The sequence below is a fragment of the Lactuca sativa genome, chromosome 4 (assembly GCF_002870075.4).
Source record: "Lactuca sativa cultivar Salinas chromosome 4, Lsat_Salinas_v11, whole genome shotgun sequence".
NCBI classification, from domain to species: Eukaryota; Viridiplantae; Streptophyta; class Magnoliopsida; order Asterales; family Asteraceae; genus Lactuca; species Lactuca sativa.
Genome location: NC_056626.2, coordinates 73,038,623 through 73,099,650, shown reverse-complemented (window position 1 = coordinate 73,099,650; position 61,028 = coordinate 73,038,623). Strand labels below are relative to the sequence as shown.

The following is a 61,028-nucleotide window of genomic DNA, read 5'->3' as shown; positions in this document are numbered from 1 at the left end:
TAATTAATCTCTTTTAGTCACAAACTTAATTCTTATTAATTCTTGACTAATATTAATTAAACAATATGATTTCTCCTTTAATATATTATTCCCATAATATATTAATAAATCATATTTAATCCTTTCTCTCCATAATTCATCCTATCAAGTTGCTTTGGTGAAGGCAACCCAAAAGGACCATGCACCATCGAGTCAAGTACATACCAAAATAGTTATGGACTTAGACACTAATCCAACAGTCTCCCACTTGGATAAGTCTAATAACTATTCTGCGTATGACTTCAGATCCTGATCTGCAATCGTAGCTTTCCAAAGCCGCTGTCAACTCTGATCCTATCAGATACGCGTGTTCTTTAGATAAGGGACCATATATTCCTCCATTCTAGATATCGTATGAGACATGATTTCTAATCATTCTCTCTGTACTATTTATCAACTTCCGATTTATGACGACTGACTAATTGAACAAATCAAATTAGCCCTAGCCCGGCCGAGCATTTACGTTTGTCATCACTAAATCATCGAGGGGCCCAAAGATATCGCTTTTATCCTACTTTGGATAAAAGGAACGGATAAACTTTGATTCAATGCTCGCTTGCACTTACTCACCGAATCACACACAACAATATGTTTTATGACACCAAGTTACTGGTGCGTTTACATATTATCAATGTGCAACCAATTTGCAAGATACAACTCACACATCTCGGTTTCAAGAATATAAGATGTTATCGTCTCACCAATCACTCGTGATATAATTCATGGAGTGATCTAAGTGAGCGTGGGTTTAATCCAATGCTCAAATCACATTCATAAGCACTCATGAACGTTGCAGCAAACATTTGCTTATGTCTAATACTCTTTAGACAATCCACACACCAATTCACGATAGTCTTTATTCATACCTACTTCCAACATATGAACGACTGTGGCCCGTTCGAATAATTTGACTGTTCTAAACCAATTAAATTATTCAGGAAGTCAAAACATGCAAAGTGAAACACAAGAATAATACTAATCCCATATGGCCTCAAACCTTTGAGCATAAATAAAACTCCTTTTATTTATCACCATATCGATTACTCATTATTTGTTGTTTCGGGTAATCAACTTCTTACTTGAATTATTACACTTGTCCCATGCTCTTATCATGCACACAATGTTTACCTATGGTTCTTACTTTGTGAAATAGATCAAATGAACACATTTCCAATCATACTCATTTCACAACTCCAAATCCTTTTTCATAAGTGAAAGAATATCAAATTCTTACCACTTATAGAATATGCTAGATTCTAACATTTTATGCAATGATGCTTTCGTAATATCACTGCACCAAAGTCACAATGACTATTGCCAATGAAATTACAAAGTCCTTTATCGGAGATTGTTACAAGACAATTCCATAGATGTGATGTCTCTCACTCAAAGTACATTCCTTTGAACATCATTTTGCATAACAGTTTCTAATCTAGACATAGATTTTCAATATCCAACTCCCAATATGGAAACGTTTCCATATTTTCCATATGACAACTCATTCTTAATAGAATCTTATCTATTCATAATAATGTCGATATGGTCCATCCAATACTATACTTCCAACTACTCACAATCGACCAATCCTCGGCGAACTTTGGATTGTCCTTTGATAGTTGTTTAATTATCTTAGTCAAAACCGATTCTTGTCCCTTTTCCCTCTAAATGCGCTAGACATTTAGAAATTTTTAGAATGGTCAAATATTATAGCATTTGCAATCGATCCTAAATCCGAAGCGTATGGGACACGATGCATAATGTCTTACATAAAGATTTGATACTTTATCAATCTTCTGTCATAATATTTTATGTGCTACATTCTCAAAATTCGAACTATGAAGAGGAATGTCGTAATCATAATCGAAATTCGAGAACACACTATTGATCCTTGACTAAATTTATTAACATTCCACAACCTAAGCCTTTAGATTTGAAATGAAGCATAATATTCTCTCCCTTAATTATAGCAAAACAACTATTCAACCTTTACAACTTTGCAAAGTATGACTCTTGTTTTTCTATAATTAATATTGCTAACTTGAAATACTTTCCATAATAATCATACAATCATAACATTTGTGCTCCCACTATCATGATTATTATAAGACATAACACTTATGCTCCCACTAGCTTTGACATGTATTCAGAAACAGCTTAACTTTCAGAAAAACAATACCTATTGAATTTCTTAAGTTCATGTTTCTAATACCTGATGCTTTGATAATCTTTTATCAAGGCTTCTTAAACTTACCTTTTCCATAGATAGCTCATATGTGTATCTAAATAATACAAACTAATTGCCAAATCTTACAATTCGAATCATGGAAAGGGATACTGTAACCATAATCGAATTTGAGAATACAATTTTTCACAATCACTATCTTTTAAAAATCTTTCTTAGTGAAAGCATTTCCTCACAGTCATTTTCATGAAGGAGGGAATCTTATGACACTTAGATTATAATGGTGTATGTGTTCCTATCCATGTGAATTTGTCAAAACCAAAGTTCACGACAAATTCAAACTCATATGGACCGAACTTTCTTAATCTTGATTTCTTGCCTTATGGTAGCATAGCTGCCCACCATGTCTTCCAAGTAGTTAAGCAGCTCACCTTTTCTTATCAATGTACTTTTCATTGATCAAGGCCCTTGCCTTTTATGCATTCAAATGAGAACTCATACATGCATAATTAACTCAATTGGAACGGCACAAAAACAATATAGTGTCAACATGATAGGTTGTAAACCTCAACTCGTGTGCTAGTGATGATCAATAAGGTCTATTTTTGATTTGTTCTTGAAACCTTTCAAGACCATTAAGACTCCCACTGACTCCTTGACATATAAGATTCTCTTGTCAATAAACATTTCTTGACAAACAAATATTCAAGAGTTAGTGTAGTTTTTATCAAAAACACTTCATAAATTGGTCCTAGTTGGTCTTTGTCTTATCCAAGACATCACAACTTACCAATTTCAAATGTGCAAGAATAAGAAAACCTTTTTCCAAATTCTACATTTGATGAATGTTATAAACCTTCTTAAGACTTGTCACTCAATATCACAATCTTAACTCTAAGACTTGTTTTTGGAACGAAGTATGATTGACTTCTTGATTTAACCATTTCTTCAATTCTTGATTCCTCTTCTTATACATACAATTGCACTAAGACTCACTTAGAGGATCAATTGAGATATGGTTCTTAATCATTAAGACCTATCATAAAGCATAAAAGGTACTCTCCCTTCTTCTTAGAATGGAGAAACCTTTATCTTTCTGCCTACTTGATTCTTCTTATTCGTTCTGCTATTGGTTTAAACTTTTTCAATCAATTCAGAATTACACTTAATCTTATAAGTATAATCATATTTACTAAACCTTTAGTAAATCATGACGAATGTCTTTGTTACTCTTGTGGTGGACTTGATCAACACACAACTTTGTGTACTCGATCTCTCAGTCCTTCACTTGACACTTTGTCAATGAATTAGTCTAATTTCCAAATATGAAATTTCTCATTCTTCGTGCAAGCAAGTTGCATGATTCCAATTTTCTGTCCAATTGAAACTTGGGCGATGAGAAACTCTCCCTATTTGGTAAATTCTCGACATTTCCACAAATAATATAACTAAGAATCAAATCCATTATTGCTAATAATAGAAACATTCAAACATCAATTTTTCATATACGCCATTGCAAGGATAAATAAATAATATAAAAATCAAAAATTTATTTTATTGCGGAAAAATTTGTCCTTACAATGCAATTCATTGAAAAACTATGCTAATACATCTTTCATAGCAATCTAATTATAACTCTAAGTAGCAGTTCGAGAATCTAATCTTCAAGTAATGTGATCGAAATCCATTTCTTCACGGTTAGATTCTGCTCACTTCTTCCCTTAAGCTTGCTCTCTTTTCTTCGATCCTACAAAACATCAATTGTAATCTTATCACATTATGTATTAAGAATCTAGAATAGGAGCTTAAAAGAGTTAGTCAATGGATTTTACCTAAAGCAGAGCCATACGTTTTGACTCTCCCATCTCTTAGATCTCTTAGGTAAATAGGGCAGCTTCGTCTCCAATGCCCCTTCTCTTGGCAATAAAAGCAAATCGACTCTTTTGGAACAACACATGGAACTACTTCAGATATTGCCTTTCTCTTATGATCAAAATTCTCGATCATAGCATGTTTTTCGTTGCCATTGCCTATATCCATAGAGGTCTTGAAGGCAGATTCACCAATCAACTTTGCTTTTCTATTGCGCCAAACCATTGCTGATTCAGCAGCAATAAGCATATAGGTGAGATCTATAAGGGTCACGTCGCAGTTCATCATATAGTACTCTCTTACGAACTCACTATATGAGTTAGGAAGTGACTGAAGAACCCAATCAACAACCATCTCCTCACAGACAACGGATCCCAACATTCTTAACCTATCAATGTGTGACTTCATCCCTAGGACGTGTGCACACACCGACTTTCCTTCTTTATGTTTACTTGCCAAAAGGGCTTGAGTGAGGTTGAACTTTTCAAGCCTTCGAACTTGTGGGTTAGGGAGAATAATTGGAGGAGGTGGAGGAAGTGAAACATGATTTCTTGTTCCTCGATCGAATCGTGGAATATCATCTTCATGTGGAAAGCTTGTTCCACGGGATTTGGGAAGACCATAGTTGTCATACTTTGATATCTACAAAACGGGAGAAAACAAATTCAAGTTAGTTGATTGATTGAGTCCTTAGTAAATCACCCAAATGAGATACTAAGGCTAGGACCCAACACAATACGCTACAACCTAGAAAAGGGATACCGTAATCTAGTTGCAGAATATTTGAAGGTAAGTGAATGACGATTCCCTAATATCCACCATGAAAACAAAAAAGAAATTTAAGTTTTAAATCTATGAAAACTCCTAGATCCTTTGAGATTCATTGAACATTTCAATGACATGTTTAAATCTCGATATGCCCCTCTTGTTTGTGACTGGGATGCCGAGGATCACTGTAACACCCGAAATCAGAAAGGTCAAGAAAGGAAAGGAAAAACCCTAAGTTGAAGAGGGTTGACTCGTCGAGTCCAGGGAGGAACTCGGCGAGTCGGAGCGGGATCCGGGTGGAAAGCAAGTGACCAACTCGGCGAGTCGGCAAGTGGACTCGGCGAGTCAGGTCTGGGTTTGGAAACCCTAATTTCGGGACTTGGTACCCTATTTAAGCATCTTATTCTCTTTCCTAGGGCTCAGTTGCGGCCCTATAGTCCAGAACCAGAAACCCTAAGCCTCCATTGTTGCTCATTCAAGCTTTCTTGCCATTTTGGGTGATTTGAAGGAAGAAGGAAGAAGGCACACATTGGGGATTCAAGAATTGGCAGTAGATCCAGAGTTTGTGAGGTCTTCCAGAGCATTTGAAGGTAATGAGTCGTGACCTTCCCTCTTTTGCATATAGACCAACCTTTATCATGGGATTGGGGGCTTTTAGGACAAGTTCAGGAACCATTTCAAGTTAGAAGCCCAGATCTAAAGTTGCTACTTCAGATCTATGTGTATCTTGGCCTAGAGAATTATAAAGCATCAATCTATGGGTTGATTGTTGAGCCCCTTTGTCTCAAACTCTAGTTTATAGTGTTTTGAGCCTAGATCTCGTTAGCTACACGGAAAGTTTGCCACTTTACGTGAGGAATAGGCTTTAGAAGAGTGGATCTACAGTTTGGAGTCCATGCATGACTCAAAAGTCCTCTGCATGTATGGAGATCTGAATAGACTCGGCGAGTCCTTCGAATGGACTCGGTGAGTAGCTTGAAGATGAGGAGGAACTCGACGAGTGGGATAAACAGCTCGTCGAGTCGGATGAAGTTAAGCATGAACTCGGTGAGTTGGAAGAACAACTCGACAAGTTGGTTGAAGATTGTCGTGGACTCGGTGAGTCTATTACTGGACTCGGTGAGTCAGGTCGCGAAACCCCAAACCCTTCGAGTTGAGACTCGAATCAGTGAGTCAGGTGGTGACTCAGCGAGTTGGTCAGGACAGGACTTGGAACTAGTTGGACTCGGCGAGTCATAGACTGACTCGGCGAGTCGAGTCGCAAATAGAAAGACCCTGGGCATATGAACTCGGCGAGTCATTAGGAGGACTCGACGAGTAGGGTTGACCTGGAAGGTTGACTTTGACCAGGATTTTGACCTTGACCAGAGTTGACCTAGTTGACCTTTGGAGGTCAGTTGGACTAAGTGTTATATGGATATTGACAGCTCGGAGAGCTAGAGGAACAGCGGTTCAGGAGATTGTCGAGTAGCAGCCAGAGGTTTATCAGCAGAGCTCAACAGTTTAGGTGAGTTTCCTTCCAGTAGAAACGGGTCTAAGGCCACAATGTCGGCCCGTTTAGCTAGTAGTAGTTTCCAGATTTGATCCGATGCAGTAGTTAGCATGTTTGATGCCTTCGTGGCTCAGATAGGATTTATGTGTTATGTGAGCCGGGCTACGGCCCGATGTAGTATATGTGTGTTCATGCTAGTGGATATGTTCATGATATGTTCAGTCAGCTTCGGACTTCGGTCCGATGTAGGGGACAAGGTCCCAGTCAGCTTCGGACTTCGGTCCGATGTAGGGGACAAGGTCCTAGTCAGCTTCGGACTTCGGTCTGATGTAGGGGACAAGGTCCCAGTCAGCTTCGGACTTCGGTCCAATGTAGGGGGCAAGGCCCCAGTTAGCCCGGACTTCGGTCTGATGCAATGGGCAAGGCCCAGTATGTGCTTTATATGTTATTGTGTGGTATGTGGTAGATTGGGGGAGCTCACTAAGCTTCGTGCTTACGGTTTTCAGTTTTGGTTTCAGGTACTCGGTTTTCAAAAGAGGAGCTCGGGAAGATTGGAGTGCACACACCATAGTCAGTTAGCCTGGGAACGTTTGACTCTGATAATGATGTTATGTTTTGATTTAATACTCGAGAAATTATGTTATGACTTATGATGCGGTTTTTATAAATATGATTTTAGTAATGTTTTAAAAGAAATTTTTAGTCATGAATTTTGGGTCGTTACAATCACAAAGCAGGTGTGAATAACCATGCAAATCTACATGGTGCCCTCACATGTTATAGTCACCTATTCGATGTGCCGGTAAACCACACACGCTCCACCGAACTATGACAAACATTGAGTCACCCTTTTCTACCTTTGCTTAGAACCATTTAGTGTGCCGGTAAACCACACACGCTCCACTAACGTCTTCGCAAGGGCACAAAGTGTAATTTCATGGAATTGCATCAATTCACTTTTGCCTAAGTAACTAAGATTGGGAATTTGTAAAACATTTAGTTACTTTTGTACTTCATTATACTTATAATGGAAGGTTTTGTCCTATTCTACCCGTTCGGCTAACGACCCTCCACTAGTCAAGAGTGCGGTGGGTAAGAGTGGATACCCATTCAATCGCCATTTTATAGGCAATTTCTTAAACACCCCTTATAGACCAGCTTCGTGAATGAGGCCTACTAACGGTAAGACTGACTTTTACTCATACATATATATAATGTTAGACTTTTAATGTTATATATAATATAGGGTGTATTTTACACTTTTAAAATACTAAGAGGTCAAATTTAACAATTATACTTTTAATTCAATTAAATTGTAAACCTAAACTTTTATGGATTTATTAAACCTCTTTTAATTATACACCTTAATTAATTAATAAAACCATAAGGGTGTGATTTGAACTTTTCAAAACAATACTAGGGTTTTAGAATTAAACATTCCTAAATTAAACCTTTAATCAACTTTTAAATTCCAAAACTTGAGGGCAAGTTTTGAAACATTTCAAAACATTTAGGTTTAGAATTTAAATATACATCAAAATTAAACTTTTAATCAAAATTTAAATTCCAAAACTTGAGGGCAAGTTTTGAAACCTTTTCAAAACATTAGGGTTTCAACTATTTAAATTTCAAAACTAAACTTTTGAGTTCAAATTTAAACTATAAAACCTAAAGGGGAAAAATTGAAACTTTTCATAACACAAGGATCAAATAACAAATAATATAAATTAAACAATTAATTTTGTCATTATCTATATTTGACCTAATTTCAATTTCTTGCAAAATAAGTTACCCAATTAATACAAATAATCAACTTTAATCATATAAGGAAGTTATTATCTAATCAATTGGTAATTACCTTTTGTTTAATCAAGGATATACTCAAAAATATGAATAAAATCGTATTTTAATGATCTAAAACAGATAAGGCAAGTATCCATGAGAAAAACTACAAGAAATCCCGAAATCCCGTCTTTCCGACGCTCGAACTCGCCGAGTACCCATATGGACTCGCCGAGTAGGGGCCTACTCGCCGAGTCCACAATGGGACTCGCCGAGTCCATCAGGCAGGCTCACAAAAAACGAATTTTTCAAGCATGAACATATCAACAAGGCATCAATACAAAGCATTAGTTTTAGAGTTAGAAACAAGAGTAGCATTGTTTGAAACAAAAATATCAGACTTTGAAACAATCTTATTATCAAACACAATCTCTTCAGCAGCTTGCTTGCAATGACTTAATGGTTGATCTACATAAGAAGTGGAAACATTAGTACTCGCAACCTGAGGATCACATCCCGACACAAATACAACAGGTTTGCCATATTTGAGATGTGTCTCTCTGTCCATTTTTTCTTTTGTCAAAGGGTTATACTGATAGGTGTGATTAAAAGGAGGAAGCACTTTATCATACCGTAAACTCTTTGACTGATTATTTTTAAATCTCAAACTATTTTCCATCATTGATGCAACTACTTCACTCGACGCATTAAATTTTCTAAAATTATAATCTGCATTTTCAAATTTGTTTTTCAATGTGTCAAGCTTGGCAGTCACAGAAGCAAGTTGTCTCTTAATATAGTCATAACATTCACATTTATTGCTATATTCTTCTTGAAGTTTTCGAAAATCCTTGATTTTGGCTTCTAGTTGTGCTTTTATTGGTTTCTGTTCTTTCCTAATAGTGTACCTCTCATATTTTAGGTCATCGACTTCCCTTTTTAGCAAATCATTATGTTCACGAAGAAACTTAATCGTAGTTTCACAAGTTGGAGTACATGAAACTTCATTGACCGGGGCACTTAAAGAACTCATTGTTTACCAAAAATGCCCTGTGACCAAAAAAACCTCAAAAGTCAACCTTAAAAGTCAAATTTAAAAAATCAAACTTAAAAGTCAAACCGAAAAGCTAAATTTGAAAAATAGAAGGTTTAAACGAGAAAGTCAAAGTTTAAAGTCAAATGTCAAACTTGGAAGTCAAAGTCAAAATTTAAGCAAAAAGTCAAAAATTAAAAACTAAAATTTTTTGGACTGAAAAAGTAATTTAAAAATAACGGAATTTGATTTTGGGGTTAAAAGTGACAATATTGCGAAACTTGGATCGACATTGAGAAGCCTTTTGAATTAAATTGCGAAGGAAAGGAACGTGATGCAAGCCGGTTCAATTGGTAAGACGCCTTTTTGAGTTTGGAGGAAACCCGGGTTCGATCCCCGACACCCCCAAAATCGCTTCTTCATTTTTATTAGATGCGCATGTGACACTGATGCTGCCGAGCCTAACCCACCAAGTCGTACACGTCCGAGTCGTACACCTTCAACCTGCCGTACACCTTCAACTGGTGCAAAGAAAAAAACGACGTTTTTCACACTTTTTGCTCCAAAACTCGTTTTTATGAAAAACGCGAAGAACAAACCCCCCTTATTTTGCCAAGATCTATCCAAAAATGCAGAAATCCTTCAAAAATAGGATCAAATAAGCTCCAGATCTAACAAAATTAATTGATACAATCCAAGCTCTGATACCACTTGTAAGTCCCCAATCTGGTTGTGTATCAATCAGATCCGTTTGATGGTGGGGAATCCCAATCAAACGGATGATGCCGGATCAAAATAGAAGAGAAGAAGAAGAAGAAGAATAACTTGAATCTATGATGTATTCAAAGATATATGAGTGATGCTCCATACACATTAGATTCTCTCACACACACTATTCTTCTCTCTAGTTTCTCTCTCTACAATATGTTCTCCTTCTCTAGCCATACACTCCTCACATGCACTCCTCTATTTATAGCACTCCCAACAGTATACGAGTGTACAGCCGCACACGCGTGTACGGCCGTACACAACCACACAACAAGCTACAAACACTATTACACTATAGAAAAATACAGTTTTCTAAAAAAACAAAGTATAAACCATAATTTTAGGCCCAATACTTAGCCACTGATTTTACAAGGTAGCAAACTTATAAATACATGAAAGTTCAAATCCAAATATGAAAACAATAAAACTGACGGGGGTATTATTGTCAATTAATTCCATAACCACTATCAAACGTGTCAGTAATGATCATTCTCTCTCATTTTCCAATACATCTACTTCCGTCGATCACTTTTCTCTACCATTTCGTCACTAAAATCCTTGGAAAACCCTAACAAATTGTTCGCATTCCATGGTTCCTTACATATTTGAATATGAAATACTTTAGATCATCACAAATGTTTGTGCAAACATGTTTCCGACAACAAATCCATCGTCAAAAAGTAAATATTCACATACCAAATGATTTTTTTGAGCTTAAAACAAAGGGTATTTAGAATTTCTTCATCTATTTTAGAAAACGAACTACTTGTTGAACGTTTTGAGTTCGATAATACTCGATTTTCATGATTATCGAGGTTTTTTTTTTTTTCATTTAGGAGTATTTTTTTTACTTGTTTTTATTCTTAATCTCCATTGTAACTGTATTTGTAAGTATCTACTAACTGTGAAACTATTATACGTTACTTATACTTGTGGAAAAGAGTAAAATGTTTAAAAAAAACATATTCTAGAAAAGAATAATAAACAAAAAAAGGCGAGACTTTAAATAAAGATGTTTTATACTTCATTCATTTAATAATTAACTAGACGAATTCTCGCGTGTTGCGCGGCGAAGATTAAAAATATATTTTTAAAATATTGAAAAATATATGTTTACAATGGTTATGTTATTGACATTAACTTTGAGATAATATTTTTACACTAATTTATATATATATATATATATATATATATATATATATATATATATATATATATATAATCTCAATTATTTTGAACAGTAATATTCATTGACATCAACCCACATTCCTCATTAATATAATTAAATATAATTATCTATTTAATATTATTTTTAACAATTATTATTATCGATTAATTATATTTTTACTTATGTGATCATTTTCTAATTTCAATAATGAGGTTCATTTAAAATACAATTTATTTATAACTAAATGTAATTTATAATTTGATGTTATTATCATTTAAAATTGCCATTCATTAATTTTAAACCAATTATTATTAATAATAAGTTAAAGAAGACTTTTAAGAAACACTTAATATTATTATTAAAATGTGAAACATACACTAAATAATAAAATGATACGATAGACAATTTGCATTTCAAAAGAGACTTGCATGGATAATATTACATATCCATGTAATTTGATTTTATTATTTACAAATATTGCTTATTAATTTTAAAACCACTTGTTATTATTAATAAGTGAAAGAAACTTTTAAAAAGAACTTATTATTATAATTAAAATGTTAAACATATACTAAAATATAAAGTGATAAGATAGATAATTTGCATTTAAAAAAATGCTTACATGGATAATATGGATAATATGACATATCCTTGATTTTTAATTAATTATTGTTTTAAAGCAACATGAATATACAAACATATATACAATACTTAATTAAATATTATATATATCACCTCCCATAACATATGATCGATAACATGAATCTAATCTAATTTACATTAAAATTTCAACCACAACATACAATGATATTCTTAAAAGAATACTTAAATCAAGAAATACAAAAAAGAGTTAGCATATAACAAACTTACAAATTAAAAACTTCAATATAATAACATAGCTCGAAAAATTGTTCAAAGCCCTCAAACCAAGACAAAAAACTTTAAACATGTTTTCTTTATGAATTTTGTATGTGATTTGTATTTGTGTGTCTACTAAAAAATATTGACATTTTTATAGTAGAGTATCCATTAAATTTTTATTAAATAGTTTATATAAGTTATAAAACCTTTGAATTTTTAATCATTATTAAGACACTTTTGAGTGATATTCATTAAAATAAGAGGTTTCAAATGCATGAGGTGTTTGCAAAATTTTATGGGGGTTTCAAATGCATGAGGTTTAAGGAAAAATGCTAGCTTTATAAGTATTTAATAATTAATATGATTCATCTATTTATGATAAAAACAATAATAAGTAGATGAGAAATTATTCTATTTAACAAAACACTGCTTTAAACATATGTGATTGTCTCATTGTATTATAATCATACATTTTATAATACAATGTTTTAAATAATGTATTTTTAACATATGCTATAATTATAAATGTTTTAGTCATATATGATTAGAATCATATTTGATTACTAACACAAGTTATTAATCATAAAATTGTATAGTTACTTATGTTTTAATCACATCTTTTGTACATCAAACACAGATGACTAGACACATAAACAACCCACACTTTGCTTTAATCTCATGTGATTACAATCTATTATATACATAAAGAGATTTAATCATGTATGATTAGCATCTGTTATTTTCTAATTTTATATGGTTCTTTATCATGATTTTGTTCAATCATATGTGAGTTTATATATATATATATATATATATATATATATATATATATATATATATATATATATATATATATATAGAGAGAGAGAGAGAGAGAGAGAGAGAGATCTCAGCCAATCCTAAACCAAAAGCATAAAATGCAAAGGAAGAAGAAGCAATACCAACAAAAATGACAAAAGCAACAACAAAAGGGTCCTTGAAAAGGATATACTTCAACCATATATGATCAACATTTGTTATGAACATTGTATGATTATTTATTATAATAACATAACATTGTTTTAGTCATCAACAAGAGAAATGTTTCTATTTAACAAAATATTATTCTAAACATATGTGATTGTCATCTGTTATAAACTCAAAATATTTTAATCATACATTTTATAGTACAGTGTTTAATATGTGATTGTCGTGGGTTATAATCATAAATGTTTTAGTCGTTTATTAGAATCATATATTATTAGTAACACAGCTTATTAACCATAAAATTGTCTTCGTAGTTACTAATGTTTTAATCACATCTTTATACATCAAACACATCTGATTAGACACATAAACAACCCACACCTCTTTAATCATATATGGTTATCATATGTTATATATCCAAAAAGATTTAATTAAGTGTGATTAACATCTTTTATGAATATTGTATGGTTATTTATCATGACTTTGTTTAATCATATGTGAGTCAAATTTATGAAAATAAACTTATAAATATCATGGTGTAATCTATATTAGTTAGAAAACAAAACAAAAATATTTGATATATTTGTAGGTGTTTTGGATACATGTAAGTTGGAAATGAATTATTATTTAAGAAAAAAAAGTTATGTTATTTTTATAGAAAAAAGGGACATGCTAAGATAAGATAACGAAGTTTAGATTTCTATTAGAATTTCTAGAAATCTTATAAAATATTAGGCTTGATAATGTTAATAAGATTATCTTAATTATATATTTTGTTTTGTTTTTTTTAATGATTAACCATATATCATTTATGTACAAATTAAGTTTAGTGTTTGTGTAAAACATTTAATGCCAAATTCATCAACACCAACTAATGAAAGACAAAATTATATAAAAAGAAATTAAATATCTTTTTATATTTCCTCTTAAATTGTCTGATGGTTTATTAAATCTCACGACTGAAATTGCTAATAACTTTTACGAACATAGTCCTTATGGTTTTGAAAACTTATATGATTGGTCCCTGAACCATATGAAACAACTTGTTTGCCCTTTTATTTTTTTGACATCTTTTTTATTTAACTTTAGTTTTAAAAATATAAAGAAAATAAATCTCTCTCTCTGTGTATGGGGGGGGGGAAGGTTTCACTTGAAAAAAAAAATCACAATACAAAACAAGCACATTATTAGAGCACAAAATTTAGTTGATTTACCTTTTTCTATATTTGACACAAAATCTAGGGATTTCTCTCACTAGTATTTAACTCAACACTAGTATCTACTGAACTATACTCGATTTCAAGATCAATAAGAACCATTTATAATTTGCTCACAAATATTGAACCTATTTCACCCAATTGTCCATTCTTCTTGTATGAAATTAGTTGGTGATTGTCCATTCTTCCTGTATAAATTAGTTGGTGAGTGTAGATTTGGTTAGAACTGGCAATCGGGTTCATGGGTCACGGGTTGGCGGGTCAAAAAATATAAACTCGACCAAACCCATATAATATATGGGTTGGCGGGTTGGCAGGTCGTGGGTTAGTGGGTTGGAAACTTCAACCCAACCCAACCCATATAACCCGTTTAAGTATATGGGTCCGCTGGTTCAAAGGTTAGTGGGTCGAACCCAACCCGCATAACCAGTTTAATACTAGAGAGGACAAGAGCGACTAGCGAGAGCGAATCAATTTGTGTTTTTCCCGTTCTTCGTTGTTCTCTTTTTCCATTCTTCCTCTTCGTTCATGACTTACTCCTTGACTCGTGAGTCGTGAGTATGTATGTTGTATGTGTTTTCTTTTTTTGATAAGGGCACTGATTATATGATAATACGAAATACGAATAATGAGTGAAGGAAGGAAATTTCACTAATATTTAATATTTAAAAAATATTTTTTTTAAATGTAAGTAATATATATACGGGTTGGCGGGTTGACCCGCAAACCAAAATATGTAACCCAACCCAACCCATGAAATAAGCAGGTTAGCGGGTTGGCAGGTTAACGGGTTGGCGGGTCAAAAATCTCAACCCAAACCCGCCTATTTTCAGGTTGGGTCAGTATCGGGTTACGAGTTGGGTCGAGAGTTGCCACCCCTAGATTCGGTTGCATCTCTCATGGACACGATTTATGTGCCATTTTAAAACACAATTTCCAGTGTACACCAACAACCACAACCTTGTTTTGTATTCATGACTTTCTATCACCTTCCAGAACTAGAATAAATGAAAAGGAGAAATTTGGAATAAGAAATCAACTTTGGAAGTCTTAGAACTAATACAAATATAGATTGTCGGATCGAAGAGGTGGACAATCCAATGAGGTTTCACTTGAAAAAAAAATCACAATACAAAACAAGCACATTATTGGAGCACAAAATTTAGTTGATTTACCTTCTTTTATATTTGACACAAAATCTAGGGATTTCTCTCACTAGTATTTAACTCAACACTAGTATCTACTGAACTATACTCGATTTCAAGATCAATCAGAACCATTTATAATTTGCTCACAAATATTGAACCTATTTCACCCAATTGTCCATTCTTCTTGTATGAAATTAGTTGGTGATTGTCCATTCTTCCTGTATAAATTAGTTGGTGAGTGTAGATTTGGTTAGACCTGGCAATCGGGTTGGGTTCGGGTTCATGGGTCACGGGTTGGCGGGTCAAAAAATATAAACTCGACCCAACCCATATAATATATGGGTTGGCGGGTTGGCAGGTCATGGGTTAGTGGGTTGGAAACTTCAACCCAACCCAACCCATATAACCCGTTTAAGTATATGGGTCCGCTGGTTCAAAGGTTAGTGGGTCGAACCCAACCCGCATAACCAGTTTAATACTAGAGAGGACAAGAGCGACTAGCGAGAGCGAATCAATTTGTGTTTTTCCCGTTCTTCGTTATTCTCTTTTTCCATTCTTCCTCTTCGTTCATGACTTACTCCTTGACTCGTGAGTCGTGAGTATGTATGTTGTATGTGTTTTCTTTTTTTGATAAGGGCACTGATTATATGATAATACGAAATACGAATAATGAGTGAAGGAAGGAAATTTCACTAATATTTAATATTTAAAAAATATTTTTTTTAAATGTAAGTAATATATATACGGGTTGGCGGGTTGACCCGCAAACCAAAATATGTAACCCAACCCAACCCATGAAATAAGCAGGTTAGCGGGTTGGCAGGTTAACGGGTTGGTGGGTCAAAAATCTCAACCCAAACCCGCCTATTTTCAGGTTGGGTCAGTATCGGGTTACGAGTTGGATCGAGAGTTGCCACCCCTAGATTCGGTTGCATCTCTCATGGACACGATTTATGTGCCATTTTAAAACACGATTTCCAGTGTACACCAACAACCACAACCTTGTTTTGTATTCATGACTTTCTATCTCCTTCCAGAACTAGAATAAATGAAAAGGAGAAATTTGAAATAAGAAATCAACTTTGGAAGTCTTAGAACTAATACAAATATAGATTGTCGGATCGAAGAGGTGGACAATCCAATGAGGTTTCCAAAGTCGTCGGCTAGTTGAGAGTTTGTTGGCATGGAAGGAGGGAAAGAAGAGTCTGGTAGGGTTTTATTTTGGAGGGGTGGGTGGGAGGGGTTATGTTTTATTAATTTTTTTAGAAAATTAGATAAACAATATAAAAGAAAAGATAAAAGAAATTAAAAATGACAAAGAAGCCATTTAATGTAGCTCAAGGACCAATCATGTAAGTATTAGAAACCACAAGGACCATGTACATCAAAAAAAATAGTAGGGATTAAGGTTTTGATCTTTGTTAAACCATAGGGACCATTCATATAACTTTGTCTTAAAAATTGATGTTTTATAGTATTGTTAGATTTTGTTGTGGTGTATTCATGCGTGGTCTACCAGCTTAAGAAATATATGATTTGTTACTCATTGCTTATGATTTTATCTTAATACGTTATGGAAAACGTAAAACTGTGCGGCATCAAATCGAACCACTGAAACCTATCCAAATTCCAATATGGTAAAACTTACAAAGGAATAATGATAAGAAATTTATGAAAACTAATGAAAATTTAATTCCTCAAATCTCCATTAATGAAAATGAGAATATATAAAGTTATAAACCAAGAGACAAAGAGGGTAAACCTTAAAACACATCCATTTTCTTCCAAGATGAGGCTGACCATGGCGGCCTGTGGTGGTTCAATGGCGGCGGCTATGGCAGCAATGTTAATAATAAGCACCTCAATTTGTGTATCAAGTGGTAAAAAAATCACAGTACAAATTACGAATTTGATTAGATATGATAATGCGATGGTTATTGATTGTCGATCGTCAGATGATGATTTGGGACAACAGACGCTGTTATATGGCCAATCGATGGAGTGGAGATTCAATCCCAATTTTTCGAAAACAACATTGTATTATTGCAATGCTATGTGGGAGGCGAAGCAAATTCATTTTCATGCATATGAATACATGAGGGATAATTATGGTTGTGGATTAGATTGTCGCTGGTTGTTTACTGTTGATGGTTTGTATGCATACAACTCGAAGAATGAGTCTTGGGATTTTCGGTTTTCTTGGTATGTATAACTTATAATATTTCTTTTCTCATCGTATCATGTTTCAAATTTTAGTTTGTGAATTTCAACTTTTTAGTTTGGTTTAGTGAGTCAACTAGTAAAAGTAAAATGGAGAAAATCAAGAATTGGGAAACAAAATATTTGCTTACCTTTTTGGTTGTGGTATCGTTATTTTGTCTTTTATTACAATACCTTTAATGGAAGCTTAAACTGGAAACCAAAATTCAAAAATAGTTGAAATTAAGATGCAAAGGAATTTAGGCAGTGTCACTCAGAATTGTTGGGTGAATTTGTTGGTTGTGGTTTGTAGCTGCTGAGTTCATCTAGGTATCGTTTTTTGTCTGCCAAAGCCTTTGCTTCATACGGTTCCTTCTCCTCAACTACAAAACAAAAGATACATCAGAAAAATATATAGTTATATAAAAATAAAATTATTTAAAAAAAAAAAAAACCTGTTAATTTGTTCCATCGTTCGCCAAGAACCCTTCCAATCTCTTGAAATGAGATACCAGGGATGTCCTTCTTGACATTCTGAAATTGGAGTTAGGTGAGTTGAGTGAGTGAGTAATCATAAGGGGCGTTATGGTAAATTCATATAATCTACCGAACGAATGGAACAGACCTCTCTTTCGATCTGTGAGAAGAACATGAAACCGCTCATTGCCCTCTTGGGGGCATTTGGGTCTTTCTTCTTCTTTGGTTTTCTCTTCTTTGATCCATCGTCTTCATTGGCTTTGGGTCTCTTCTTACTTGAAGACGGCTTAGAAGAAGTAGGAGCAGCTTCTTTCTTGGTTTCCTTCTTCACAGGTTTCTGAAAATAAAACCAAAATTGAATTACTTTTTAAAAAAAAAAAAAGTAGATTTTTGATGTAATAGTAATAGTAGAAAGGAAGGAAGAAATCAAAAACCTCCTTTTCCTTTTCGCCTCCACTTTGACTACCATCAGAATCATCTCCCCCGGAATCATCAGTAGGTGACCCTCCATCATCTTTGTCAATAACAAAATCTTCATCCTACATAATTTACTAACCAAATTCAACTTTCATTTTCTATTATAAGATGCTATAATAAAGAATTGTTGAATGAAAAAACTTGGGTTGTGACCTCCTCATCACTATCATCTACACCAGCTTCATTCTTGATCCTCTCAAGATGCGGGTCAACATTATCATCTTCCTCATCCTGCAGCACAGCAGCAACGCCATCTTTTGTGGTTTTTGCAGCACCAAGATTCATGATTTTAAGACCTTTAGAACTGTATAATTTATATCATCAGAATGCCACTCACGCCTAATTAAAATTTTAATAACAATAGATATACTGACTTGATGAAATCAAAGAGATTGTGATATTCGTTTCTCTGAATGTTCCTGAAAAGATGTTCTTGTTCTGTCTTCAGTCTAATAAGAAGATCAAAATAATGCATATTTGATCCTCCAGCAGCGTGCCTTTCAAATTCCACATAATCAATCTGAATTAAAATCAAAACTAAATCAAGTCAAGTCAAGTAAAGGAAATATTTAATTAAAAGAATTAAATTGTAGCATGGAATACCTCGTCATATAGGATAAGAGTAGGAGGTTTTGGTAGAAAGAAGAAACTCTTTTCAAGTGGATAAAGAACACCATCTTCTGCTTTTAAAGATGACTTCACAGCATAACCATCTTGACAACTTCTGAATTTCCCTGGTCTTGTGAGTTTTGTGCCAGATAAGCCTCTTAATACCATTGTGAACACTTCATGAATCAGCCCCTGACAATTTAAAAGGTTAAATGCAACAAATAGTAATGTACTTTCATTATATTTTCAGTTTTTCTTTTCTTATCAAGGCATTGTATATATTTTGAAAATTCTAATCATGTGAAGCATTCTGCTTTTGAATTTTCATTTAATTAAGATATGGTGGTTTGAAAAATCTACCAAATTATAGTAATGAAAATAGTTTTGTATTTGAATGACATTACTATGTATTGCATTTAACACTATTTCAGAAGTAGTACCTTATAAGATGGTTCTAGTTTGTCCTTGTATTTAGTAGCAAATAGATCTTCATTTATTGACAAGGTGCTTTCCACCACATAATCCGTTTCAAACTGTGGCAAAAAATAAAAACACATTTCGGATTTCTTCACAAAAGATTATATAAATATAAATATAATTATATATAAAGCACTTCAACAACAGACCTGCAACACGATATGTGGATACATGGTTTGCCCTTTACGAATAGGTGGATCGAGAGTAACAACCACAAATGTATGTGGTTGGTTTGACTGCATTATAACAATAAAAATATGAATTATAAATAAGAATGGCCGATATAGCAATGTACATTGTCTTTAGAAATTTGTGGGAAATGGTAAAAGATATAGGCAACATGCTTTAGTTTTTACCCATGGGTAGCAATGTAGTTGCATTTTTTTTAGCAATTAAGGCAATATGTGACCTAAATAGACAAACCTTGGGTAGTACAAATACACGAACTACACTGCTGAACTGGATTTTGAAATCATTGGCTTGCCCTTGAAGTCTCAAAAAGGATAAGTGAAGTTCAACATTGTATCGACCCCTGTAAGGGGAAGAGACTTGAGTAATTTTAAGGAGGAGGAAATGCTAGGAATTGAATTGCATACTCAAGATTGGAATGGAATTGAATGCATGGAATCTGGAAAAAGAAGTAACCTTGGAGTAAGAATTGCAATGCCCTCAAATGTAACAACTGCTTCCTCGCCTCCAGCACCAACATCTGCCATTGACATTATTTTCTCACGGAATACCTGTGCAGGTGGACGATTTTCATCACCAACAAACTGTGTGTTGTTAGTGGGAATATGAAAACTTATCTCCATCAAAGAATCTTTCTGCATCAAATGAAAAAGAAAAAAAGATAGTTAAAACCATAGACTTCAAGCATTGTATACCATATACCATAAGGAAGAAATGAAAATTGATTAACAAAGAGGAACCTCATTTGCACCAGTTGTGTCATCCACATGGAATTCCAATATGACATCATTCTTTCCTTGTAGCTGTGTTTGGGAGACATCAGCTAAGGAGACTTCAAATGCTTGCTTTGAGCCAACAAGAAAAGACAACATATTGCCTGAAAAGTTTCAAAAAGGAAGATACAAGTATGAATAACATGTTAACTAGTTTCATTTACATCTCAAGTTGCTCCACAATATACTAATTTGGAGATTTTACAAAACAAGATAAGGATAAAGGTCTCAACCATTTAAATCAACTTCTCCCCAGTTTTTCCCACTAATAGAAAGCTGTTTCTCTTCTGTTGTTAACCCACAGGAGTTCTGGAAAAAGTTGGTCAGGCTAATAACATCCTGCAACATAATAAAATAGAACACTATGATAAGAACAAAGATGTTTGATATGTAATAAAGATACATGCATGAATCAACATGAAAAGCTACCTGATCACGAAAACCAGTGAACTTGTACTTCAAACCATCTTTGATTCTAACAGCAAGCTGATTAGTCCGTGGAACTTTCATCCATGTAAGACCAGAAATATCAGATTTATCAACTTCAACAGCCTTACCACCTCCTTGTTTCTTCCATAATATACCACCTGGATGAACTTTAAGCTGACCTGGATTCTGGATTGTTCAGAAAGCATGTTAGAAAGTTGTAGGGAGATGGAGTAAAGGAATGAGAAGATTAGATTGGAAAATAAATTACCAGTTTCAATATGAATTGGTTATAAACATTTCAGTTTTCATAACATGGTATGTATCAATTTGCAAAGATTAGTTACAATCTGAACAGCAATAAAAGATAGATGAGAGGAAAAAACATAAGAAGGCTTGAATTGAGAAAACTCACGGCGCCCCCACGACCTCCGAGAGATATATTGTTGAATAAGTGGCCATCTGCCATTGTTTCGATTCAAGATGCGAAGAACTGCCTCAGCTGCAGATTGTTTGATAATCAACTGGTGCTTCGAGTCATCAAGATGCCTACAAATCACTCGATCAATCAATTAATGTTTATCTATAATTCCATTGAAATGAATAATAAACCTGATAAGCAATAACGCAGGAAAGAAATCATTACGGTTTAAATCTACGACCAATGTATTGATGACAGACGTCCCTAGTGTATTAAACACAAACTCAAAATCCATTCTAATTTTCGGGCGAATACATCAGATTTCGGAAACTAGAGAACATCACAATTTCATTCAGAACAAAAACCACAAACGAGGGGTTGTGTAAATCGTATCAGTAGCAAATGTAAGTCAAGCTAGGAATAGTATTAATGGTATCAAAACATCATCCCTTCATTGAGCTACTTTCCTGTGAAAAAAACGAGTAGATTCGATGATCCTATATTAGTTTCTACGAGTTGCTTTCCTATATCGGATCAATTCGAAAACAGTTCAATAACAATAAACCAGATTTTTTGTTCAGTAAAAAACAGAGATTCACAGAATCTATAAACAAAAGTGACAGTCGAGTTAACAGATTGATTTAGATTGATAATACGTTACTTACTGGGATTCGAATTACACGATTAATTGTATTGATTGAGAGGAGCCATGAATGGTATGATTTGATTTGATTTGATTTTGTGTGTGTGAGAGAGAAGGGGGAGGCGGGGAGGGCAAAACTATGAACAAAGTTTACAAACAAGTCCCTGGTCAATTTTGTATGGGGTCAAGGTTTGTTAGGTTTTCGCTCACAAAAGTTAAGGAATAACGTAAACTTCGTATATACTTTTAAAATTATAAGATTTCATCATAAAAGCACAACTTTTTACGTCATACGAATTTTGAATTTGTGTTATTTCATATGAATCTTAAATGTGATAATAACCATGTATGTAATAAAACAAATAATTAGTTCAATCTTAAATGTGATTTTCAATCTTAAATGTGATAATAGCCATGTATGTAATAAAACAAATAAATAGTTTTCGAAGCAAAGTCCTCGTGATCTATATAGAGAAACATGGAGCCTAACTTGATCCATAAGTATAGCTTCATGGATAACTACTTGAATCTATGTTAATCTATGGGGATACTACCACCCAGGGTGCATGGCGGGGTGCATGGTGGTGTGATGTGGCATTGGTGGTAGCATGACAACACCACCCCCCTTTGGTGTTCGGTGCCTACACTTCAACACTCCACCATTAGAACTTGTACAATTTGTATTAGAACTTCTAGTGAAAGGGTATGGTGGTGTAGTTGTGCTATGTCCTATAAAATGAAAAGGTGTGGAAGATTGTGGGGTTGATGTGTAGTGTGGTGGTGGTATATATATATATATATATATATATATATATATATATATATATATATATATATATATATATATATATATATATATATATATATATATATATAGGGTTAGGTTATTTTGTTTTTACTATCTATTGTGTGCATGTATGATTGATTCTGGACCAATCATTTTAGTTATTTTAATAAAGTAATAAATGGATATTACATGTTGAAGATATAATGGATATTAATTACATCTTCAACATTTAATATGCATTAATTACTTTCTTAAAATAACTAAAATGATTGGTCCAGAATCAATCATACATACACATAATAGATAGTGAAACCATTTGAACCTAACTCTCTCTCTCTCTCTGTCTATATATATATATATATATATATATATATATATATATATATATATATATATATATATATATATATATATGAGAGAGAGAGAACTAGTCCATATATAAATGCAAGAACTATATAGTATATCCATGGAAAACTAATATAAAAGTCAAGAATAATATATCCTTAAAACGTTGTTTGGTTTAATGGTTTTGGTTTTCTTTTGAGAAATTTGGAATTAAAAATCTATCAAATTCGTTGTTGGTTAAAAATATAAAATTTTATAAATTCGCGGATCTTTAGAATATCTTATAGGTTTTTATAATCCTTTCCATTATCCGAAAGCATATTCCAAGCTTTTTTGAACCTTCCAAAAAACACTATATAATTTATATTAATCGTATAATTATGTCCCAGACAAGAATATAATGCATGATTTTTAAGGGACAGAGAGAGACTATAATTATGTCCCAAACATGAATATAATGCATGATTTTTAAGGGACGCGGAGGCGGAGAGAGAGACGACTTTGTCTTGCATTCATAAGTGATATTGCATTATTCCGTTTAGGTCAACCCTTATTGAAACCCCCAAGATTTGTGCCTAGTTCCCAAGTCTAACAAAAGAAAAGAAAATGAGATAAAAGAAAGTCAGGAGAGAAAAAAAGAGAAAGGTAAAGAAAGCAAAAAAATTCTTTTGTATTCCTGAGTTAGAGAGAAGTGAAAGGAAAATTAATCATTTTGTTCTTTCTTCCCAAATCCTCCCAATTTAGAAGGAAATATAGGAGGGAAAGTGATCATTTCATTTTCACCCACTTCCTTCCTTTAATGAAACTCGGAAATACCAATTTCTTTTATTTTCTTCTCATTTCCACCAATTTCCTTTCTTTTCTCTCGTTAAATTGAACTCGGGAACAGAGTGTTGAACTTGAGACCTCGCTATATAGAGCCCAAGCCTCGTCCGGTGAGCCATCAAGGTGATGGTTCCATAAACTAAACATAAAATGCAATGTAAATCTAGGAAATAAATGTGTCAAATGATGTATAAAATACATTCAACCTCTAACATCACATAATAACCTAAAGGATGTTTGGGATTGCCTATTTAAAACAACTTTATCCGGTGTAAAAATCGATTTTTAGAAAAAAAAAATGTTTTGATTAGCTTATCCAGTACCAAAATATAAGAAGTTGTTAAGTTGTTTTTTAGTGTTCGACAAATCTATGTATACATGCAAAATGACCGAAAATGACATCTTACATATTATTGTTTCTTCAAATTAAAGGTAAAAGTGTAATTTAGTTTCCACCCTTAATAAGAAGTTCCCAATAAGTTAAAACAAAACAACTTATCAACAAGGATTTATTACTTCTACCACACCATTTATTTTGCAATCCAAATACTTAAAATGTTTATTACCAGTGCCAAATTGAAATAAGTTAATAAATACATTGAATAAGCAATCCCAAACACCCCCTAAAAATGAAAATTGTCTTTAAATGTCATGAACAATTAGTATGAATAATTTTCACGAGACGATCATGCCATCTTAATTTGATTCTTGTCTTTATATTTTATTGAGATATTGTTGATGAAACGTAAGTGCTACGTTAATGTGTACTAACTGAAGACTTGGTGTGTGAGACCTATAATGAATACCCTAAACTGGATGATGATGAATTGATTTGATAATTGTGAAGTTTAGGTTTAAAGTGTAGTGTTGTATGAATACATGATGTGAGAAATGAGAATGTTTAAAAAGGAGTTTATATTTTTTTAATATTAAAAAATGGCAATTTGGGTAGCCGTTGAATGAAACGATCAAGAAGTCATACGAGACACCATGCCAATCTAGCTTTTTTCAAGGTTTTGACAGAGAGATAAGTCAAATCCTGGAGATTGATTTTGAGTATTCGATGGATGATATTTTTAGAATTGTTTTACATCTTTAAGAACGATAATAAAGTTAAGGGGATGTTTGGTTAAGTTTATTTAAGGATCTTATTGGTTTATTAGCATTCCACACCGCTATAAACTAAAAATATGTTTGGATAAAAATAACTTATAGCGGTGGGAAACAGCTAATAATCAATTTTTTCATAAGTCACTTCACTCTAAGTTATTAGTTTATAAGCCAATAAGATATAAACTAGAATGTAACACCCGGATCATAGAGATACTTAATTTCTTGAATTTTAGCTTTGGAATAAGGTCATGAAGTGAGGCATGGTAGTCACGTCGTGGGTGACCATTGACTAGTTGACCCGTGTTTTTGAGTCTCACGACGTGAGACTTTGAATGCTCACGATGTGAGAACGACCTGATGACCAAAACCTTCGTATTTCGGGTATTTAATGGAATGAAAGGGCTAGGTTTGCCTATCCTTAGCATCCTTCACTCTCTTGCCTCCTGAAAACCCTAATCTCGACCTGCTTGAGGTCCTTAGCCATTTTGGTGACATTGAAGCACTAATTTGGCGGTCTTTGGCTCATTAAAGTGGAAGAAGACTTATGTGGAGCATTCTCTTGGCAATCAAGCTTCTACATCACCTTTTTGCAGAGCTTTTGGACCACCGTAAGTCATAAAGCTCTAGCCTTTTTACCTCTTGTATGCTAGATCCAGATTCTAAGCTCTTTCTTGCATGGTTGTGTGGGATTGCATGCATGGGATCCATAAAGTTGGCAACTTTATCGATCACTGAGACATCTTCTGTATAATAACCTTTGGATCTGAGTTTTAGAGTAGGTTTAGACTCCAAGCATGAGTTTTGATTTTATTTTCCCTCTTTTGACCTAGTGAGTGTTTGAGTCATGCATTGGACATGCATGACTAAAGAGATATGATTTTTATCATCCTTTAGGTGAGGGAAGATCCTCTGAAAAGTCCCAAGTAGTGGCTGAAAGGAATAAGAGCTTAATGCTCAAAGCTGGCCAAGGCAATGCTCACGACGTGAGGAATGAGCATGTCATGTCGTGAGAATGCATGCCATCCTGACTGTTTTTTCCGGATTAGGTTACGACATGACCAAGAGTAGCCACGATGTGATGATGACTAGAATTGATATTGGACGAGTTGATGGGTTGAGTTAACTCGCTTAGTTGGGACCGGGTCGAGTTTATACTCACAGCGTGACCATGAGCTAGTCATGACGCGAGGGTCAGCTGTTGGAGCTTAGACCGTTGACTTTGGGCCATTTTGGAACTTTTGGGCCTATGTTGGGCCATAGGGTTCTCTAGTTTGGCATGGGCCATTAGTGGTCCTAGTTTGGGTTTAGGGCATTATAAGGCCTTAAGATTTATGGGCTCAACCTTAGATAGTAATTAGGGTTGGTATTGATTATGTTCAGTGTGAGGAGCCGTTGTGCAGCAAAATTGGGTGCGAGATTTGCTATCTTCTTATTGAGGTGAGTCTCCTCACTGTGCTTAGTGGGTCGAAGCCACGAATGTCGACCCATGATTTATTATGGTTAGGATGCTAGTTGTCTGTATGACTCTTGCATCTATAGTATACGGTATGTATACTGAGTGGGGTTTGATGCCAGGCGGGGCCTGATGAGTGTATTGTATGCTATTTATCTTAGTGATTCTTGCATATGATTTTATATGTCTGTATATATGTCGGGTGGGACCCGATGCCAGGCGGGGCTTGACGAGTGTGATAGGGCGGGGCCCATTTCATGTTATTGACAAATCTGTTGTAAGCAGGGCTCGATATCGGGCGGGGTCTGATGGTTGTTGGGCATGACCCGTCGCATGTTAATATGTATGGTATGAGGTGTTTTGGAGAACTCACTAAGATTCATGCTTATGGTTTTGAATTTATGTTTCAGGTACTTCCGGATCGAAGGGGAAGAGCTCGGGATGATCGCATCGCACACAATAAATTTCCACCTTATTTGACCTTGTTGTATTGGGATGATTGATTGACATACTATGATTTTGTTTATGGTTTTATGAACACGTTTGGTTGATGGTTTTATTATTATGAAAACGAAATTTTTGGTTTTAGATTTTGTAGTGTTGTAGAAATCGGCATCGGCGGCCGATTAATCGACGATTAATTGTTTGGCGGGCTTGAACCGATTACGATTATGGTGTTTGGCGGAAATTGGCCAAAATCGGTCAAACTCGGGCTTGACGGTCTTTCGGGGTGTCAGAACAATTCGATACTTCAAATTTCAGGTTGTCTAGATGTGGTTATCCTGCATGGGATTGTTGTAGGCTGAGAAAGGATTCGTTCATCTTTGGGTTTAGGGACCCCTGATAGGGTTGGTTTCAATTGCCTTTGGGAAGGCCATTGTATGCTTGGGGTGGTGGCTGAGTTACTCATGTTGTTTGGCGTCTATGTGATGGTAAGGAATGATTTTGAGGACAAAATCTAATTTAAGTGGGGGAAAGTTGTAACATTCGTTTCCTTGGATGAATTGAATTACGGTTTTGGAGGGTCAAAAGGTTCGAATTTAGTGAAAAAGGGGTCCTCACGACGTGAGGCATGGAGGCTCACGACGTGAGGCATGGAGGCTCACGACGTGAGGCATGGAGGCTCACGACGTGAGGAGGGCCGCATGAAGATTTCATCCAGGCTTTCCCACGTATTTAAGACCCCTTATCTTAATTTTTGGGTTCACTTCTAAGCCTCCACCTTCCCCTAAATCAGAAAACCCTAACCCTAATCCATCTTGGTGATTTTGGATCCATTTTAGTGTTTTGGTGGCTAGAAGAAAAGGAGGAAGAGGTTCTAGAGTATTGGTTCAACAATGAGGTTTCATCATTATCATCTTGTGTACATTTTAGACCATTGTAAGTATCCAAGATCCAATCTTTATGAGCTCAAATTGCTAAGTCTAAGTTATAAGCTCCCTTTGCATGTTTGGGTGGGATTGCTTACTTAGGGTCCATAAAGTTGGCAACTTTATGGATCATTGACTCATTCTCTTCATTATAGTCTTTGGATTTGAGTTTTGGTGAAGTTTGGGACTCTAAGTTTTTCGTCTAGATCTCATTTTCCCCACTTTTGGTCTAGTAAGAGTTTGAGTCATGCATTGGATATGCATGATTGAAAAACTTTGATTTTTATCATCTTTTGGGTAAAAAAAAAGACCCCCTGGAAAGTCCCAAGTTATGGCTAAAATGATTAAGAGTTGAATGTCTTAAGCTGGTCTGTTTAAATCTCATGACGTGAGGTTTAGGACCTTCGTCGCCTCGTAAGGATGTTGGTCACCCCGTTTGTTTTGTCCGGACTAGGTCACAACGTGACTCAAGGACGGGTCACGACGTGAAGGAGTTTGGAATCTTCTCGATAGATTGAGTTGACTCGAGATTGGGTCGAGTTGACCCAAACGATGCGACCATGGTCTGGTCACGATGTGAGAACCGTTGTTGGAATTTTGGACCATGGATTTTGGGCCATGATTGGGCCTTGGGATTTTGATTTATGCTTATTTGTCTAGCATATTGGGTTTCTTTGGATTTAGGCCCATGATGGGTTTTGGGCGTAATTTGAAGAATTGGGCCCTATTTGGGCTTTGGGTGATTATTTTGGAATTTGGGCCTTTGGATTGTTAATTTAAGCTTAGGTTATGGGCCAAGTTGGGTAAAGGGTAAAAAGATCTTTTACCCTAGTTTGGACACTTAGTGTGGGTCGGGATCCGATTAATTATTGATGGATGATTATTTTGGTGATTGATAGCGCAAGGATTTTAGCAGGCCAACAGCCAAAGATTCTTTCTGTGAGATTCGACAGTGCGAGGTAAGTTTCCTCACTATTTTTAACGGGTAGAATGCACCAATGTCAGCCCATGGTATTATATGCACTTATGCTTAGTATGTTTATTGTCTGCCTGACTCTTACATGTGCTATGTGCTTTATGTTTACTAAGCAAGGCTCGATGCCGGGTGGGGCCCGATGTCAGGCAGGGCCTGATGGGTATATTGTATGCTAGTTATATGTATATGTTTTTATGATTACCAGGTACGACCCGATGTCGGGTGGGGCCCGATGACCATTCTGTATGCTATGTATCTTTGTGATTATTGCATGTATTATGTGTTTATATGTTTATATGTTTTATATGTATACTGGGCGGGGACCGATGACTGACAGATTTGTATACCGAGCGGGGCCCGATGTCAAGGCGGGGCCCATTATGTGTTTATTTGTGTATGTATGGTATGTGGTATTTTGGGGAACTCGCTAAACTTTGTGCTTACGGTTTTCAGTTTATGTTTCAGGTACTTCGGTTTTCAAATGGCAGAGCTCGGGATGATTTTATGGCACACACCACTCAATTTCGCATTCTGTGATTTACTCTGATAATGATGATGTATTGATAAAACTTTGATTACCTTGGTTTGATGATGATGATATGACTTAATGTTTTATTAATTCAAAAACGAAAAATTTTATGGTCTTATTTTTGGGACGTTACACTTGAAATTTTGGGACGATACATAATAAGCAATAAACTTTTTTGTCAAACACTCGGTGACAGATCTAGAAAGAAAAATCAAGGTTTGCACAAACTTTTAGGGGTTGCACTACTAGAAAAAAAAAACTCATTTCCGAATGCAGTTTCTGTAACAAAATCATCACTAAACAACAAATCTACCTTAAATTAACAATTATCAGACTTTGTGATAGACTGTCCGTGGAATTGTAATGGATTTCCAACAGATTTGTGACGGATTTTTTGATGATTTTTTCTAAATTTACATTTAACGAGAAAATTTGAAGGGTAACCCGTGCTACCCCGTGCCACATACTAAATCCGCCCATGCAAACACCCGTAAGCATTCACAACTATTTGTATTAGTTTTTTGAGGTTTTAAGAAAATAGGAGAAATCTTCCATATTATGGGGTTTCATGATTCAAGATGTTTTGCTGATGGAACAATTTTTCCAATACCCTATTCTGGTCCTTAGTCAATTTGAATAACCATCTTTGAGTGGAAATCGATTATTCGAATGCAAGAGGTCCAAAACACTTAAGAATGAGAGTCGTTTTGTCTGGGTCTCATAACATCCGGTTGCTGGGCTTTATAAAACGGCAATACGGCATTTTGACCATGGTCACTATTGCTACTCTATGCTTGAATTGGAGTATTATTACAATTCTTCCTTGCTTTATTTATTTGTGGCTCTTACGCTGGCTTACTTACCACATTTTTGTATTGTCATTGTTATTTTTTCTCCCATCCCACAAAATTGGTGAGTGTACCACACTTTATTTATAGAGAATTAAAAATCATGAATTTTAATATATATTTTTAATATATATGATTTAATAATAATTGAAAAAAAGTGCTACAAAAGTGTGACGTGCGGCAACCATACCACACTTTTCTAAACGGGGACAGTTCGGTGTTTACCGCATACCACACTATAATGCGGTATATGGTGCACCACATGGTCTTGTTCTGTTTGAGATGTGTGTAGCAAAGAGTGATAGTGGGCATATTACATTCTTTTATACAATTTATAAACTAAACGTTTTTATATTTAATTAATTAAGCCTAGGTTGAAAAATAATTTGCAAGAGTATGAGTATAAGACAATTATAATGTTTGTAGACTTATTAATGCTGTATCAGATTAAAAAAAATTGAAGACCTATGTCTAAATCCATAAAGTCTTGAAATGTTTATTATATTGGATTCATTAATTCTTTTTTGTTTTAACAAATGTTGGAAGTTTTTTTTTTTTTTTTTTTTTTTGGATAAACTCTTCTATTACTACTGTGACATGCCATGAATTATATTAGTGATTAAAAAAGGATTAAAGATATGAAATCGAGTAATTTCAAATAAAACAAATGGACGTGTTTTGCACGAAGCCACTCCTCTCCCCGTTAATCTTGGTATATATAGATTCACAATCTCATCCTCTCCCACAGGTCAAACAAACACAGATAAATAGAGATGGGAGAAGTGAAGCACATACTTCTAGCCAAGTTCAAGGATGATGTCTCGCAAGAACAGATCGATCTTCTCATCAAGGGTTATGCGAATCTCGTCAATCACGTAGAGCCCATGAAATCCTTTCGATGGTAACATAAACTTTTACATTATCAAAAACAATTTCCTATAAACGTCTCACTCTCTATGTGTTAAACTGGTTTATCATCTCAAACTTAGATCCGTTTGATTTTAATGTTATGATGTTTCCAGAAATGTAAGAAGGAATTAAAATGGTGATGTTTGTGAGTTGATTACACCCTCCGTCTGCTATCCTATTCCTAATTTAACTCCTCTGCTTGAACCGATTTGTTTCCAAATCGGACTTTGGAGGTCACAAATTAGGTTTACGCTTTACGTTTTAGTACCGATTTACATTGCTCTTGTTATATGCTTGCTTGATCCTTTTAAATTAGGATCTGGTTTGGATGTTGATTTTGTTGAATAATTTTCTTGATTTGTTCGAAATCTCCAAAATCTGAAAGACGAATTTGGATTTGCCACAGGGGAAAAGATGTGAGCGTTGAAAACCTGCATCAAGGCTTCACTCATGTATTTGAATCGAGTTTTGAAACCACCGAAGGGATTGCAACTTATATATCTCATCCAGCCCATGTCGAGTTCGCTGATAGTTTCCTGGCTCAACTTGATAAAGTCCTGGTTGTTGATTACAAACCTACAGCAGTTGAGCCATGAATCCTTTTCTTATTGTTGTTAAATGTAAGTTTGGCTATGGATGCTATAAATCACCATGTATGTTTGAAGGATATATTACTTAGGCTTAATAAATAAAAAGTAAAGAACATGTTGAAAAATCTAATGAAAGTCCAATCGAGTGCATTTTCATGATTTAAATTGTAGCAAACGTTGAATACTAATTTTTATTCAGTTAAATTTTCTGAAGTATCAATATAACATCCTGATTTCATTAAAAAAAGCTAACATAAAATTGTGATGTAAAATCAACTATAAACATCCAAAATATAATCCAACAAGACATTATCTAATTTAAATGCGACAGAAGTAAGTTAGCTCAAGTGGTGGACATCAAAGCTGTTGGATTCTTCAAACTTATCATTTCATTTTCATTCCAAAAGGAAGTTATAACTGTATCCCGTATGTTAAAATGATATTTAAAGGTCGCGCATGTGAATCTCTACAAAGAGGATTAAAGAAAATCATGTTATTTTGACCTAAAATATATTATTAGCAAATATGCTTATTGTGATGATCGGATGGGACCTAGGGAGGGTTGAAATTGGGTAAAATCCGGTTTGTTTGAGTAAAGTTGGGTCGATTATTTTACATTGTAATAATTCATATTAGGACCGGTCCCAAACCAGTAAAATTGCCTAGGACATAACGTGTCCCAAACCAATCTCAAACCACCAAATTCCAAACTAGCATAGTGTAACACTTGGAAAATTATAAGTTTTATATTTAAGCCCTAATCGAAAAAGTTTGTAAAAATGGTCCATAAGGCTAGTACACCGGGCGTACAGGGTGGTACGCTTAGCGTATTAGCCCAATGCATGATCGCGCCTTCGGACACGTACGCAGGGCGTATGTGTGGATAAGTGAAACCCTAATTTTAGGGTGTTGCACCCTATTTAAACCTTGTGATAGCCTCACTAGGTCATGTTTAGATAGCCTCCATCCCTTCTTGTCCAGAAAATCGAACCCTAAGTGAGATCTTGAGAGTTTGAGCCTTAAAGTGTGATTTTTGGTGTATTGTGAAGGAGAAGAAGAAGTGAACCATTTGGAGTTGTGCTTAGAGCTTGAAGATATGAGATTAGCTCTTCATTTGCTTTCCTTGTGAGGTAAAAAGCTTCCATCTTGTTAATCCATAATGCTAGATCTAGTTTGGTGTCATTTTATGCTCTTTGAGTCCATGGTTTGATTTTTGAGCCTCTTGCTTCACTCCAGAAGTGATTGTTGGTAGATCTAGGACCCTGTCCATAAAAATGCAAGCTTTAGAGCATTTGTGGTCTCATGCATGTGTTAAGCTCTTTTGAGCTCTAAGAGCCTCATTAAGCCATGCATGCACGTAAAGTTGGCAACTTTATGTGATAAACCACCTTAAGAAAGTCAGATCTGAGCTGGGGTTGAAGTCTCAATCGATTAAGAGCTAAAAAGTGAAGTTTGGCCAAAAGAGAGGAGTACGTTGGGCGTACAAGCAAGTATGATGCGCGTATAAGCCCTTAAGCGAGTACGCCCTGCGTGCTCAGCAGTGGGTTCTTCGGTTTTGGGCCATGGTGGACTTTAGTTGTCGTGGGCCTTATTGCGCCATCAAAATTCTATTAATGGGTTGTTAATATTTTATTGGATTCTTGGTTGTAGGCCCATGAAAGGGATTTGGGCCCAATTTGGAAAATGGGCCACATTGGGCTTTGAGTGATTATTATGGAAATTGGGCCTTTGGACAATTGGATTGGGCCTTGGCCTTGGGCCAAGTAGGGGTGGCAAATCGGGCCATTGTGTCGTGTTTTTGTCTGACACGACACGACAAGGTTTTATGTAACACGAACACGACACAACACGATGTCGTGTTTTTTTTAACCAACACGAAAACACACCGATTAAAAAACGACAAACATGACACGATACGAAAAGATAACATAATAAATAAATTAGTTTATTTAATTAATATTTAATCATACATAACACGACAAACACGAAAAACACGACAAATAAATGTTAAATTGTGTCAATTTCGTGTAGAACTTTAAACACGAACACGACACGACACGGCATCGTGTTTTTTACACTTAACACGAACATGACACGCACACGAATTCGAATTTCAGTTTCGTCCCAATTTCATTTCGTGTCGTGTATTTTTTTCGTGTCGTGTCAACAGTTGTCATCCCTAGGGCCAAGTTAGGGAAAGGGTAAAAATGTTTTTTTACCCTAGTTTGGACTCTTAGTGTGGGTCGAGACCCGATTATTGATTGGATGATTATTTTGTGATTGATAGCGCGGAGATTTAGCGGGCCAACAACCAGAGATTTATCCGTGAGACTCGGTAGTGTGAGGTGAGTTCCCTCACTGTACTTAACGAGTCGAAGGCACCAATGTCTTCTCATGATTATTTATGATAGGATTCTAGATGTATGTGTGACTCTTGCATGTGTTATGTGCTAATATGTATACCGAGCGAGGCTCGATGCCGAGCGAGGCCCGATGATTGTATTGTATAATATTGGTTGTGGTTATGGCATGTGTTAGCATGATTATAGGTTTATATGTTTATATGTTTGTTATGTGTACGGGACAGGGCTCGATGTCAGGCGAGGCCTAATGAATGACAAATCTGTAAACCGAGCGGGGCTCGATGTCGAGCGAGGCCCGAGGTCGAGTGAGTCTCGATGCGGGCGGGGGCCTAGTATATGTTTATTATGTATGGTATGAGGTATTTTGGGGAACTTACTAATTTTTGGGCTTATGGTTTTCAGCTTATGTTTCAGGTACTTCCGGATTGAAAAGGAAGAGCCCAGGATGATTGCAGAGCACACACCACCTTTTTTCCGCATTTTGAGATTACTCTAATATGTTTTGGATGTAATGACATACTTTGATCTTTTAGGGGTTTGTAACATCCATAAAAATTCATGCCAAATTTAAACTTTTTAAAACATTTCACAACCACTGATTATTACAAAACTTGTTTTCAAAATAGTATAATGTCAGATTATCCCATAACCAAATCATAAAATCATGAAATATGAGGAGCTGTAGGATCACGCCTTCGCCTTCCCGCGATCATCAGAAGTACCTGAAACAATAATCGATAAATGTAAGCTCGAAGGCTTAGTGAGTTACTCCCAAAATACCAACGCCATAAAACACATCAATACATATAAGCAAACAACATGCATAATGAGCCTTCAGCCTGACTGGACCGCCTCGCAGGCCTTCAACCTATCTGAACCGCTCTCTGAACCTTCGACACGTCTGGACCGCCTCTCATGGCCTACAACCTATCCGGACCGCTCGTCGGGCCTTCGGTCTGACTAGCATGCCCTCCTGGGCCTGTAGTCTGTCCAGACCGCCCTGGGTATGTTGGCCTTCAGCACAAAGCAGGACTGCCTCAATCTAATCCCCAATCAAACAAACATGTGCACATAAATATCATACGCTAGCATATATAACATTCAAACCGATCTAACAGATCACCAATCATAGCAAAATCCTATAACCAGGATACAGACCTAACCGGTCACTAACATAGCATCATCCTATATACCAGGATACCAACCTAACCAGGTCACTAAGCATATCACCATCCTAACTACCAGGATGTAAATCAATAAGCATATCATGCAATAACCCGGATACAAATCCGAAAAGGGTCAGCATTGGTGCCTTAGACCCTGTTGATATAGTGAGGAGAACTCACCTCACAAGTAGCTCGAAGTGATCAAGTCAAACTCCACCAAATGCAGCTCCAAGTCCAACACCTACATCCACTGCTGATCCACTTCCATAAATTCCCAAATTACCAAAATACCCCCATAAGTCAAACTAGTCAACCCTTGGCCAAAGTCAAAGTCAACAGTCCATGTTGACCCAACTCGTCGAGTGCAGCTAGCAACTCATCGAGTTCCTTAATAATCCAGAAAGTCATAAACCCTAATTGACTCTCCGAGTTTCCAACCAACTCGTCGAGTCCATACATGTCCAGATGTCGGGGAAAACCCTAACTGACTCGTCGAGTCCTCTTACTGACTCGTTGAGTTCATGCAGAATCAAATACGGGTAACCTTCATCCGACTCGCCGAGTCGGCTAAGCGACTCGTCGAGTTCATGCAGTCTGATACTTATACATGTGTTTTTAAGCCACCCCAAAGCTCCATATTGTAGATCCAACCTCCTAGGACATGGTTTCCACGTAAATTTGCAAACTTTACGTACATGCATGGTCCTAAATGCTAAAACTAGACTAAAGGAAAGGTTAAATCAAAGGGAAAGGCCCAAGCTTGCTAAATCTCATAACTTTATAGCTATAGGGACCAAGGGGAATCCAGATCTGAAGCTACAACTTCAGATATTGTCCCAATACTTGAAATGACTCCCAAATGTGCTAAAGATGGCCCCAAACCTAAACATGAAGAGATCTAGCTAAAGATAAGCCAAGGTAACGACTTGTTACCTTCAAAATGATTCCAAGATGAGGTATAGTCAAATCTACAAGCTCCTCTTTGCTCCAAGCTTCTTATACTTCACACCTTCTTCACAAAATGCACCAAAATCACTCTTTAAGCCTCATAATCACTCAAGAACAAGGTTAATAGCGATTAGGGTTTCTCTTAGCCATCAAGGGGGTGGTAAGGGATTGGAGGAAGGGGCTTAAGGTCCTTTAAATAAGGCGCAAACTCTAAAATTTATGGTTTCATCTCCCAGCTCCTACTCGTCGAGTAGATCCAATAATCCACGCGGGCAAACTCATTCCTACTCGAAGAGTCAGGGCATCCAACTCGTCGAGTAGACCTTCCAAAATGAAAATAAAATTGTAAAGCTTATACCTGGGAGTCGGGGGTTACATGGTTGTATGAAAATGTTTGAATAAATATTTTTATTAAACCAAAAATAAAAATTTTGGGTCTTATTTTTGAGACGTTACACGCAGACCTTTGGTCCGGGTAAAGTCACTAAGATCACTAAACCGTCAGTCCCAAACCAGTCTCAAGTTGGACGAGTCCCAATTCCCCACCAGTCTACCAACAATGTATTATACCAACAATGTATTATACCAACAATGTATTAAAAGACTGAACTAGTCCTAACCGGTCCGAGTCGGTCTAAACCAATATAAACCATTAAAAAACCTTAAACTCATTTTAAAAAACATATAATTCGATCAAAACCAAAATTAAACCAGCTAAACCATCCCGAGACCAATCCTAAAAAAACCGGACCATTTCAAGACCGACATAGATTGGTTTGGAACTGTTAACATGCATGTCTTCCTATTGTTGTTTTGCCGAGCCAAAAATTTAGATATAGAAATAGTAGAGTGAGACTACAAAAATGGGATGTGGTGTTCAAACAACCTAATGATTTGCCTTAGGTCATGTCCTTCCGAAAAATTATTTATTATATTGAAAATCTTTAGAAAAATAGTGAATAACTAGTTGAAGTACTGTAAACGATGAGTCGAAACATAAATATATTGCATTATTTTTGCAATTAATATTGATGGAGAGAGAGAGAGAGAGAGAGAGAGAGAGAGAGAGAGAGAAAGAGAGTTAAGCTTGTGGATCCAAGAGTTATAGCTCACAAAGAGAAGCTAGGGTCGGTCGTAATTTGGGGATGTGATGGATAACACTTCGACGCCCTAGTTATGGTGTATACTGAATAGAATGTTTAAGAGCAACAGAGAGAATTAGTCATTTCTTATTGATGTCTTCTATGGAGGAGGTATTTATAGTATTTGTGGGGTAGAAAATATTTGTCTCACCATACATGTTCTATGAAACTAATCTAATATGTTTTTGCAGGGGATTGTGGGTGGCACATGATGCTATGTTGGAATTAGGAGGGATGTTGTCGGCATTATGTCCGTGCACTTGCTTTGATTGTGTCGCAACCTGGTGCGACCATCTTTATGATTCTTGGGAATGTCATTATTCGACTCTATATTTAACGGGGGTTGTTGCCCATCGTGTAGTCTTGTTCAGATGGTACACCACTAGATACAATATGTAAGTACTTTTGTGTTACTCTTTTACTATTAGGAATTTGTATACGAGTTTTGATTTCTGTAAAACGTGTTATAATTCAGGAATGAGAATACCAACGAACAAGTTCTCCTGAAACTACCAACAAAATTTGTTATCGAATAAGTTTTCATCTTTATTTTTGCTACAAAATTTAAAGATATAAAAGGATAGTAATTGTTGTGAAATTTTAAAATATGTAGTTATTTTTGTACAAAAAGAATGTCAATAGCATTTTGGTATGGTTTAGATGTCTTTATAACACCATAGTAAATTGGCACTAAATTCTAGAATTCATTAGTGTATCCAACCACGAAGGATAGACATATGGAATTCTAATATTTGTTTGGGTGTATGATGCCCAAGAGATCTCGATTGAATTATTTCTCAAAATCGTGGATGCAATAGGAAATTTAATATAAATTTTGGTTTCCTTGATAACATTGCAAAAAAAATACTTATAAGATAAGAAGATAAGTTTATTTCTATGATTGTTTCAAAAATAAAATTGATTAAGATAAGATCATTTATCAATTATCTAAATCAACATAAATAATAAAAGATTCTAAAAATTGGAAAGCAGAATAACATCATTTTCCCACAAGTCGTGGGTCCCTTACACACCCACAATATGCCAAATTTTATTATTAAGACATTGTACTTTGCCTAGTTACATTAGGTCTTTTGAAAATCAATGTGTACCATCTTTAAAGGCATAATAACTTGTCTAACATGTAATAAGGACTTTATCATACCTATGACCTAATACATTAAGTACTTTAAAACACCCTCAAAATCTCATTAAGAAAGGTTATGGACATCAACTATAATAATGTCCACCATAGACCAATATGAGCAAATCAATCTTGAATTAAAAGTCATATGAACTTATTAAAAACACCCACTTCACTCCAAGTGGGTTTAGTTCTTCATTTACAACAATAGAATCACCCATTTCCATTCCCTAGTTCACAGTACACTCGGTTCCAACTATGCTCCTTGAAAATCTTGGATTCATGGAGCCGCATAATTTATAGACCGGTACCATAATTCATATTGATTTCTATGAGTTCCATAAGCGCACCTTACTCTATAATTACATGAACTCAAATCCACAACCATCTACTTTGGAACATTTTATTCCAAATATTAAATTATAGTTCATCATATATCATGTTTTTGACTTCCATATTGGAATACAAGCAACATGTTACCATCTAATCTATGAATTATGATCAAAATAATGTCTATAACACAATGTACAAGCCATGAATGCAATGGTATAACTTGTTCACATAGTTAGGGCATGAATTACCCCAAATTCACCATTGGTGTTCGAGATTTAACCATCTATTCAACAAATAATATCATTGTGATGTTCTATAACACACAATAAGCATTAAGATAATCCTTACATTCCGATGCTCCAATATAAACTTAATACTTGAAAATCCACTTAATCTTGAACCTCCAGTCCTAAATCTTCCCTAATTGCTAGAAATCACCCTATGGGTGATTTTGTAGACTTTCGAACCGTGAATGGTGAAGAATAAGAGGGACAATTAAGTTGTGATTAAAAGGCTTTTAGCCCAGCGGTATCAGGTGTTGCCCTCCCTCCTTGAGGTTGAGGGTTCAAGTCTCGTCGGAGACATAAGTGGATTTAGGAGTAGTTTAGAATTATATTGTATCTGCCGTTAAAAAAAAATCAGGTTGTGGCCTTTTAAGTTCCATACATTCAAATTTGACCACCAATGTTTCTACCTTTGAAAACTTACACCGTCTTCTCCCAACTTTCACTTAACTTGTAGATATTCCAATGTTTTAAAACCGATTTTTTAGTTGAACCGGTATGGTGACCAGTTTCCGGTTTAACCGGTTCGACCGCAGAGTAAACCGATTTCTATAATTTATATATTTTTTCGTATTTTCTTATACACACATACATACACAAATCAAGAATTTGATGTCCAAAGTTCAAACATTAAAATACACATGAAAACAAGTTGTAGTTCAATATAAATACATTAAAATAACTTATAACCATAATTTTTACATCAATTAACATGCATTAAAAAGAAAATAAAGTCCTAGATGAATATTAACACATCAAAAAACTTTATAACATTTCATGTACTTTTATTCAGAAAATTTTTAATAAATGTGAAAAAACTACCAAAGTTTATTATGCAAAAGGTTTCAATTACATGTGTTTTTATTCAAGTTAATCGGTTCAACCGATTTAATTGAATCGGTTCAACCAGATTTTTGTAAAAACTAACCGGTTCGATCCGGTTCAGAAATAAATATAAAATCGATGATAATTGAACCGCTTCCTTCATGGATTCCCGATCCAACCGGTCGGTTCAAACCGATTTTTAAAATATTGAGATATTTCAATATTGATCTCTCCCCATCATAATTTATGACAAGACTGGTCCTACCCGCTTAATTTGTCAAACCACCTAATCAGTTTTATTTTTCTTAAATTCGTCAAATTTGACACTTTTTCTTTTTAGGTCCAAATAGGCTATTTTCCTTAAATATTTAATATAAACCTTTTATTAACTCTCATATATATATATATATATATATATATATATATATATATATATATATATATATATATATATATATATATATATATATATATATATATATATATATATATATATATATATAGTCTTTCTTTTTATTTTATTTTTATTAATTAATTATTAATTTTTTTATTTATTTTCAATTTTTTGTTTTCACTAAAAATGACCAAAATTTGTGAGTATTAAAACGAGAATGTTACCGGTTTTTAATGTTTTGACCACATAATGCTTTGCAGCTGATATTTTAGGAATTATAATTATTTTTTGTGAGGTTTTTGTAAATGACAACGGTTTAAAAGTAAAGTGGTTTTTGAAAGGGTTATGAATAGTAAAAAAAGTTATAAAATAATATATTAATGATATGTATATTATCATACATATTTATAAAGCTAACATTTTTTTTTTGAATCTCATGTATTTGAAACCCCATTTTTTAACTTTCTCAAACCACATTCATTTGAAACCCCCTTTTTTAACTAATGCAACTCAAAAGTTTTCTTAATTATGATTTAACACTCAAAAGTTTTATAACTTTTATTATTTTAATTAGCATTTAGTAAAAAATTTACTATAAAAAATCAATCTTTTGGGAAGACATGCATACAAATCATGTACAAATTTCATAAAGAAAACAAAACTTAAAAGTTTTTATGTTGGGTTGAGGTCTTATGACCACTTTTGGAGATATGCTATTATATTAGAACTTTTAATTTCTAAGTTTGTTATACTAATTCGTTTTTATATTTTCTTTGTTTTTGGATTATTGTAATACACTTTTGAAGATATGTTATCATATTAGAGCTTTTAATTTGTAACTTTGTTATACTAATTTGTTTTTATATTTTCTTCGTTTTTGTAATATAGTCGTTGTATATTTTGGTTTAATCGTTAATATATTGATCATATGTTATATAGGGTGATGTTGAAAATATTTAATTAAATATTTTAAATATGTTTTTTTTTTGGTTTTGTAATTTTATCGTTTTAAAAAGATAATTAATTAAAACTCATAGATATGTTATACTTTTCATATATCTCTCTCTCTCTCTCACTATATATATATATATATATATATATATATATATATATATAATAGATGTCAAAACATTTCAACCAAAATTCATTTAAAATCTAATATCTCAAATACTTTTTAATAATGATTGTAAAAATTTCAAACATGTGTTATTTAATTGATTGATTAATAAAAATATTAATGTTTTGAAACTCATCTCTTAAATTTATATTATTTAATTTGTTAGTTAATTAAAATATTTTTCCTATATAAAAATAATATTTTTTTATATTTGATTACTCATATTTATTTATATAATTAGAAAACAAGATCCGCATAGAATGGCTGATTGAAATTCACATAGAATCAATATAACCAGAGACTACAGAGAGAAATCTTGTTAGTATATCCATGAGCATTATGCTATTATGATACATTTAAAAATAGATTTTAAAAGTTTTGGTGCATAGGAGGGGTAAATATTTTACTTGAAACCACCGATACGAAAAGGGTACAAAAACTTGGGGCCGCCGCAATTGAAAGTTGAAACCATCCCACTATTGCCACGTTGGATTTTAGCACTTACTGCTAGGTTCTTTGTACCCAACACCCATGGGCATTTTTGGAATTCTTTTATCTTCTTTTTCAATAAAAATAAAATAAACAGGATATTTTGGTAGCGTCATCTCAAGACATCACACCAACAGGTTTCTGACGAAAAATTCAATTTATGATTTATGAAGACCTATAAAAATGAAACAAGATTTCAACTCTCATCGACCGTTTCAAACATATTTTAGGTTTTAGACGAGAGAAAAAATGGACCCTTTAAAAACATAAATGTCATCAAGTTTTTTATAATAAATTAATAATTAAAAAAAAAATTATTTGTACTATCTTCTAAATATAACAATTTCCACAAAAAATTTAGACCCCTTTAAAAAATAGGCTCTAGACGGTCGCCCCTATCACCCAGCCGGCCTGCTTGGAGAAAAAGGGTTAAAGAAAGCATTCACCAATTTATAACGCAAAATAAAATCCAAAAAGAATATGACTTACAAAAAAAATCCAATTATGATGACAAAAAAATTGTAAATTATGAGATTATAGAAATAATAAAATAAAACCTACCATTATAAATATGAATGTTATGGTTAGAAATATTTTTGTCTAATAAAAAGTTTTAGTTATTATTTTTTTTATAGCAAATGACACGATACCAACTAAAACCTTAGAAAAACACTTTTGGCAGGTTTCACAAATTTAGCATGTGTCATTTATTTTTCCGATGATTTTGTCAAAATACTAAGATTTTTTCTGAAGATTACCCTAATAACATAGATATTAGGACTTTTTAAGAAGATTACTCATGAATTTTTTTTTTGGAACGACAGAAATATATTAAGAAAGCAAAAACTAGCAAGAAGCTAGAAAAAGATTACATCAAGGAAATAGCTAAAGAAAGGTTATGAAGCCACTCGGTCCAACTTAAGTTTACCCTAGAACATCTATTAGAAATCCAAAAATATGATTTCTCAACAACATCATCAAAAATAACCGCTTTCTTGGGCAAGGTCGTTCCAAAAATAGAAGTGTTTCGAAAATTCCATAGGCACCAGAAGGAAGTAATAATGACCGCATCAAACGCTTTTCTTTGACCTCTCCGCATATTAACATCCTCCGACCAGTTAATTAAAGACAACACCGAAATCTGAGAAGGAAGAGACATACCCACCAAATAGCTACCCTACCCCAAACATCTCTTAACTCACGGCACCCTGCAAAAATATGATCAATAGTCTCAACTGCAACCATACAAATAGGACACATGATAGAGGGAACCATAACACCCCTAACCGATAATCTCTCCCTCGTTGGAATACTAGAGAGTTGAATCCTCCATATTAGAATATTTTCCTTAATAGGAACCCAATTATTCCACCGTGTACCCATGTCCCCCGAAGGAACTAAACCACTATCCAACGCATGCCGCACAGACGCAATAGAAAAAGAATCGGAACTATCAAGAGACCAACCGAGCCTATCAGGGATGTGACAAAGCTGAACACCCTGCACCACCTCCAAAAAAGAAATCCATTGAGTTTCTTCAATTCCACCTCTAGGCATACGTCTAAGATCACCCGGGTTCCATCCAATTAAAAACCGATCCCTAACATTGGCTAAGCGATTTAAATCCAAAGAAAAAATTCTATGAAAAGGAATCGAAAGAGGATTATTTCCTTGCCATTTATCATGACAAAAAGAAGTATAAGCCCCATCACCAATTCTAATAGGAGCTAAGTTATGGAAGTCAAAGCCCCGATCTTTGAGATTATCTACAATCCTCTTAATACCATTCCAAGGACCCTTGAAGTGAGACCTTGGAATCAAAGGATTAGAAATCTCTCCCAAACCATAGATTCTTTTGACCACCCTCACCCATAGCAAATTAGGGTTATGGAAAAATCTCCACTTCCACCGCAATAAAAGAGCCCTGTTAAAGGCATAAAGACTACCAATCCCCAAACCTCCAACTTCTTTAGGGGCTAGAATTTTATCCCACCTAACCCAATGCATACGACGATCATCCAAATCCGCACCCCAGAAAAACACCGATCTCAATCTCTCCAACTCCTTTATCACTGTCAGAGGCACTGGATAAATGGACATCAAGTAACTGGCAATCGAACCCAATAATGCTTTAACTAGGGTCATCCGACCCCCAAAAGAAAGAGTTTTTGCTTTCCAAACGGCTAGTCTTTTTCAGAAAGAATCTACAATTGGACCCCAAGAATCAATTCTAGCCATATTCTGACCAACCGGGACCCCCAAGTGACTAAACGGAAAAGAGCCCGGAGAACATCCCATGCAATTAGCCAAAAGTGAAATTTGATAAGTCGTGACCCCAACTCCATACACCTTACTTTTAAGAATATTTATTTTCAAACTCGAAGCTAAAAAGAAACATCTAAGAATTCGAAAAATACTGAGAGCATTATCGTGAGACCATTCCGTCAAGAGGACAACATCATCAACATAAAGAAGATGAGAAATAGTAATTCCTCCAATGTTGATACCCCTGAACGTATTAGCTATCTGGGCCCTAGTCAGGGCCACATGTAAACCCTCCATGGCCAACACAAAAAGACAAGGAGATAAGGGGTCCCCCTGTCTCAGACCTCTAAACATGTGAAATTCCCGGGAAGTAGAACCGTTGACCAGGACCGAGACTGTGGCAGAAGATAACATCTCCAAAATCCAATTACACCACAAAGAACTAAACCCCATAATTTGCATAAGTTCTAGCAAGTATTCCCATGATAGAGAATCATAAGCTTTTTCAAAATCCACTTTAAAAAGAAAAAGAGGATTTTTAGAAGCTGTACTCCAAGCAACAATTTCATTAAGAAGAAACGGACCATCTAGAATTTGTCTGCCTTTAATAAACGCCGATTGCTCTACACTAACCAGACTATCAATAACCTCAGCCAATCTGTTAGCAAGAAGTTTACCAATAATCTTATATTGGCAACCGATCAAGCTAATAGGCCTATAATCCCTAACAACCTTCGGGTGTCTAATTTTTGGTACCATAGTGAAAAAGGAAGCATTGCAACCCTTAGGAATAGAAGAATGCTCATGAAAATGAGCCACGAAATCGAAAATATCATTCTGAACAATATCCCAATACCATTTTAGAAAACCAAAAGTGAACCCATCAGGACCTGGAGCTTTAGAAGAGCCAGAGTCCCACACTGCCTTTTTAATTTCCTCCCGAGTAAAAGGAGCATGAAGAAATTGGACTTGAGTAGACGAAAGTCGCGAAAATTGGGACTCTTCGGTCCGGGGCCGAGGACCAGCCTGTTTGGAAAAAAGATTCTGAAAGTGGCCATGAAATTCCTCCTTAACCGCATTTGGATCATCGATCCAACACCCGTCCTTCAAAACACCCCTAATAGCCATTTGTCTTCTCTTACTGTTTATGACCCCATGAAAAAAACCCAAGTTTTCATCACCTTCAATTCCCCACTGAATTTTTGCCTTTTGGGCTAACTCCAGGTTAGTAACATGATCTAAATCTGTGATGTTCTTAAGAGTATATATTAACTCGATTCTCCCGTAGAGTGGCATCTCCCCCGTCAGTCATGAGGCAAGAATCAATGGATTCTAACAATTTTTGGAGCTCCAATCGTTTAGAACCCATTTTGAACTTAGTAGCACTATTCCAAATCCAAATGTTAGATTTAAGAAGTTGAAGTTTCTTCTTAAATTTAACCCAAGGATGAGAAACACTGATTAAATTCTGATCTTGGGACCACGAACTTCGGACAACATCATCAAACCCCTCCAAATTAAACCAAGAAAAAAGGACACGGAAAGGAATTGGACCATAATCAACTCTATGCTCTGATAATAAAATAGGTCTATGGTCCGGGATGTACTTCTCCAAGACCATACCTGTCAAGTGAGGAAAAGCCTCCAGAATACCATGGGAAATTAAAAATCTATCCAACTTACTAAATTTTGAACCCCACTTATCACTCCACGTATATCAAGGACCCCCCCCCCCCCCCATAGAAACATCAGATAAATTCGTCTGCTCAATGAAATTGTTGAAGCTTCTAGCTGTATTAGAATTAAAGATAGTACCAAATCTTTCCGTTTCATCACGCACCTCATTAAAATCACCCATCAAAACACATTCACCTTGGAAAGAATTAATAATCTGAAGAAGATTATCCCAAATAATTCTCTTACATTCAGCCCCTTGTGGAGCATAAATCACAAGAAACATAACCTGCAACCCCGAAGAAGCCCATATAGCCTCAATAATAGTAAAATTGGCAGAAATATGGGAGGAATTAACTATGATAGCGTCCAAATCCCAAAGAAGAAGAATACCACCCGAAGCACCACAAGAAGGAGAGAAAACATACGAAAAAGAATTGTTACCCCAGAAAGAGCGAGCGATACAAACATCAATAACTTCCATCTTCGTTTCTTGAATAGCCACCAAGTTAACCTTATGTTTAATACACAAATTCCGTACCCAACTCCGTTTATTTTTACAACCCACCCTTGAATATTTATGGAGAGACAATTCATCTCAACACCCTTTTATCTCCGTTCCCTTCAACAAGTTGTTTAACCCAATCATAACACCCCTCCAAGTTATAACCCATTGCTTTTCCCATCTCCAAAGTTTTTTTAATCTCACTTAAGAAAGATCCTTTATTGTAAGAATTACCAAAACAACCATCTAAACTATTACAATTTGAAAAATCTAGAGGGTGAGTTAAATTATCTTCCGAATCTACAACTCCCGCAACCCGACCAAATCCTCCAGAAAACCCAATTGAAGCATTATTACATTGTTGATACGAGGCTGAAGAGAGAGCTGCACCTGCTCATGAATTAATTTATATTATTATCAACAAATTATTTAAAAATGTACCATATTTTTTTTTATTGCAAACAAATCGAGGAATGAAAACGTAGAGTAAATATTTATCTATTGTTTGCTGACCACTTCAAACTTTATACGTCATCTTATGCATCATTGTAGATGCCATGGTGCGATTCACTCTATGCGTGTTCATCTGATCTTGATGTTCCTTATGTTCTTTAACCTAACTAGCATCCAACCTTCATACCTTATCTAGTAACAACCATCCACTAATACATATCTATCGAAAGTGAAAAAGAACCTTGATTGACAGTTTAAATGAAAACGAGTGAAGAGTAATTATCTAAAGGTTTTCTTGTTACTAAAACAAAAGCTTCAAAAAGTATAACAATGTGAAAGGTAAACTCACACACTTGTTGATCAAATCGACTTACAAAATAATAAACTTTAACCATTCTAAAAGATCCTCATAAAAAATAAGTTGCATTCTCAAGCTAAGATCAATCACCGACCATACAATTTCTAAAACTCTATAGAACGATGCCCTAACATACATGTGGGTAGAAAATATTTTAGTTTTTCCGCGAAGGAAGTCAGTACCGGAAACTAATAGTCAATGTACAAACTTTATCTGATATAGATAGTACTGAAGTCTCAATATACATATGTTTGCTTACTTATATTCAATTATAACCTATAAGGGTATCAACATTCTATGATGTACCACTTAGATTAGTACCTTTCTTAGAAAGAATCAAAATAAAATTATTATAAATCTTGTAGTATGATGTGAATGATGATATTTATCCACAAGGATACTAAATACAAGAAGAATTATAAATGTGTATCATTGAGTTATGTTGATGTATATTTAATTTGTTATTATTTCGCAATTATAGTGCCCAAGCGGTATCATATAATGTGAAGGACCATGTATATATATATATATATATATATATATATATATATATATATATATATATATACGTGTGTGTGTGTGTGTTAACAATTATGGTTAGTAGGAAAGTAAAGGACTTGGGGTGATGTTAGTCGCATATGAATCTAAGAAAGATACTAGAAATAATTACCAAAGTAACTAATTATATAAATGTTTAATAGATGACATGTTTTTATTCTAATTGGATATATAGGTCCCAAATTGGTGATATATTCAAAATGGTCCTGTCTAGGGATGTATTCTTATTGGTCCCGTATTTGGGATGCATTCATATTGGTCCCGTGTTAGGGTTGTATTCTTATTGGCCCAAAATAAAGTATTCATTTATATTGGTCCTATATTGGAGATGTATTCTTATTGGATCCAAATTAGAGATGTGTTCAGAAAGGTCATGTATTATGTAGATAGGTCATGTATTATGTATGTATTCTTAATGGTCTCAAATATATGATGTATTTATATTGGTTCCATACTAGGAATATATTCTTATCGGTCCCAAATTAGGGATGTATTCAGATAGTATCGTTTTGGAATGTAATTTTATCGGTCTCCAATTGGGAATGAATTAGTATTGATCCTTTTAATGGGGATGTATTCTTATCGGTCCCAAATTTGGGATGTATTTCTATGGGTCCTAAAGGGGGATGTATTTGTAATGGTGGGATATATCTCAATATGTCATTAAATGGGGATGTATATTTAGGTTGGTCCAAATAGGGATGTACTTATATTAGTCCTGCATGGAGAGGTGTTTGTATTGTTTCATTTGATTATAACTGTGTACAACTTACTATAAATATAATCAAAGGGAAGCTACTAATAGTGGCTAAGGACATGATCATGGGTATAACTATGTTGATGTTATGAAGATGATGCATTTAGATGTTAGAAGTTATATATATATATATATATATATATATATATATATATATATATATAAACGTGTACTTGTTATTCACTTGGTTTCTGTGTTGTTAGGTTTGATGATTTCGCATACATATACTAGTAGCATGAATAAAGAATGAGAAAATTCATGAAATAACCAAAATTGAGGGGTGTGTTTTAAGCATTTAACCATGAAAAACCGAGTTTTAGAAAATGATCACGAGATTCGCAGAGGGGGCTCTACGGACCGCTTTACACCTCTGAGGAACGATGAATAGTTTTGAGGAATTGATGTGGCGTCACTAAATGAAAAAAATATTGGGGGATCCGTAGAGAAATCAATAATTCCGTAGAACTGTAGCAGGGATCCGCAGAGCCGTCTTTATGGATTTGTCGGAGAGGACCAGCCACCATTTCCTCGGAAAATTTAAAGATTCGTAGAGGTGTTTAATGGATCCGCAGAGCCACCTCTGCGGAACCATTATACCCACGATATTTTTTTGTCTTTTAGTGATGTCATGTCAATTCCTCATAACTATTCATCATTCCTCAGAGGTGTAAAGCGATCCGTAGAGCCCCTCTGTGGATCTCGTGGTCATTTTCCAAAACTCAATTTTTCATGGTTAAATGCTTAAAATACCCCTCAATTTTGATTATTTCATTAATTTTCTCATAAAGAATTAGTTGACTTTCAAATATAAATATTTTAGTTATTCAACACCTATTAGGGAAACAATACAATTTTCTATCTTAACTATGGTTATGGATATTGTTTGTATCCTTTTAGTAGTTAAATGTACATTGCTTATTCGTGTTAAAAGTGTCTTAAAGAATATTTCTTTTTGGATGTACTTAAGACTATAATTTGGGTGTTACATTGTGTGTGATGAATAGATAGTCTACAAATCTAATAATATCTATCTGTTGTTTACCACCAGTCCTGTGAACTTTTTTAAATCTTTTTGTTCTTATTTTTTGAATTTTTATTGTGTGTTTATCATATCTTTAACCATAAAATAAATTTTGATTAGTACTTTTTATACAAAATCATCCATATATTAATAAAAAAATAGTTTTAATCTCATTTTGTCATGCATCACTTTAATACAACTCTACATTAATATTATGTCATGTGTCAATGAAAAAATATTAAATAAATAACTATCACAATTAATGAGGTTAAAGTTTTAAATAATATATTTTAACTTTTTATAGAAACATTTACTTTTTTAATTATAGGTTGAATTTAAAGTTATAATTAATTTTAAAATTTTGATGTATTTTTTAATTAATAATTTATTTAAAATAATTTATTAATAATTATGAATTTTTGCTATGAAAACTAAAATATTTTTATAACCATGGCTTCCATGTATTATAAACTAGTTTATATTAAATAAGTTAGTTTCTTACTTTCTTTTATAATAATTTCGATAATTAGTTATTATACTAGCTTCCGTCTATTTCAGCGACTATGTATTCCCTAAAAAAAAATGTTGTACATCTAAAAATCAATTTTATTGTTTAAAGTGGAAATAAAAGGAAATAATAAAGGAAAGGATGATGTTGCCAAAAGGAGTATTAGTTTTTACACGAAGACCTGGTTGTTTCGCTAAAATAGGAAGAAAAAGAAAAAAAGGAAAAGCCGCAGCTTTCTATTTGTGTCTGCGCGATGGTCAGACTCAGCCTCAGCAGCAGCCTCTGATTTCCACCGTTGAGATTCATCTCTAATTTGATTCCATTTCATTTTTTTTCATTCATTGCCTCAAAGCCATTCAATCCACCTCCATAATCTGATCCTTGTTATATCCAAAAATCAGTTTTCCGATTCTTCTGTGTAAGTGTAGGTAGGTCTTTGCATATTGAATATGTATGGTGTTAATGGTACTTCTTCGGATGCGATTTCCAGAGATATGAATTCATTGTTGCATTCGTCTACCTTCAAGCATCCGGCTGACGGCGAGTTTGCCAAGATCAAACAATTGATTTCATTGGATCCTTATCCAGATTACGATCAACAAACTCAAAGTCAAAATCAACAAGATGAGAATCAGAGCTCCTTATTGCGTTATCGCTCTTCTCCGAGCTCCTTCTTTTCGAATCTACTCAACGAGAACGGAGACGAGGAGTTTCCGGATCCTGTCACCGCCGCCTCGAATCACGAGCCGGAGGAAAGGTTCTTCAAGCAACAAAAGAAATCTGAATATGATTCACGTGAGTTCCTTGACTTTCTAGACTATGCGTCGCCCTCGTCAACGCCTATGAAGCAGGAAAGGAGAGAAACATCGATTCAGAACCAGGATCTTCCCCATCCGTCGTCAACGGCTGTGATGCACGGTAGCACTTCACGGCGACTGCCGGATTCCGGTAGTTATGACTACACAAATCAAAGTAATTTGGATTGTGCATCGACTTTCAGAGCTACGGATTCAACTAGTCCAAATCTCATCAGGCAGAATAGCACTCCAGCTGGATTTTTGTCCTCCTTGAATGTTGAAAATGGTAAACAATTGTTAATTTCATTTTTTATTTCAACTTGCAGTTGATTTATTATCTTAAAAAGTTCATATCAGTTTTAGCAATTGACATTTATTGGTAGTTGACTTTTTGCTAATGGTTGATAGACCCCAAATTTGTCATGATGTATGTATGATGATCTAACGAAGACTTCATCTTATTTCTTGTTTAGAGCATTGATTTGTTGTAAGATCAACTAATATCCAGAGTAAGAAGGTTAAGACTCTAATGCTTTCGATCTTGAAACTCAGGTTTTACCGGCGTGAAAGATGTGAGAAAAGGCAGTTCATCAAGTACTTCGAATAACCACATCAGTTTCTCATTAGGTCCATCTTCTTCATCAAGATTCTTGCCCCAAATAGCTGAAAACGAGAATGAGTTGCATGATTCCACATTCAATGGCTTGAAGAGGAGCAGAGATGGTGGTTTGAAGATATCACATTCACAGGTACATCTTGATTCTAATACGTTTATTCTTATTATTGTTTTCTTTCTTATTTTTTGGAATTTTCATCATTCTGCTAATGCTTTAATTTATTTATAGAATGGAGAGTCTGGAAACCATACTCCTAGTTTGCTTCACCATATGAGCTTACCAAAAACTTCCTCTGAGATGGCAGCTGCTGCTGAAAATTTCTTGCATTTCCAACAAGAATCATCGGTTCCATGGAAAACAAGAGCAAAAAGAGGATTTGCTACACACCCAAGAAGCATTGCAGAAAGGGTATGAAGATCTTTGTCCTCTTGGTGTTATCTTATTTCTTATAATCTAACATCTATATTGATTTATCATGATTTGGGGATCAAATTTCAGATGAGAAGAACCCGAATAAGCGAAAGAATCAAAAGGTTACAAGAGCTTTTCCCTGATATGGACAAGGTAAAAAAAATGAACCTTAAATGTAAATTGACTAAATTCATGTTTTGAAAGTGAAATATTTTTTGTTTTAAACTGTTTTGCAGCAAACTAATACAGCAGATATGTTAGATATGGCTGTTGAGTACATTAAAGACCTTCAAAAAGAACTACAGGTATACTTTATACCAGGTTCACAGTTTGTTAGACCTCTCCAACTCATTACACCATTTTTTGCACCAAATTGACAAAAACACCAATTCTTCTCCAACTCATTACACCATTTTTATTGTGTTTTAAAGTATTATATATAAGTTGTGTTTTAAAGTACTAAAAAGTACTAAATCTTTAAATAAGCTTGAAACATGAAAATTAAATATAATATAAGTAATTAATCATACTATAATATCACAAGTAGCAAATATTGAATATAGAATATTATTATGCAAATAATAAACAAAAAATGAATAAATTCAAAGTTGAAGTATTAATTTGTACAAATTAAACTATAACACCTTATTTGATGTTATTGAATACATCGACATCATATTTGGTGTTGTATTATTCATGAACACCACATTTGGAGTTAGGTAATAATAACTTTACACCTATAGTGATGCAAAAAAATGGGATATGGTGTTTGGTTGGAGACGTTACAAGGACAAAACAAGTTGTAATTCGTTTAATATTATTAATATTAAACTGCTTTTTAATGCTCTCCCAAAAGGTGAGACAAGCACTCGCTATTGATCTCTTGTTTGTGAAAAGACATGAATGCTTTCCTCATGCAACATTAATGTTTCTGCATTTTTCTTGTTCTCATGATTTTTTTTTTTGTTTTGGGATTTTGTAGATTTTGAACGATGCTCGAGCAAGGTGCAAGTGTTCAAGTAAACAATTACAGTCAGGTTCGACCATGTAACTTGCTTTCGTGTATCAGTGGGTACCCATGAAAAGTCCTCACGTACTTGTATGATCGATCACTAATTATGTTGTACATGATTTAGTTTATGTGAATTAGGTAAAAGACAGACAATGTGCTTTAAATTTGAGGAATATTAGATCCAATATTTGGATGACCCAAATGGATCAACATCTTTGTGAGAAAGTTGCTTTGATCAAAATTGTGGTCTTACTTTTGTTTTGTTGTTTTCTTTCTTCAATTCTCTTATTAGTTATATATCTTATTTTGTAAATTATACGAAAAAGTATTAAAAAGAAACATGATATAACGGGTACAATAGATGTCGGGAAAATTGCCTCAAAGATGCAAAATAATCCTCTTAATTACAATAATAGAGAAAATAACAAGACACAATAATATACGTGAAAACTCTAAAATCGAAGAAAAATCGCGGGTCTCTAGAAAGAAAGATCAACTATATGATAAATTGTTACAATCACATAAATTAATCTCCCAAGCCTCCCGAAAGATACAACTACACTCTCCAAAAGTGTTGGTTAACACTTTGGGAGAGTATAATTGTATTTTTGGGAGCCTTGAGAGGTTAGTCTATTTGATTTTAACAATTTATCATATAGTTGATCTTTCTCTCTGGAGGCCTGTGGTTTTTCTTCGGTTTTGGATAGGAAAGACTTGGTACTTAAGTGTGTTTGTTGTGACCCACCTCTCTCATATGAATCCTTTGTTGGTATAATACTTATTGGCATTGTGTATATTTTTCTACTATACAATATTGTTTGGGGATACATATATGATGTAAAACTATAGTCCCAATGAGGTTCGATGTAGAGAAATTTGATGCAAGAACCAACTTTGGTTTATGGCAACTTCAAGTCAACGATGCAGTGATTCAATCTGGGTTTAGACAAGGCATCGAAGGGGAAACCAATCCTTGTTTCTAGCGGTCATTCAAGAAAAACCAGTAAAGTCGATGAAGAAGAATGATAAGATTTGGATTTGAGAGCGGAAAGTGCGATTTGTTTGTCTCTAGCAAAGAATGTTCTTGCTGATGGGTTTTATAGGTTATTAAAATACATATGAAGTGGAAATCTTAATCCTTAAGTTCACATGCAACCTATAAAAGGATCTGTATTTTCTCTAATTGATAACAATAAACTATGAATATCAAGATCCCTAATGGTAACCTATTATAATCTAAATATACATAGGAATAGTTACATATCGTTTGATTTGTTGTAGTAAACAAATCACTTCAATCCTTATAGTTGTTGGTCTTGAAAAGCTAGCACCAAAAGGATGATGTCTTTAATGGCTCACACCCAAAACCAGAAACCCTAGAATGATGAGGGATAAGATATGAAGGAAATTCCGTTCATATGTTTATAGGTAATCCCATGAACGAAATTTGTAAGCCAAAGGGTCTTATTTATAATTTAGTTAACTTGCACGCAAAACAATATTTTAATTGATTAAATAATAGATTTAATTCTAACTCAAATACTTTCCTTATCTACTAATAGGAGGTTTTTGGAAACCCTAAAAGAGCTCCCAAAAAGTTCATATAATGGTAGGTTCTAGAATTGCTTTTTTTTTGTTCAATTATTAAACAATTACAATTCACCCGTTGCACTATTAATTAATTCCAATTAATCCTGAATTAATTCCAAATTAATTATGATTGATAATTAATCAATTCTAATTGATTTTATATAAATTTATTAACCATATAAATTAACAAAGCAGTTATTTAACAATTAATTTGACATTAATCTATTAATCACATAATAAATTAACAAATCAACTATCTATTTTCAATTAATATATTCATCACATAATATACTAACAAATCGTTTTTCCATAAAACACTGAGGCACATATTATCTTTGTCGTCTTCCTATGATCATAAGAAGCTCATTCTGATGTATGGGAAAGAGACCCTTAAGTATGCATATGTTACTAGAAAACTCTTTGTTCTAGGAGAAAAGACTAGAGAGTAACAACCATATTTTGTTAGAAGGAACGATTTTAATGTGTAGGAACAGAAAAAAGAAGAAGTCACAAAGGATTTCGATATGTTGGAAGTGTGGAAAATCTGGACATGTCAAGAGTAATTGTCCAGGTGGAGCGGAAACGACAAAAGGCTCCAATACAGCTGTCTCGATCGTTACTGACAGTGAATGACTTTCTTTGAAGTCATGTCATCTATATGGTATGCTTGTGGTAGAATGAAAAGGGATGTAGTTTTGTTAGCGGGTTCAGAATTTACACATGGGCATTGGATTGGTATAAATGCAATATGTATGGTGAAGTTGATGTTGATGTTGATGGTTGATAAACTTCTGGGTATACCAAGCGGGGAAGTTGCACCATAAGTTTTTTAGTAAGATGGTTTATTCTAAATGGTGATGCTCTTTTATGGTGGAGTATCATAATTTTATGTTTTTAGAATTATGATTGTCGGTTGAAGACAATGTTCCTTTATATGTGGTTGCAGTTTTCTTTTATTTATCCAAGGTGGAGATTTGTTGAGTTTTTTTGGCTATATTAAAGAAAGGCATCTCATCCCACATTGCAACAATGATGAAAGTTTGGGTGAGCTCTAAGCTTATAAAAGGAATCCAATGCTTTGTATTCAAAGCACCCCAATAAAAACACACTTGAAGTGTTTGGTTCTTTTTCTTATCTTCTTTTAGAGTGTAGAAAGTGTTACTTAACACTTTGGTAGAGGGTAGTTGTACTTTTAGGGAGGCTTGATGTAATGTCCCAAATTTCAAACCAAAATTTTCTTTTTAAAATAGTGAATCAACGATTCAAAATATTTTCATAAAATATTAAACTTGTAAGTCATTCCAAACATCATCAATTCATAGCATAAAACTATTTCCAAAACATCATAACCACGCAAGTCTATAGAAATCAATAACGATGTGTGTTTCATATAGTTAAGCCGGAGCTTTTCCCCGATTAGAGGAACTACTTGAAAAACATTAAATTTACAATCGTAAGCATACAAGCTTAGTGAGTTCCCTAAAATACCACATACTAAAATACACATAAAATGCATACAAACAAGGCTATCGACTCTGGTGTCGATCCACCATACAAACAAAGGCTCTTGGCTCTGGTGTTGATTCTTCATACGACTAATGGCTCTTGTGCCAGACTAGTTATCAACAATGGGTATCTAGGCTCAAAGCTCTAGTGTTTTTCCTCTATCAACCCCGAGTATTTAGGCTCATAGACCCAATGTTTTTCCACTTTTAACTCCTCACTTAATATGTTGGCATATCATATAATAGATTAATCAAACAATCAACACGCGAAAGACTATACTAGGTTACTTGTCTAATCAACATATTATAGTACCACTACATCCTATCATGCAAATTATACATATTGTAACATATAGTATAGTGAGATAACTCACTTGAACATGAACTTGAAGAATCAAAACTACACACCCGAACACACAAAAATTGGCTTCACGAATCACCTAGATAACATACAGAGGTCAACCTTAGCCAATAACTCAATTCTACCAAGTATGACCAGAAGTCAAATTGGTCAAAAGTTAACGATCGTGTCGTGCCCAATGACCATTTGTGTCGCGATTCACTATGCGACAAGATAGTCACGAATTAGCCCAAAGCTCGCGTCGTGATCTCAAAACTTGTAATGTCGTGAAACCCAACTTTCCATATATGAAACTTATAAAAGTCCTAAATGATAAATTTTCTCACTTTATCCATAACCATGGCTCAAACAAGCAAGATCTCTAACCCTAAGTCCATAAAACTTCCAAAAGGTCAAATCTTTGTGCATGGTCCATAGAAAGTACATGTGAGGTCCTTTTTAATCCAAACTTAGAAGTTCAAAGGCCAAAAAATGTCGTTACAAGGTTCTAGAGTTCCTCAAACTCCAAGAACATCAACTCAAGGGACTAAAAATTCATTTTACCATCAAATCTAGAGAGGAAAAGCATAAAGGAAGGAACTTTACACTTACCAAAGGTCCAAAATAAACTTTAGTGGCTGAATCTTCTTTGCAACAAGCTACAAATCACCACAATGCTCTAACTTCACCTTCAAGCTTCACAACACGGCAAAAAAACTTCAAGAAATCAATGGAGAGTGGCTAGGGTTAGCAACAAGTGTTTTGTCCCTTTAAATATTCCCCAAAATGAGGCTTCTAAGGTTTGGCCCGTTACTTTAGTCACGCAACGACATTTATTAAGGGTCCCACTGCGACATAGGTCATGTCACGCTCCCCAGGACGTTGGACCGTAAACTAGAGAAATTCCAAAAACCTTAAATAATCCAAAACTTACTTAATTAGACATACCAAGAAAAATAGGCATTACACTTTAGAGATCAGTATATGTGATTATAACAATTTATCATATAGTGGATCTTTCTCTCTTGAGGCCCATGATTTTTCTCCGGTTTTGGAGGTTCCACATATATTATTGTGAATTATTATTTGTATTGGGAGGATTGTTAAGGATCCTTGAGGCCACTTTCCTAACACCATCGAAGATGGATCTGTGTCATCTGATATAAAAGATCCTTCTCATGCTTATATGCTCTTGCATTGTAGATACTTCAAGTGGTGGAAGAAATTGAACATATAGTCTATATTTTTTTAATGTTTGCAACGCGGGGTACTCATATTTCGCCAATGTCAACTAAAAAACATAGTAATATTTTCAACATCATTAGTAGGTGGTTTGTTTTCTTTCCAACCATCGGTATTACCAGGAGAATGCATGATGTTTGGAAAGAATAAACAAGCGATAGTGATTACACTCACCGGTAGTTTGATATCTGGTGGCTTTGTGGTTGGATTATGTGTCCTAAAGATTTGGGAGGCGTGTTATCTAGGTATCAAGTGCATAAAAAGATCGGTAGTTGGATATCCAATGACTTAACTAGTCCTTATGTGTTCTAAATATTTGGTATGTGTGTTTCTAAGTATCAAGTAAATAAAAAGGCAATTAAAAGTATATTTTTTTTTTCTAATTGATTATTTCTAGTTCTTTTGTATTTTGATTTTTTTTCTAGTTACTTATTTAGGTATCAAGTTCATCTTGTTGGGGTTAGAGTATTATTTTTTAGTTCTAGTTGTTTCTTTTCTTATTACGTCTTTATGATTATTCTTTCAAAAACAAACAAAAAAATGTATTTTCTTTAAATACAAGATGTCGTTTTAGGGTGCACTGTTTTGTTATGTTGAAAATCCTCATAAAAAGCTTTTCACCATCATGAAGTGATATGTCCTGATTTTTTCAAATAGTAACAAGTTGGTTCATTTTCATCATTGCCCAATTAAATCGTGTATTTTATTTTAGAGAAAAATTCTAAAATGACCTAAACTGGATCCCTCATTCCAAAAAAATTAGAAATAAATTTTTACGAAGGCAAATTGTATATCCGAAATTTAAAACAACTATAGAAGTCTAAAATAGTCTATTTATCCAAAAAACCTTAAATCTTTTGTCACATTTGTAACATAAATATGTTTACGTGGGATGTAAATGGGGGAGTGTGCCACGTAAAAATACCCTTTAAGGAATTAATTAAAAACACCCTTTAAACTAATCTACAAATATTATCAAAAGAAAACCCTTAATTCTAAAATGAAGAAATAAGGGCTCTTGATTGCATTTTAATCATACATTTTGCATATTTGATTATTTTGATGACATCATCATTTGGTCACACCTTTTAGTTTTTATCCACCAATTTTGTAAAATGTATCTTATGTTTAAATATTTACCCAAGAACCCTTAAATCTTTTGTCACATTTGTAACAAAAATATGGATACCTAAGATGCAAATAGGGGAGTATGCTATGTAAAAGTACCCTTTAACGAATTAATTAAAAACACCCTTTAAACGAATATTCCCTAATAACAAAAATCTAGGTGTTGTGAACGATGTGTTCACCCATTGTACTCTAAAAACTCATTGACATGTATGGCGGGTGGACTCCCTAAAATATTACTGTCAATAAATGAGATAAACCTTGAATATTATGGACTTAGCGCCTGTTAGATGAACCCTGACAACTATGGACTTAGTGTCTGTTATATATACCCTAGAAACAATGGTCTTCGTGTCTATTCCTTAGGAATAAATAATGAGGAATAGATGATTCTTAGGGAAAATACTTAAAAATAAAGAAGATAATAGGGATGGATAATTGAGTTTATTGTTTGACGATTAAACATAATAACTTTATTATTGTGGGTTGAAAACCCTATGTAATCACCGGGTTTCCCAACCCGACTCACTTAGTTTATTTGTATCATAGGTGTCGATACGAAGCTGCATTACACTGTGAGATTAAAGGAAATGTAGATCACTAGTGTAAAAGAATGTAAGGTCTGTTTATGCTTATGTTTTTGTAATGACGATGACATCCCAATATTTTAATATAAACAAATACATTTCTTCGGAAATGCTTTGATAAAACCTTTATCATGTTTTCTAGGAACAAAATTCTGCAACATTGTTCTTTAAAAATGATACTTTGATTTTAAAATAAACATAAATAAAATTTTTAAAATGACCGTGAATTTGGGGATGTCACAGTTGGTATTAGAGAATTAGTTTAAGCGAACTAGGAATAAGGATTTATTTCTAGACTTAAACTTAGAATGCTAAGAGATGATCGTGAGGAGTGTGTCTATTATATTTTAGGTACACATGAATAGACACAAGCACTAGCTTATTTAGGGGAAATGCCTAACATGCTTTTATGTGCTAAATGATTTGTAATGCTTTATGATCCAGATAATGTTGGATCGTCAAATGAAGGAGACAAGATGATTACTGCTACAAAATAGGGACGAACCAACGATGTCTGTTGAACAGCCCGAACTGAATAATGGGTAGTCTGAAGAAGGGAACTACAGTAGGACCGTTGGTCAAGCTTAACCACCAGTGGTTAAAAGGAATAACCAAGACAAAGGGAATGACGGAGATGGATGCAAGTACAAGGATTTCATGGCATCCAAACAATCGTGTCTTTCTGGAAGCCTGGGCACCGGTGGAAGTTATGGATCGGATCTCCGAGATGAAGACAATGTTTGAGAGTTATGAATGTAGCAAACGACAGAAAAATTCTCTCACGGTTCCTCTGTTAAAGTCTGGAGTACTAAGCTGGTGGAAGCTATTAGCTAATATGATGCCCAAGGGAGAAGCAAGCAAGATGTCTTGGGAAGATTTCCTGGTGCAACTAAAAATGCAGTACTGCTCTAAGCACGATCTTCTGGAGATCAACATTGAGTTCCAGAGTCTGAAGAAGGGAAGGATGAGTGTTACCGAGTATGCTGCAAGTTTTACGGAGAAGATGAAGTTTGTTCCTTACCTGGTTCCAAGTGAACTCTCCAAGGTCAACAAGTTTTCCCGTGGATTACCAGCGGACTTTGGTCCAATGGTCAACCAAGCAACCACTTTGAAAGCCGCCATCTGGGCAGCCAGGAATGTTGAGACCCAGATTAGGGAAAAGGTTCTGGAGAGAGCTAAAGTTGGCGAGAAGAGGAAGTATGAAGGATCCTCAAAGTCCAAAAAGGAAAGCAAATTCTCAAAGTCTGGAGGAGGAGGAAGAGGTGATGTAAGATGGTGCGATAAGTGCAAGAAGAAACACTTGGGAAAATGTGGCGAAGAGGTGATATGTTTCAAGTGTGGAAAGTCTGGGCATTACGCCAATGAGTGCACATTCAACAAGAAGGTATGTTTCAGATGTAACAAGGAAGGGCATATTTTTAGAGACTGCCCAATGAAAAACGAAGCAGCAAGGCCAAATGCACCGCCAAAGCCAAGGGCATTCCACATGATCCTCGACGAAGCAGATAACAACATGAGGAATCAAGGATGAGGACTTCATATCCAAAGATCAAGATATGAAGTAGCCATGCAGATAGTATCAGGAGGTGTAGCATATTAGAGGCATAGTATAAGTTGTACTTGAACATCTATGTAACCGTTTCAAGAAATAATATATAACCTCGATTTTGTTATCTGATGTGTTAAATGATTATGTGAAAATTCTTGAATGGTGACTTGAAAAACTACGAGATAATAGTTGGGACAAGTATGAGTAGGTGTGA

General features: G+C 34.5%; 4 protein-coding genes across 6 annotated transcripts; 3 read left to right on the top strand and 1 right to left on the bottom strand.

Annotated features, from left to right (window-relative positions):
• Positions 1 to 17,097: 17,097 nt before the first annotated feature.
• Positions 17,098 to 17,584, top strand: LOC111886776 (S-protein homolog 29-like). Its single transcript, XM_023883018.1, has 2 exons — positions 17,098 to 17,498; positions 17,575 to 17,584. The coding sequence occupies exons 1-2, from the start codon at positions 17,098 to 17,100 to the stop codon at positions 17,582 to 17,584; spliced, it is 411 nt and encodes a 136-aa protein (XP_023738786.1).
• Positions 17,585 to 17,623: 39 nt separating this feature from the next.
• Positions 17,624 to 22,167, bottom strand: LOC111886782 (FACT complex subunit SSRP1). Of its 3 annotated transcripts, XM_023883025.2 has the most exons (17): positions 22,010 to 22,152; positions 21,570 to 21,811; positions 21,339 to 21,472; positions 20,927 to 21,112; positions 20,731 to 20,836; positions 20,465 to 20,601; positions 20,181 to 20,359; positions 19,959 to 20,067; positions 19,685 to 19,771; positions 19,499 to 19,591; positions 19,053 to 19,250; positions 18,824 to 18,969; positions 18,603 to 18,753; positions 18,407 to 18,511; positions 18,121 to 18,309; positions 17,951 to 18,029; positions 17,624 to 17,878 (listed from the first exon to the last, which is right to left on the bottom strand). In XM_023883025.2, exons 3-17 carry the CDS (start codon positions 21,390 to 21,392, stop codon positions 17,766 to 17,768), a joined length of 1,932 nt encoding a protein of 643 aa, XP_023738793.1. In that variant the 5' UTR covers positions 21,393 to 21,472; positions 21,570 to 21,811; positions 22,010 to 22,152; the 3' UTR covers positions 17,624 to 17,765. The 3 variants fall into 3 exon arrangements, with proteins under 3 accessions (XP_023738793.1, XP_023738792.1, XP_023738794.1); XM_023883024.2 differs by lacking the exon at positions 21,570 to 21,811 and having other exon boundaries at positions 22,010 to 22,167; XM_023883026.3 differs by lacking the exons at positions 21,339 to 21,472; positions 21,570 to 21,811; positions 22,010 to 22,152 and adding an exon at positions 21,195 to 21,313.
• An 8,801-nt stretch (positions 22,168 to 30,968) lies between these two features.
• On the top strand, positions 30,969 to 31,897 carry LOC111886809 (stress-response A/B barrel domain-containing protein HS1). The gene is made up of 2 exons (XM_023883057.3): positions 30,969 to 31,134; positions 31,549 to 31,897. Exons 1-2 carry the CDS (start codon positions 31,007 to 31,009, stop codon positions 31,736 to 31,738), a joined length of 318 nt encoding a protein of 105 aa, XP_023738825.1. The 5' UTR covers positions 30,969 to 31,006; the 3' UTR covers positions 31,739 to 31,897.
• Positions 31,898 to 50,165: 18,268 nt separating this feature from the next.
• LOC111886751 (transcription factor bHLH130) lies at positions 50,166 to 53,134 on the top strand. Its single transcript, XM_023882996.3, has 6 exons — positions 50,166 to 51,119; positions 51,386 to 51,582; positions 51,679 to 51,858; positions 51,949 to 52,014; positions 52,098 to 52,166; positions 52,844 to 53,134. The coding sequence occupies exons 1-6, from the start codon at positions 50,486 to 50,488 to the stop codon at positions 52,910 to 52,912; spliced, it is 1,215 nt and encodes a 404-aa protein (XP_023738764.1). The 5' UTR covers positions 50,166 to 50,485; the 3' UTR covers positions 52,913 to 53,134.
• The last annotated feature ends 7,894 nt before the right edge of the window (positions 53,135 to 61,028 follow it).

Coding starts and splice junctions, on each gene's coding strand:
- LOC111886776 (XM_023883018.1), top strand. CDS start 17,098: ATGGCGGCCTGTGGTGGTTCAATGGCGGCGGCTATGGCAGCAATGTTA.
- LOC111886782 (XM_023883024.2), bottom strand. CDS start 21,392: ATGGCAGATGGCCACTTATTCAACAATATATCTCTCGGAGGTCGTGGG. Junction 19,251..19,498: donor AACTAGAACCATCTTATAAG/GTACTACTTCTG, acceptor TTAAATTGTCAG/GGGCTGATTCATGAAGTGTT. Junction 18,030..18,120: donor TCTCACAGATCGAAAGAGAG/GTCTGTTCCATT, acceptor CTCCAATTTCAG/AATGTCAAGAAGGACATCCC.
- LOC111886809 (XM_023883057.3), top strand. CDS start 31,007: ATGGGAGAAGTGAAGCACATACTTCTAGCCAAGTTCAAGGATGATGTC. Junction 31,135..31,548: donor CCCATGAAATCCTTTCGATG/GTAACATAAACT, acceptor GATTTGCCACAG/GGGAAAAGATGTGAGCGTTG.
- LOC111886751 (XM_023882996.3), top strand. CDS start 50,486: ATGTATGGTGTTAATGGTACTTCTTCGGATGCGATTTCCAGAGATATG. Junction 51,583..51,678: donor TGAAGATATCACATTCACAG/GTACATCTTGAT, acceptor ATTTATTTATAG/AATGGAGAGTCTGGAAACCA. Junction 52,167..52,843: donor ACCTTCAAAAAGAACTACAG/GTATACTTTATA, acceptor GGGATTTTGTAG/ATTTTGAACGATGCTCGAGC.